We start from the raw sequence: 72,089 nt of genomic DNA, 5'->3' as shown, positions 1-72,089 counted from the left end.
TATAAATGAAAAAACAAAGCTTATGCATATGACTTTGGAAAAATCTATATAAGTTACATCTGTGTCAGTCCTCTCAGAAAAGGCTCTAAGTTCCCAGTACCTGAGGAACGACTCCCACATGATGGCAGCAGCATAGTTAAGTGGCTTCTTAGCCTTCTAAGGTTGATAAGGTCCCTTGCCAAGGGAAGAACGCTTCCTCAAACTCACTGTCCTGGAGGTTCTGCAATGCCTTCGGTGACGCTCCCCCTAGGGCTCCGGTTCAGAACACAGGCAGGGTCAATCTCAAGTTCCGGGGAGAGTCAAGAAAACAAGCAAAGCACTCGCCAGACGGGCTTGCCCTGGCTTGCCCTTTGCCGGCTTTTCTCCAGCTGGTTTTAGGTGTATGACCTTCACCTGGAAGCTCAGGCCTTGCCTGGGGCCCGGTTAGCAACAGCATCGACTCCAAGCCGGCTTCCCCTGTTAGGGTTGTGGAATTAAGTCTGACGCAGGATCCAGAAGCCGAGCTACAGCTGCAAAGCTCTCGGGCACCATGGATGATGTCTCCACCACCTGGGATGGTGGTAGTGGTGGTGGTGGTGGGTGGGTAGGTGTGTTTTTTGAGCCACCAAACCACACCACACACCAGGAAAGGCGCAGCTTTACCGCTGGTAGCCAGGACCCTCTGGCAAGGGGGTCTCCCGGTGCTAACGAGAGCAACTGTTTGCTGGTAGAGGATGAAAATAAAATGAAGGCAATTGAGAGCCTTTAGTTTAGATAAAGGGTTTTATTAATCAGGAGAGAGAGAACCTGACAGACTGTTCCCTGGTGAGAGGCAGCCCAGCACCATTCCCACACGCCAGGGGACCGTGTGAGGAAAAGGGCCGCCCAGGCTGTCCAGCACCGGGCTGTTGTACATCTCAGGCATGGGGAGTGGAAGAAGGCAGCAGCTCCATGGTGTGCACATACCTGAGACAAGTGTTCGTGGCGGGTGTTTTCCTTCTGCGTAGACTCAGCATTCCAAACGTTCCTGGATGGGAGTGTCACCTTGACTTCCATAGATGCTGGTGTCACCTGTGCCGGCCCAACAGAGCATGTCTGATTCCCAAATGGAAATAGCAACCCAACAACCTCCTTCCCAGCTGAGAATTTCTGTGCCAGCCTGGGCTCTGGGGAGGAACTAAAGGGCTGCCTTGTTCTAAACTGGCCTTCTCTTGCTATTAGTAGTGACAACTGAGAGCTAGAATGAGATTAAAAGAAATAGTAGTGCCCCAGCTTGCCAGATGAACCCTCCACTCAGGTTTACTTTAGGGTTTGGAGCCAAAGCGTTAACCAGTACACACCTGCAGACTTCTGTCTTCCATGTACATGTTTCCCACAAGGCCCTTGAAGAGATGGCAAATTGCTTCAAGACAAAATTAGCAGAGGGAATTTTATTGGGATTGCCACCTGGGCACAGAGGCCCAGGAACCTATGCCACCTCCCACTGCCTTCCTGGGTGCCTTGGCAGGGAGCTGGAGCAGACGCAGGAGTAGCTGGATTTGAACTGGTGCAGATACCAGATGCTGGCATCGCAACAGTGGTTTAACCAGTTACACCACAAAACCAGCCGTTACCATTTTATTTTCACACATGATTCTATACTCCTGGCATGCGGGAATAATTTGTTACTTGTGTTGTAAGTAGAACCCAACTTTTTTATTCCAAGATGTACTTTCTGAATCCTAAAAGTTCTAATGTAAATGCTTCTAATTAGTTGAAAATGTTAGATAGCTCAAAGCACTCCATGACATATGCCCCAATTTTTTTTAGTATACTGCATATATCTAACTGGATTAATATTCTTAGTAGTTATTTTATTTGAAGAGTAGAGAGCAAAGGGCAGGGCTCCCCAGAGCTGAGGTTCAGGGGTAATTGTCTGAGTTTCTTCGCCCTGATTCCAGTGGGGATGGATGGTCCTCGCCAGCAGCCCGAGGGGTTGGCGTCGGTTCTGGAAGGGAACTAATGCCATCTCCACTGGTCCATTGATCTTCTGTTCACACCATCCTCAGACTGTTCTTGACTTCTTAATCACAGCTCTTCCCTCCTTCCTTAGGAAAGCATTGATTTTTCAGTTCAGTCCTTGCGGTTTGCAGAAAAAAGAAATGAAGATTTTTGCCTTTAGAAGATGAAAGATCATGAAGAGAATGTGGAATTAAAATGGATTCTTATTTTTTAATAAAATATCCTTTCTGAAAAACCAATACAGCTTAATAAAAAAAAAAAGGCATACCCACTAAAGTTACTGGAAAAGATCTAGCAATTCTCAATCGGGGAGAAAATATTTAAGTTAGGTTTATTTAAACTGAAAAGGAGTAACAACAAAGGACTTTGAAAAAGAGCCATGACACTCTTGGGGGCTGCTGCTGCTTACTCTGTCTGCGAGAGCCGTGATACTGGCAGCAGCTAACGCGGGGCTGAGGGCCCCTAAGCACCTGTGCAAAGTCTTCACCTGCTTAACCTCATTTACTCCTTCAGGAAATCTAAAGGGATAAGTACTATTATTATTATCATTATTATTATTAATTCCCATTTTGTAGGTAACAAAGCTAAGCCTTCAGAGGCAGGCGTTTGGTACGGAAGTCGCTGTTGCCTGGCATCCCCACATCCCATCACAGAGGCTTGGAGTCCCACTTTCTTCCTCCAGAGAGACAGCCAGGGATGGCGCAAGTCCTTGGGTCCCTGCCACCCACGCGGGAGACCCGGATGGAGTTCTGGGCTTCAGTCTCAGCCTGACCCAGGCCCACGGCTGCTGCCGGCATCTGAGGAATCAACTAGCCGGGTAAGAGTCCTCTTTGTCACTTGCTTGCTTGCTCTCCTCTCTCACTCTGCCCGTCAATTAGATAAAACTAACTAAATAAAACTTTTTTCTTTAAAAAAAAAAAAAAGGATAACTAAATCTTCAAAACTATCAGTAACTTATTTACGGTCACATGATTTTGAAGTGGTAAGGCAGGCTTTGAACTCACTACTACCCTTAGACCTTCTGGACATGAACAACCTGCATATGATCTCTGAGTCACTCATTTTTTACATTAAGATGTTAAATCCTAGAGCAAAAACAATTCATACATGGTGGTCCGTCAAGGTAGAGACATCGGGTCTCCTGCCTTCCAGAGCAATGAGCAGAACACTGTAAGAGGCCACCCTGGTCTCCTGGCGGGGTTAATCTCATAGTCCAGTTTCTAGGACAACATATATATATAAAGATGTCGCCGTGTACCAGACCAGGGAACACACAGCTATACACATCCCTGAAGAGGGATCCCTGGCTAGCCCGGGCTAAACGGAAGACTCTGTTCATTCCATCAGACGTAGGCAGTTGGCAAAGAAAACTGTGTGACTTGATATGGCAGAGCAGCAGACTGTCTGGAATCTTGAGTTCACAGATGCTGGTGCTGGAGACCGAGGTCAAACTGCAGTCAATGGTCTGTGAGTAGGCAAAAGTCTGAGACCAAGGTCGAGGCCTGTGGCTGAGAGGCCATAGTTGGACAACGGCCCAAGGCCCGGGGACTGTGTGCTTTAAGATATCCTTGAGACAGTCACATACCAGCTTCTGTACATGGGTCACATTGTTGTTTCCTGAACATCAAACATTGGCTGGTTTACATCAGTCTGGCACATAGCTGTCAACGTTTGTACCACATCAATTGACTTGAGTCCCCAAGCATTTCAACAAAAGATTGAAGCAGCGAGCCTCCCAGGTCAGCCTCCTCCCTCAGGAAGGGGGCTCCCCTCAGGCTGCCAGCTTTCGTAGCCTTTATCTTGTGTCTGTCTCTTATCTTCTCCATCGCACATTGTCCCACGTGGTCCCACAGCACGCTGTGCTGCTCTTGCTACCATCTGACACCAAGTAATCAGACCTAAGCCCAAAGTAAGAGCTGCTCAGGGGAAAACTGCATTCACTTGTGACAAGCAGGGGAGACAGTGGGACAACAGAACTCCTAGAAGAAGCTGCCTTCCCAGAAAGCAGCTTGCTAAGGCTTTTACGGCCAAGGGTAGGGAAGTGTCCAGCATGTAGGTGAAGCCCAGCAGGCCCCTTCGTGCTGAAGCAGCGTGCATCGTCATCCTGCGTGTGTGTGTGTGTGTCCAACAGTCCGAGTCACACTGGCTTCCTGCAGCTTGTCCTGCTTGAAGGGGTCTGGCTCCATTCTGAGTAATGTCCCTGGGACAGTGGCTGAAGAAGCAACCCAAGCAAGGTAACTGCCTCAGATCCTTCGCCTTCCCGGGCCCTCTCTTGCCGCATACTTGGGGCTGCAGCTGCTGCTTCTCCCACCTGGCGCCTAAGCGGGTGTCCACGGGCTTTGGAGGCAGGGCAGTCCTGGGAGGAGGCAGGGTCTTCCTCAGCAAGCATGAGGAAGACCCCACTGAGGACAGGAACTCGAGTGGCCTGAGGAACTGCTACGGTGCTCAGATACCAAGGCACCCAGAGCGCTGAGCTGTGGAACGGAGCACAGGCGATAGCCAGAAACCAAGCCTCACACACAGAGAACTGGCAGCTACACAGACCGATGTGAAAGAAGGAAAATCAAAGCAGACGGGCTGTCCATGCCTCACGTCTCAGGAGTGTGGTGCTCTGTTGATGCGCGTCCTTCAAGAATGTGGAGCTGACCAATGGTCTCCTGGATTTCCCTTCATTCACAACCAAGAAGCAAGTGTCAAAAAAGATAAAATTAGCAGCCGACACTGAGGTGTAGAGGGTAAGGCTGCCGCCTGCGGTGCCAGTATTCCATGTGGGCACCTGTTTGAGTCCCAGCTGTTTCACCTCAAACTCAACTCCAAGCGAGGGCACGTGGGAAGGAAGCAAAAGATGGCCCGAGTGTCTGGACCTCTGCACCCATGTGGAGGGCCTGGAGGAGGCTCCTGGCTCCTGGCTCCTGCTGGCCTTGCCGTGGCACTGCAGTTGCTTGGGTAGTGAGCCAGATGAAAGCTCTCTCCCTCACTCTGCCTTTAAAACCAATCAGTCTTTTCAGAAATATACAAAATCAGTGTCTATGACCCACAACTGTTGGATGTCACATCACCCCACGAAGCTCCGACTTGTAATACTCGCCTTCCATCTGTACTTCTATTCTTATTATTCATTTTCCTTCAATTATTCTAGACTGTTTTCTCTTTTTAAATACAGGCTCCAAAATGGTGAGTGCTCAAAAGCAAGCCATTTCTCCCCATGAAGTTCTTCCTAAAAAAAAAAAAAAAAAAAAAGGTTTATTTATTGTTATTGGAAAGGCAAATATACATAGAGAAAGATCTTCCATCCGATGAGTCACTCCACAAGTGACCGCAACAGCCAGTTCTATGCCGATCAGAAGCCAGGAGCCAGGAACCTCCTCCAGGTCTCCCACACGGGTGCAGGGTCCCAAGGTTTTGGGCCGTCCTCCACTGCTTTCCCAGGCCACAAGCAGGGAGCTGGATGGGAAGTGGAGCTGCCGGGATTAGAACCGGCGCCCATATGGGATCCCGGGGCTTTCAAGGCCAGGACTTCAGCCGCTGCACTATTGCACCAGGTCCCCCAATGCAGTTCTTTTTACCATGCTTTCAACTTACATGAGAATCCAGAGACTTAAATGGAAAAAAATTAAATAAGTCACAACTTTAAAGACAATGTTCAAAAAAAAAAAAAAAAGACAAATGTTCAATTATTTCAACACATTTAAAGGATCCAGAAAACCAGTCCTTTTACAGCGGATTTTCTGAAAAATAGAAATCTCTGGTTGCCAATTAGAGTTCTTTGATTTTATGTATAAGATAGAGTACTGGGTGTGACCAACAACCTAGAAATAGCTAATGTGGGCAATTAATCAAGAGAAATCACTTCTAACATGTTGTTGACTGTGACCCACTCTCATGCATTTTAGTCAGAAAAGGTCTATGGTACGAGGTTGGAAGTGAGCATCTCCAGGGCTCCCTGTCCTCACTGTTTTTTCAGCCTGGCCTTCAGTCTCTCTCGCTTAGACACGGAGCCTCTACCGACTGACGGCAGAGCCTTACAGTAGCTCGGGAGCTTCCAAAAGATTAGTTTTACATCACTGTGTCAGACTCATTATGCACAATGATTAATAATTATAATTAAAGGACTAAGTAACAGCACTCGAGGAAGTCAAACAATAGCAACTAGCTCCTTTTCAGGGTTCCGTTTCTAATGGCATCTCTTGGTTCTCTGATACTACTTACTCACATGTGCTTGGCTGAAAGGTAAAGAGACAGACAGAAGCATAGAGAGCTCCCATCAGCTGCTCCACCCTCCAAAGTCCACAGGAAACTGGAACCAGCGTAGTCGGGACCTGAACCCAGACCCCGAAACAGATATTTTTAAAGCAAGAATTCTTTAAAGCATTAGTTCTTAGAGATTTTAAATTTTTTTTAAAGATTTATTCATTTTATTACAGCCAGATATACAGAGGAGGAGAGACAGAGAGGAAGATCTTCCGTCCGATGATTCACTCCCCAAGTGAGCCGCAACGGGCTGATGCAGTGCTGATCCGAAGCCGGGAACCTGGAACCTCTTCCAGGTCTCCCACGCGGGTGCAGGGTCCCAAAGCTTTGGGCTGTCCTCGACTGCTTTCCCAGGCCACAAGCAGGGAGCTGGATGGGAAGTGGAGCTGCCGGGATTAGAACCGGCGCCCATATGGGATCCCGGGGCGTTGAAGGCGAGGACCTTAGCCACTAGGCCACGCCACCGGGCCCGAAATACACAAAATGTTAACACTTTTCTCTCTGTAATGCAGTTATGACATTTTTTACTTTTATTTTTGTACTTGAATTTTTAAATTTTTCCTAATGCCAAAATTTTGAGATACAGTCAGAATGTTTACAATATTCAAAATTTCCCTAGTTTCAAAATATTTGCGTTTTTTCAGTTATTAGATTATCTTAAGTTTCATATTACTTGAGGATTCCTGATTAATAAACTTTTAAAAAAAATGCTGTTTCTTGTCTCTTACACAAGTAACTAGGACACTGTAGAAATTACAACTCCAGTAAGTAATTAGGGATATACTAAATCTCTATTGCAAGTAATTAGAATACTTGCCATCAGCTGGTGCTATTTGTAGGTCTTGTAACAAGGAGTCCTCCCTAGTGCTTGCATGCAACTTGAGAGAAGAACACAATTGATTTCACTTTTTCCAAACAAAATTAGCTGTTTATTAAAATAGCCACATAAATATTAATAATTTTATTCTTTATTAAAAAGAAAGCAAGATTAACAGCATAGACCTTGTAGCACTCCCCTAAATAACACCAGTTAAAAATGAAATAAACCAGTAATTAACATTCATTATTCTTAAATAGCAACAAATAAGACACTACATACCAAAACTTTTAAAATGCAGTCAAAGCTGTGCCCAGAGGTAAATTTATAGCATTAATTTCCCTACTATTAAATAAGAAATAGAAATCAGTGAAGTAGGTGATCATTGCAAAAAAAAAAAATCACAAAACAACAAAGAAACTACAAAAAATAAGTAAAAAAATTAAAGATGAAAAGTTGGTAAAATACCCAAGTTCTGGGTCCTTAAAAAGACTAGCAAATCCAGTAAAATAAAAAAAGTAATAAAAAAATTAAAAATGAGAAATAAGCTATAACCACATAGAGAAAAATATCATAGCTATCATTACATATAGAAATCTGCTAATAAATTTTTAAATTCTATGAAAATGTACTATTTTGTTTAAAAATATATCTTTTTAAATTCACGCTCAATAAGTAGTAGTTAACCTACCTATCCCAATACCATAAAAAAGATTTTAAAGTTTTCTGAGAATTCTTTACTACTCACTCTGAAAAAGCCGAGACTTAAACAATGTCACAGGCGGGCTTTTACAAAACCTTTCAAGTAGGCAATTCCTATAGTATGTATTAACCAAGACCATACAACAAGACAGAAACTTTTTCAAAGTTTACAAAGGTAAAATATAAAAATGTAAAATTTTTAAAAATGGGATGAGAAGATTCATTAGCAAGAAACAAAATGGATTTCCTGCAGAAACAATGCAATACAGAGAAAACCTATTAAAAATTTATTGTGATAATAGGCCATGGAAGTAAAATCATATGATAATCTCCAATTGCTAATAGTATATTTTATATAATTCAACAATGGCCAAGAAAATGCTTAGTACATGTGAACTAGGAAATTCTGTCTTTAAGCAGATAAAGACATGTAATTCAGTCCGAGGGCTAACAGTAAAAACTGGTGATTCCGCTTAAACATGCACAATTTCAATGTATCATTCTAAGAAAAATGCTGATGGAAAATATTTGGCATTCCTTTAAAAAGTTAGTAAGGGAAAATTTATTTACTATATGAGGTAAAAATGTTATAAAGAGAAAAAAACTATCATCAATTACACCTACAATGATTTGCTACTGAGAAGAGAATCAACTAGGAGGATAAATCAAAAAATTCAGAAAAGTTACCAAACACACACACACACACACACACACACACAGACAATCAATCAATCAATAGCTTGACTCTACAGGGAGCAACCAGTTACAACAAAGGAAAACAAACAAAAAAGGAAAATTACTCCACTCACACAACAAAGATATGAAATACTAATAATGCCACTAATAAAGAAAAAAGATACACAAAATTACTGCAGACCATGTAGGCTGTCTCAGTAACCTTGACCTGGGACATATCCCTGAGCAGGACACTCCATATCACAAAGATGCATATTCTCCCCCAGGTAACAGTCTACAATGTTAAAGCAATTCTAAACAAAAGGCCAATAGAATTTCTCACCAAATGTGATTTAAAAACATAGCTAAAGCATATTAAGAAGAATAAAAAGTACAGCCAAAAGTATGTTGAAAAGAGTAACATACACTCCAGTGAAGAGTTAAACACAAAGTTAAGCAAATAACAAGGCAGCAGTCATTGAAATGGCATGTCCAGGAACCAGTAACAAACAACTGAGCAATAAAGCCAGAAACCATTCCAAGTATGTGTAAGAATTTAATATTTCATAAACATGGAGTTTTCAAAACAGTAGAAAAAGGAGTTTCCAATAAATCACGATGCAAGAACTAAATAAATACTTAGACTCTTAATTACACCTATATCAAAAATAAATTCCATTTGAAGATTCAATCTAAAAATTAATGAAAGGAAACATAGACAACTATTTATATAACATTAGGATAGAGATACTCTTTAAACATTTCAATAAATGCAGAAGTCATGGGAATAATGGATTCATCTAAACTTAAAATGCAATATTTCTGTACATCAAAGACATCATGAAACAAATTGGCACACATCTGAAGAGGGACAAAACGTGTGTAGCATACAGAATAAACAAATGGTTAGTGGTCTTAACATACAAAGAACTCTTAGTAATCAATACTACGGAACCCCCAACAGAAAAATTAGCAAATGCATTCATTGATTCATTCATTCAATGGAAGTTTATTGTGCGCCTAATATGTGTCAATTACTGTGCTGGGGATTCAGAATACAATGCTGAAGAACCTAGACATCCACACATTGTCTTTCCTCCACATTCTAGTGTGGGAAATAGGAAAAAAAAAAGAAAACCTAAATAAATAAATAAAGTTATACCTTGAGAGAAGCAATGCAGAAAACGAAGGCATCCGGGCAGCTGGGAAAGGGGGTCTAGCCGTGGCGCTGAGCACAGGGCACCACTGCGCACCCACAGGGCACCACTGCGCTGAGAAGCAGGGCAGCTGGGAAGAGGTGGAGCACAGAGAGCAGCGTTCACCAAGCCCCTGAGGTGCAGGAAGGACCAGCGTGCGTGACAGTGGCACAGAGCAGCAGACGGGCTTGGAGAAGCAGGAAGAGTCAGCTGGTGGAAAGCTACGGGACCTACGCTGAGGGCTCAGACCTCATCTCGGTTCCACGTAGGAAAGAGGTCTCCTGTTGCTGAACTACCAGGAATGCACAGAGTGGGTTGAGAGCAGTGGCAGAGACCCGGCAGAACTGGCTGTCACGTAGGTAGATTCTATGCATGTGTATCCATGTGTGTGTGTACATATACAGATATGACTAAGTGTTGGCATTGAACAAGGAAAGAAGCAGTCAGACTCAAGACAGGTTAAACTCACGTATCCGACATAAGAGCCAATCATGCGGAGGTCAGGATGGTCTCAGGTTCCTAGCTTGAGTCATCGGTTAATGGTGCTGCTACTTAGTGCAATAGGGAAGATGAAGAAAACAGATTTGGGCAATGTTAAACTTAAGAGATCCGTTGCTCATTAAGGAAGCAACTAGATGCACGAGTCTAGAATTTAGAGGAAAGGTCTAAGTGGGAAACATACATTTGAAACTCATAAACCTAAGGATGGCGCTCAAACGCATGGAAAATGATGATTATCCCAAGAACAGAGAGGAGGGACCAAAATTGAGAGGAGCAGTTCTAACTTTTAAAAATTAGAACAAATATAAAGCTGAGCACTGACCAAGAACAGACTCTTGCAGTACATGTAAAGCAGTAAAGAGTAGCCCAAAGAAGCAGAGGAAGAAGGCGAGGACAGAAAACCACACTGATGGAATGGCTAGTCCGGAAGTGGCCGGTGACCGTGACAAGGACATTGCAGGGCAACAGTGGAGACCGTCCCCCTGCTTGCAGACTGAAGCGAAGCTCCACAGAGAAGTACGATCACACAGGAGAGTTGAGCGAATGGGTACAGTGTGCTCAGCTGGCGGTGTGAAGAAAACGAGGGACCATGCCTGCGACCAGACGCGGCCCTCCTGAGACGCTCTCCTGCAAAGCCAGCAGGATGGCTTGGCCTCAGAGGCTCCTGTGGGGCAAGGAAGATGGCTGCGCAGATAACCCGGTGGCAGGCTCCTGCAGTGCGGAGGCGGAAGCCTGTACACAGTGATTTCTGTTTTCTCGGGGGAATGTGAAGTGGGGAGAAAGGACCCAGGACATTCGGGGGAGGTGAGAATATACGAACAGCAGTCATGGAAGGGAATCAGGAAGGCGCAACAGCACCAATGCGAGGCCCAAGATAATGGTTTGAAAGTGAAACTACTTGGGGGAGTTTTGTGACTGTTCCAGACAACACTTCTCAGTTGGCCTCTGTCAGGCCCATGGCAAGCAGATGACAAGGCTTATCCAGGGTTGGCGTTCTGTCAGGAATTTAAGTCGCAATAATTGGAGATTCAAGAGTGCTGAGAACATTGCATTTCAAGGAGCATCACTATGGTGACGGCCCATGGAATCGGGCTGGACAAGGCTCCAAGACCGGAGCTCATCAGTGGTGGTCGAGATGGGGTTAAAGAATCAGCTGTAGAGGCCAGCGCGGTAGCCTAGCAGCTAAAGTCCTTGCCTTGCACACACCAGGATCCCATATGGGTGCCGGTTCTGATCCCCTGTGGGCGCCGGTTCTAATCCCGGCAGCTCCACTTCCCACCCACCTCCCTGCTTGTGGCCTGGGAAAGCAGCCAAGGACGGCCCAAAGCCTTGGACCCTGCACCCGCGCGGGAGACCCAGCAGAAGCTCCTAAGTCCTGACTTTGGATCAGCTCAGCTCCAGCTGTTGCAGTCATTTGGGGAGTGAATCAGCAGACGGAAGATCTTCCTCTCTGTGTCTCCTCCTCTGTATATCTGAATGTCCAATAAAAATACATAAATCTTCAAAAAAAGAAAAAGAAGAAGAAAGAAAAAGAATCAGCCGTCAAAGAATCGAGGAAAGGAAGATTCAAAGAGTGGAATGTTTCAGTTCAGGTCTTCCTAGAAACGGATATCAAGTCGGAAATCCACGTGCAGGAGTTTCACTGAGAACACTTGTGAAGAGTAACAGGCAAGGACGCGGGGCCAGGGGACTGCGCCGTCTCACCGAGACAGGTGTGGCGCCTGTGACGAGGGGGACTGAGCAAGAAGAGCTGCATGCTGCACGACACTAAGTTCTGGCCAGGCTACCCGGTGTCCCCGAGAGGAGCCGTGGACCTCACAGGAACCGGCCACGAGCAGTACTCGCATTGCGCTCAGTCCCTGGGGGGAGCCCGGAGACTGTCAAAGTGGATCGCTTGGGGCAGGGGATCCGACAGGTGCGTTCCTGGCTGCACCACAGACGAGGCTCGAGGAGCAGCAGGTTCTAACCACGGCCCAGGTCTAGAGTGACGGGAGCAAAGACTGACTCCACGGGAAACGGCGCTTAGAAATAAGCACTTGCTGGAGCGCAAGTTCAACCCTGGTTGTGAATTACACAAAGTCCAGGTTGTGTCCATCGCCACGGCAGTCTTTGGGGGGCTGTGGACAGCTGTTAACAACAATCTTGAGGCAGAAGGCTGTATGTGGTGGGGGAGGCAGAGGTTGATGACACTATGAAGTAGCCGAGGTGAAGAGCTAGCCTTCGAGAAACAGCGAAAACCAACCAAGTAGGATAAGGGGGTCTGTAAGTCACGGGGGAGACAAAGGGGTGGTCTTGTCCAGTGGCCAGGTTCTCAGAGCAGCCGGGACTTCGGCAGGCAGGACGCATGGCACGGCCGGAGGCACTCGGGAAGCAGTTCTAGGGTCCCGGGGCGCCGCGTGAGGAGGCGCTGCCCGGGGAGGCGCCTGAGGTACGGCGGCTGTGCGGGGGCGGCGGCCGCGCGGGGCGCTCACGGGGCCGCGGCCTTGCCGAGCCCGCGCGCCGCGTGCGGGCGCTCCCGGAGCTTGGCGCGGCGGCTGGAGGCGGCCTGGCGCGTGGTGACGGCCGCGGGCGGGCAGCGGCTGCCGGGGGCGGCGGGGCGCAGGGCGGCGGCGCTGCGGGGCGACGGCTTGGCGAGGCTTCGGCCCCCACGGGCGGCGGCAGCGGTCCCCAGGGGAGGAAAGACAAAGATACGCCGGTTAGAAACGGGCAGGAGAGCGCGGCGCCCTCGGCTCCTGGCAGAGCCACGAGCCGCCCCTTCCGCCCCACGCGGGGAGGTCGGCCGGGGCTCGCCGTGGATCCGAGACAACGCCAGCCGACCGAAGGCTCACACAACTTCTTAGCAGTTTGGGGAAAGACTCTTCGACCCAGAAATCCTAATTTGACCATTTTCCCTAGAGTAAAAATGAACACATGCAAGGCTTTTCATACGAGGTAATGGGCAAATGCAACTTACAAACAGATGCATGCATGGTTTTCAAAAAATTTTGCGCTGAAACAAACTCGATTTCATGCCTCATGAACTTTTACACGTACTCTCGTATAATAGTGAAAAACAGAAGTCTGAAAACACCATACAAAATGAGAAAATGAAAGAAAAAAATGGAATATCTCATACTTCACACAATTACTGACTAGCCATATAGTGAATATTAAGCTGCTAGTAAAATAATGGTATGAGATAATCCCTAGGGTGTGGGAGAACACTGATATCCTACGTGCAGTGAAGAAAGGTGGTTGTCGGACGCACAGCACGTGCCTCTGCTGACACACAGCACCCAGGCCCAACGCGAGCACACAGCGTGGGCTGATCCGGCTGCAGGCGGCCTTACTTTCCTCTTATACTTCCCAAAATTCATACAAATCTTTATAATAAAAATGTCGATAACAGTTTTACTTCATTTCCATTCTCTTCACCCCAATTCAAATGTATGAAAACTAGCTTGTACTGTATAGCAAAATGGTGGACATCGAAACATCTTACAGAATGAAGAGTCCACAGTAAGTTTATCTTCTACATCAAGTTCTAAGGGAACTACAGTTTACACAGCAATTATTCTTTAAACATTACAGATGATCAAAACTTGGTTTTTGTGGGGCTGCACCTTATTTTACTTATTCCTAGTTCACAGGAAAACAGTTTTCTGAATTTCTAACAAACATAATTCGATTCGAAGTTTCCACAAATTTGGAAATATAAAATTTCTTTTAAAGTGAAAATAAAAAAAAGAACCTCAAGAGATCTGTTTGATTTGAGATAACAAAAACTAAGATATTACTCCGAAGCAGAATCTAAACTTCCTGGCCTCCACTCTTAACAAATTTAAAATCTTAATTACTATCTAAGGAGTGTGTTTGCTAAATCTTATTCCAGAAAAACACACAAACTTCATAAAGTTATAATACAATGTAGAGGAGTTCCCCGAACATGTTAGTAGACTGGCAGCTCCATTCTAAATTCCAAAATGACCTCATCATAAGCCGAAAATGACCTCAAAGATCGGTGTTTATTGGACAGTTGCTTAAATAGATGGTGAATAATTAATCCCAGTGTGCTTCCCTCAGGAGGGAGGCACTGAGTGTCTGGAGGAAGTACCTTTAGGAAAGGAACCAACATGAGAAATTCACAGCGTTTACAAAGAGAAGAAATGCTGAGAGGCCACGAGTGTGCGCTAACTGCCCCCAGACAAAATGAAGTCTGTTGGTGGAATTTTATACAGTTGTAATTTTTCAAAAGCCTTTGCGTTCATCAACTGACTTAATGGAACGGGATTATGCGCAGCCCAGGCACAGAAGTTTTAGGAACCTTTCCTAGTGGTGCTATGGCCAGCTTTCGTTATCTGTGGGATGGTTTCCATGTAACTGCGCACGTCTGGATGCCTACTGTGTCTCAGGCGCTGTGCTCACAATGTAGAGGACAGAAGTGGTAACTCGGGGCAGCTCTGTTTAGAAAGCGGGCTTCCAGTTATTAGAATCACACAGACCCAGGGGGTCAACCGGAACCTCTAGACCTCTCACAGTCCCGCCAAAAATGTCCTTCCACAGCCTTCACGTGAGCGGTCTCATTTCCTGTCTTGCCCTTGCTCCCGGTCATCCAGAGCTCATCAGTGCCTCCACACTAATGAAATGAAATTTTTAACCTTTCAGAGGAATGAAAAAAGTGAACTTCCTGCTCCAGGAACAAGCAGAGAAATGCTTGTCTTATCTATCTGATTTCACTAGAAACTGGCTTCCTGAACAAAAGCAATCTATAAAACACCGTGCTTCCAAAGGATTAGGCCTCCCTTACACTGTTATTGTTTCATTTTTAAAATGCTCATTTCCTGGAAAACACAGTTCTAAAAAGTCTAACCACTCAGTAGTAGATCTCAGGAATACTTGATTTAAGTGAGTAAAAGCTGTAACGCAACCTTTGCCATAACACAAGCAAACCTCATCTTTGATAATCCCAGCTTTTCCCCCACAGCAGCAAAAGCTAAACTGACTCACAAAGCTACACAGAGGCAGAATCCTGCAGACTGTTTTGCAAGGTTCGGGAAACCTGCAGACCGGGCCAGCCAAGTCCTCCAAGACTTTCAAGAATCAAATCACTAGATTTCTTCTGCACTCAAGATAATTTACTTTCAGCAAGCCAGCAAACTACCATCAGGTGGAGAAAAGATTACACTGTGACTCCTACTTCTTGGCAATCTGATGATGGCTGCTCAGGAAAAGTACCGAGGACTCCCTCCATCAGGCAGGACAGTAATGCCGGGTGCCTGACACCACAGGTGCACCCTGTGCCCTCACAGTGCCAGGACAGAATGGGAGCAAGAGAGATGTGGGCATCAAGTCTTTTCAGCTTCCAACAAAGTATTCTAAGATGAGATTTCTCCTTTGGTGACACAGAAAGCACATAAAAATGAAGCTGGAATTACTGAGGGTGTTAGTTTCATCCAGTTGTGTGCTGAAATCAACATAGATCTGTCTCCAATTTCTCCCCCAAGCCTGGAGTTAATCGTGTCCTCTGATAGAAGCATTGCCTCAACTGTCCTTCAGGAAACATATTTAAGAACCTCTGAGCCAAACCATTTGACTTTTCACCCCCTAACATACTGTATTTACCTAAGGGTTTCTTGCCTCTGTTTTCTCCCTCCTCAAATCTGTTCAAGTACCATCTCTTTCTCAAGATCCAGACCAGTCAGTGTGGCCCGTTGCAGCTGCATGCCCTACCTTCTGATCACCTACCGAGGTGGCTCTAAAGCACCACCATAAGCAAGACACACTAATCTCTTTTACAACACACAGAGAGCTGTGGCCAGTCCTCCACTGTTTCCCAAATTTACTTCGCCACTCTTGAGACAATGTCCAGATGGATGTAGAGGGGGAAAGCTGTTGTTATTGCTGGAATGACCAACTCACTCACCCTAGTCATTCCTTTCTGTACTCATTTTCACACAATGTTTTTGTTGGGCGTTTGTCAGACCTAACGCTACTGCTGCTTGCTGAGTTCATCATCCTAGCTCTACCCCTGGATTTTCAATCATCACCTCCCAATGTCATGGCCATCTTTCTGTTCTAATGATTCACATGCTGCTACCACTTTCCAAATAAACTTCACACCCTAAGAGAAGGAATTTAAGCAGGGCCTGAAATGAAAGAAGGAAGTTACTGGACAGAAAGGGCCACAATTGATATCGTCTATTCAAGACACAAAACCAAATGTATTCTGGAGTTGAGGGGAATTTTAAAGATCATCTCTTCCAAGAGCCACACATTACAAATGGAAGAACCATGGGGAATGAAGCATTTCAAAGCAAGAAACTGGAACTTTAAAACAGAATCTCAAACACATTATGGGAGAAAAATCATGAAGAGTGAAAAGTATTGTCCAAAGCAGCTCATGAATTCAAACACTGAGGAAGAAAACAAAAAGTATGAATGGAATTCAAAACATGACAGACATCATCTATAGAAAATGGCCCCAGACTGCCTTCGGTATTCCAAACAAGGGCAATTGTACTCAACACCAGTTACATTTATGAAGTCAGTATTTATGAGTATTTGCTATAAGCCAGCCATTGGGCTGTTTTACACACATTAGCTCATACTTACACACATTTTTCATACTTATAAATAAATGGGGGGGAATGTGTTAAAACAGTCTACCACCCTCTGCAAGAAATCAAGCAAGGGAAAAGCTGGAATGTGCCTCGTGGAGCAGAAGGGACGCTCTGGAAATGCAACAGCATGCGGTCTGATGGGCAGCTCTCTTGCTGTGAGAAAGACGAGCATGACACACAGGGCTGATACATGCTCGGCAAGCACCATCCTGGTTATAACTGTTTCCTAACCATGTTCACTGCCATCTTGGTACTTGCACACCAGTTCCTTGGGGGCTGCTTGGTGCAAGACAGTCCTCCAGGAACCAGTCACCTCTCTAGATGACTACAAGAACATGGCTGCCATGCCAGTACTACCTGTGAGGCCGGGCAAGGCGGCTAGTCGGCCCTGTCTTGGTATTTGTCTTCTCGAAACCAGTACTACACGTTTCTTGTACACATGACCAAGAAAAGCAGAGACAGAGAGGGACAAGAATCATCAGACTGGGGAAGGGAGGAGCAGAGCAGTGCTCTTCCTCCACCCCAGAGCACTGTCTTGGGGGTCTGCAACTGGGACTTCCTAGCAGAGAAAGCTAAAGGTGACAGTATCGATGCTCCTGCTGCTTTGCACCACCAAAAGGTGTGTGTTTTGCTTATTAAAAGAATTAGTCATTTAGGCAAAGGACAAAAAAAAGAGAACCTGACACATAACCTCTTCACAGATCATAAATACTAAACCATTTCAGATATATACAAAGATATGCAAATCACGGCTCTTGGGGTAGGAGGGTTCTGCTTAGGGGGTTCTGTCAGCTTTTATTTTCTGCTTTTATCCCCAAAGAAAAGTAGCCTACTAATCCGGTGGGTTACCACCGTACACATCACACTTCTTGACAACACTTCAGTTCATTCTCTTACACCAAGAACTCCACTGTCAAAACACAGCAAGACGTTACACCTTGCCCTCGGGGCTGAGTCACGCACATAAAAACTGCACTTAATGCTGTGAACTCAAGGATATGATCTTAACATGTTCTACTACTGACTTCTAACTACTGTGATAATGTTATGAAAACAGACTTTCAGTCTGATTAACTTGTTATCAGTTGGCGGTTGGAACTGCTTTTTAAAAATAGAATTACCCCTAAGTAACATACTGAGAATACTGCCATCTTTAGGAAGAACGCAGGATTGCTGATCAATTAAGCAAAACTCAAATAAAATCCCATCATACATACTTGGTGTGGGAAAGATACTTTTATATGAATTTGTCTTTCATGATATAATTCCTCCATTAGATCTTTAAACTCAAGTAAATCGGGGCCTGGCACAGCAGCCTAGCAGCTAAAATCCTCGCATTGCACATGCCAGGATCCCATATGGGTACCGGTTTGTGTCCCGGTGGTCCCGCTTCCCACCCTCCTGCCTGCTTGTGGCCTGGGAAAGCAGTCGAGGACGGCTTCATTGCGTACCCTTGGGACCCTGCACCTGCATGGGAGACCTGGCAGAAGCTCCTGAGTCCTGGCTTTGGATCAGCTCAGCACTGGCTGTTGCGGCTGCTTGGGGAGTGAACCAGGGGATGGAAGATCTTCCTCTCTGTCCTCCTCTCTATATATCTTCTTTTCCAACAAAAACAAAACAACTTTAAAAAAAAAATCAAGTAACTCTAGAAGAATCTCTGAAAAATAAGCCAATGGAATTTAATAGATTGCACTAACAGATAAAACTAAAGGTGTATTTTTATAGATCATCACGGATCATATAAAGATTAAAAGATATATTTCCAAATTGAGGAAAATAAATGAAAAGCCTCTTCTGTTATTTGGAAGAGATTGGAGATTTTAAAATTTAGAAAATAATGCAAGCATTTGTGGTCGGGCACGTGCTCCTGTCATCACTGCCTCTGAGCCTGAAGACAGGCTGACAGTTGTACATACTAGGTAGATTTTTTTTACTAAAATCTAAAGGTAAACTGATTTCCCTAGAAATTTCATCTGCCATTCCTTTCTCAATTTGAAAAGCAAATATCCCATTTAGCTATTTTGGGTAACTTGCAGAAAAGCTAACAAATAAATTTCCTGTACTACCTTTGCACTTCAACACTATCATAAAATGAAGAAATCAACCACGACCCCCCACTCTGGGCCACCACATTATGCTTCAGAGCAGGTGCTAATACAACATGCTAAAAATGAAGACCATCAATACCACACTCATTAACCAACCACCTAAATGAAGCACGATTGTAAAATGTCAAGTTCAAGGACTAAGAAACAAATACATATATATTTTTTTTTCTTGCTACATTTTCAAATGTATTATTAAACATGTAAAAAAAGTCAGGCATAGAAAAGTATGAACAACATGTTACCATGTGTACAAGGAGGAAGGTATACATTTTAATAGCTATTTACAGCTATTTGTAGAAAAAAAACCAGCTCTTGAAATCAGCAATTCCTTGCCTCTAGGGAGAAATGATAACTGATGGGGTAGGGGGAAACTTACCTTTCATTGTGTAGCTTTGCACTGTTCTTATAGTTTTCAGATGTGCATACTATACTACCTAAGAACATGAACGTTAGCAGACAGCTGGCTTCTACCCCGACTTCATTAACCACATGTGATCCATGTAATCACTTACCTCAATTTTCTGCATTCTAAAATGAAGTCACACTAAATCGCCAGATTTCCCATCAACAATTTGACAAAATTATGGTATATGTAAGTATCAGGAAGTGAAATAAAATAATTCTCATTTTACAGTGACTTACATTATATGACATTATAATTATTTACATTTCTGCCAGCTCTGTTTTCTCAAGCTATAAAAACAACATAAGCAAGAGAGTCTGGGAAGAAAATTCAAGTTTGTGGATCTGATAGTGTGTCAAAAGTAGAAATATGCTTGAATGATTCCTCCTTTTTACAAAATATTTTAAAATATTTCAAAGCATTTTGCTAAGTAAATATACAAAAATAAATTTGAAACTATTACTGATTTGCATGAGATTGGAGATCTGAAAATTTAGCAACAAGCATTTGTGGTTTGGTATTTAGTCCTATCAACATTGCTTCTTACAGCCCTGATTTATACATAGCAGAGGTAGAAGTTTGAAAATAGATCCTGAGGTAGGAAAAAGCTGAAAAATCATTCCCTTTATTCCCATCAAGTTAGTCCAAGGATCTCAAAGAATCATCGACAATCTTCCTCAACAGGAGGTCGGTGACCAAGACCAGACACGAGCCAGACATGGGAAAAGAAAGCGCAAAACTTCCTACCTAACAGGACACGAGGGACGCAGACAGGCCTGGTGGCACACTTACTCACGACCCTTCGTGCTGTAGGGTAAACACGCTCATCTTGCATTCCAAAGGGCTTTTAAGTCTAATCATGGGCTAACATAATGAATAATGTAATAACAATACTTTCATGTCAAAATAAATGGCAGGGCAGATGAAGTGACTTCACCAGAGTGAGGCTGCCAGGGGCTCAGATTGTCCAGAACAGACTCACAAAAGATGGAAGACCTGGAGCTGGTATGACCATCAATGGGAAGGCAGTGCATGATAGGAAATCAGCAAGAGAATTCAGTTCTAAAAGGGTGGTAGCCACGAGTAGTCAGTAACAGGATGATAATGTCAGGTTGTGGTGGGATTCCAAACAGCAACTTGGATATGCATGTTAAGAACTACTTTTCAAATACTGGGTCACAAGATTTTCTTTGGAGTTCTACACAGAGCACCAGAGTTGAGCCTGCTGTTAAGATGCCTGCATCCCCCCACTGCAGTGTGTGTGCATTTTAGGACCAGCAGTAGCTCCTGATTCCAGTTACTGGATTCCCACCACCCCCATGGAGGCTACACCGAGTTTCCAGCTTGCAGCTCAGGTCCGAGCCCAGCCCCAGCTGCTGCAGTAATGGGAGGACTAAATCAGCAGGCAGCCTTGCTCTCGCTGTTCCCCCAACCCTGCCCTCTAAACTTTCCTACAGGACCAAATATTATTTCCTATCACAACCTTGTACACAAGAGCCAGCCCTGCCCAAAAACCACAAAAACGGGTATCAACAGGTGCCAGTTTTGCTTTTCCGCTGATGTTTGTGAACGTGGGCCTAGTTGATGAAACAGAATGCTATGAGTTTTGCTATCAAAAAATTGTGAATTAAGACACAGTAAGACTTAAATTATCTTCTCTCAATGATCTAATAATGATTTTGTAAAGCTAAAGAAATATGTAAAATTACTTAATTTTCAGCAAAATACACAATTCAATCTCAAGTTAGTCATGATCACATGGATAAAGAATCTGCATGTTCATGTATGTTGATAATACCCTGATTAAAAATACAGATTTCTAAACAATTTACTCTAAAACAATGGCACAGGGAAATAAAGAATAACAACCAATATAAAAGCTACTAAATTAAGTCCCCAATGTAAAAAGCACCTAAAATTCTATTTTGTTATCCATTTTCCACTACAGCCCTTCAAATATCTTATGACTTTGATACAATCTATGTGTAACTTACTGAGGTAAAACTCTTATGTACAAGCTTGCCAGAAAAAAAAATGTTTACGATTTATTTTTATTGGAAAGGCAGATATACAGAGTAGTGAAACTTTTCCATGATCTGGCTGTCCAGGTCACTACTACAAATGCAGTGGAGGCCCGGCGGTGTGGCCTAGCAGCTAAAGTCCTCGCCTTGAAAGCCCCGGGATCCCATATGGGCGCCGGTTCTAATCCCGGCAGCTCCACTTCCCATCCAGCTCCCTGCTTGTGGCCTGGGAAAGCAGTTGAGGACGGCCCAAGGCTTTGGGACCCTGCACCCGCGTGGGAGACCTGGAGGAGGTTCCAGGTTCCCGGCATCGGATCGGCGCGTACCGGCCATTGCACTCACTTGGGGAGTGAATCATCGGACGGAAGATCTTCCTCTGTCTCTCCTCCTCTCTGTATATCTGACTTTGTAATAAAGTGAATAAATCTTTAAAAAAAAAAAAAAAACAAATGCAGTGGAAATTTCTGTCCTCCCCCGACTGAAGAGCAACCACCCCTGCCACACGCAGGCCAGCGGGGCCGAGGGCAGGATGACACCCTCGAATGCAGTGAGAGCCAGCCAATCGGGGTTTTTTTGGTTTTTGTTTTTGTTTTCAAAGATTTATTTTATTTATATTACAAAGTCAGATATACTGAGAGGAGGAGAGACAGAGAGGAAGTGGAGCTGCCGGGATTAGAATCAGCGGCCATATGGGATCAAGGCGAGGACCTTAGCCACTAGGCCATGCTGCCAAGCCCTGTTTTTGTTTTTTAATTAAATTTGTATCATCTGCTTTGAAAGGAGAGAATTCCTGGGAGTCTGTGTGTCAAGTTTCAGTACAGCAAGTTTGATGGAGAAGTTATGACTCGGAAAAGCTGAAGTCAGCGTTCGGAATACTGACAGTTCTGAGTTAGTGGAGATGGGTGAAGGTTTCTTGTATGAGGCGTAGTGAAATGGGGCACAAGGGCTAAATTCTGATTTAATGTTTTGAATGAAAACGGTCTGTTTTCCTTGGCTGAACTGCACACCATTGCAGCAAGGAATGGTATGAAGGTATCTCAAAAAGGTCATGTAAAGTAGAATTAAAAAATAGTTTTTGATACAGAAAAACTTTTAAATGAGTATATATTTTTCATAATACAACTTCTTGTGTACTTTTTGAAGAATCTATTTGTATGCATGGATTTCAAAAATTGTTATACCAAAATAGACATCTTGATTTCATTTTCCATGATGGTTTTTTTTTTTTTTTTTTAATTTAAAGGGCAGATTTACAGAAAGAAAAGAGAGATCTTTCATTCAGTGATGGATGGCTCCTGGCTCCTGGCTTCAATTGGCTCAGCTCCGGCCGTTGTGGCCACTTGGGCAGTGAATCACTTGATGAAGATCTTCCTCTCTGCCTCTCCTCCTTTGTATATCTGACATTGCAATACAAATAAATCTCAAAAAAATTTTTCATCTCAAAAACCTTTAAGAACAACACAGCACCTACTATACTACAGTTAGTTAAAATCCTCCAACAACAGCTACTGCTAATCTTTGAGGTACAGCTCAGACTACTGATTAACACCTGAGATCCTTCCTGATTGGGAATATACTTGTTGGTTCACATTTGTGTCCTGACCAGAAAATTTTTTCTACATGTCTTTCAAAACTCAAGAATTAAATACCAAAAAGATAAAGAAAGAATTGAATACGGGATTCATGAGTCTCTCCTCATGCTTCCCCTCACAGTCTGAGGACTGGTGGTGTTCCTGTCTCTGTAACCCTGGCACCCAACTCAGGACCTCAGGCAGGCCAGCAGCTCAGCAATCTACTGAGTGGATGAATCAGTTGACCTGGAGCCTGGCATGCTCGCCTAGTGGCCCACGTCCTCGCATTGCATGCACTGGGATCCCACATGAGCACCAGTTCGTATCTTGGCTTCTCCACTTCCCTTCCACCTTATTTGTGGCCTAGGCAAGCAGTAGAGGATGAACCACAAAGCCTTGGTACCCTGTGTCCACACGGGAGACCTATGGGAGGCTCCTGGTTTCAGATTAGATTGGCTCAGCTCCAGCTGCTGCAGCCACTTGGGGAGTAAACCAGCGGATGGAAGATCTTTCTCTCTCTCCTTCTCTCTCTAAATTTGATTTTCCAATAAAAATAAATAAACCTTAAAAAATAATCAGTCAACCCAAGACAATGAAATCAGGAGAACATTCCCGAATCCTCTGGCCTTCGATACCTGAACAGACTCAACAAAAAAAAGAAAATTTCACTGCTTATTACTATATTATTACTCATCTGTCCCCTGATTATATTTTAAACAATTCCATCTTCTCTTGAATAAACTATAATGTTTAAATCTTCAAAAGGCAAGTAAGCATCTCATTTCAAACACAACTAGTCCCTATGAGTCACGTGCTCTTTCATGAACATGTGACACAAAGGCTTGCATCGCTCGAGAGGGTAAAGAAGAATCTGGGTTAATTCAAACCAGTTGGCCTGCATGCTGCCTAGGGCACTACCTAGGCATCAGTAACAGGTAAACAAATGCAGCTGCCACCACCCACCTGCCCTCAACCAACTGCACTCACATCAGCAAGCCAGCTTCCTGTGTCAACGCCAGGAAGGCCAGGCTCAGTCTCAGAAGAAAAGATACTGTAGTTATTTCAAGCCTATATAGTCATTTCCACCTCTATCAAGACATTATAAAATTTCACATATAAAATTAAAATAATGAAGAGGACATAGAAGCAACTTAAAGAAATTAAATATGCAGTTACTTGAACAATTGAACATTTCAAAAAACAAACCTGTCAGATGTCTAAATACCAGCAAGCACAGCTAATCCTAATAATATCAGACTGAAAATAAACGTGCACAATCTTTAGAGTGAAGTTTTTTTAAAATGGGAAACCCCAATGCCTATTAAACTGTGTCATAAAATAAAATTTAAAAAGAAAAAAAGATTTGTTTTATCTTTACTAGAAAGTCAGATATACAGAGAGGAGGAGAGAAAGGAAAGGAAGATCTTCCACCTACTGATTCACTCCCCAAGTGGCTGTTGTGGCCACAGCTGAGCCCATCTGAAGCCAGGAGCCAGGAACTTCCTCCAGGTCTCCCACACGGGTGCAGGGTCCCAAGACCCTGGCCCATCCTTGACTGCTTTCCCAGGCCACAAGCAGGGAGCTGGATGGGAAGCAGCGCTGCTAGGATTAGAAAACGGCACCCATGTGGGATTCCGGCACACACAAGGCGAGGACTTTAGCTGCTAGGCTACCGTGCCGGGCTCTGAAGTTTTATTTTTAAGGGGTAACAAGGTCTCTCAACAGACAACTTCTAACTTGTGTCTTGAACTCAGAAGACCATAGCTGACATCAGATTTGGATGTGAGAAATTATTCTGATTCACATTTATCTGATGGCCATGAGAAAAAAGGACTAGAGTTCATCCTGTGTACTCAAACCCTGATGACAGAGAAGATTCACAGCAAAACTATTTAGTCTGAACCACAAGAGAAATAAGAGTAGGAGCAGGTACACCATTTAAAGAAAAAAAAGAGGGGGAGAAGACAATCCTCCAAAGCGCAGGAAGCACCAAAGCAGGGATCAGCGACTAGGCAGCAGAAAACGCACACTTGTTGGAATGAGAAAATCTCAGGTCCCAGCCCGGCGCAATGGCTCAGTGCCTGCATCCTCACCCTGCACCCCCGGGATCCCATATGAACAGCGGTTCTTGTCCCGGCTGCTCCACTAGAAAGCAGATTAAATGCTGGGACTGTACCCTTTCAACCAAGACTCCTACTTGGCCCAAGGCCATGCTGTCATTGACTGTCAGCATGATCACAAATGACCGGCCCAGTAGACAGCACCTGTTCCCCCACCAGCAATCAGTTTCTATAGACTAGCCAGCAACTTAGGAAGACACCAGCAAGAGAGGTGCCCTGTAGGCAGTGTGCCTAACTGAACCAATCAGATCCATTCTTACAGGAATGTAGATTCAAGCTTCATGGAGAAGGGATATAGCTAAAGCAACACAGGCCGCAGAAATAATACGGCAGTTACAACCACTCTGAATCATTACAGTAAGGTAATTAGTTAAAAAATAAACAAAATGAACAGACCTGGCTTTTGACATAGCATTTAGGATTCCATATCAGACACCTGCATCCCACCGGGGGGTGTCTGCTTCCACTGCCAAGGCCAGGGGCCGGGTATCAAGCATTCCTAGGAGGCAGCAGGTGAGCTCTCCACGACTTGGGTTCGAGCGCTCGACTCTTGGCTGCAGCCTAGACAAGTCCCAGCTGCTGCAGTGACTTGGGGATTACACCAGGAGATCCCTGCCTGCCTTTCAAAAATTAAGTAAAAAATAGTCAAGAAGCAACATGTCTCCCACTAACAGGGCAACATCTCATCAACAGTTACACCCGTTTTGTTTTTCCTAGTTTCTCTAACACCTACCAAGCAGAAAGCCAGAAGGCAAAGTCCCGATTCCCAGAAGACTGACCAAATCTCTCTCTGCCTCATAGTCTCCAAACACTCCTCCCCTAACTAACTGAAACACCAGGTAGAACTCTGTGTAGCAAACAGCACAACAGTACACAGGTGTGTGTACCTGTGCTCACACAGTGCGATCAGAAGACACAGCAGGAGGGTCAGTGGCGGCTAACTCCAGCACTGTGGGTCTCACCTTCACCTTGTAGCACCTGCAGCTGGGACCTTCCTTAGTCCTCGCCAACTGTCAGGAGTGGGGAACCTTTCTTCTGTCAAAGGCCATTTGGATATTTTTAACGTTATCTGCAGGCCTGCTATGGATTTGTTCAATTTCACGTCTCGCCTGCTTTGGGAGAGCCAGAACATGTGGTTTTGCAGGCATTTACATGAATGGTCCCATGGGTCTGACATGCCCTAACCCTGGTTTTACACACACGGCCTTAGGTCTCCCAGAGCTTCAAAATTAACAACTCGTTGTAACTGTGCATTGCAGAGATGCTCGCTCCTTTGCTTCTGAAGATGTCTGCGCATTAAACAGTCCTTGGCAGGCAAGGCACACTACCCTTCTTCTCACAGTAAAGGGTCTGGGACCAGCCAGGCCGGTCAGGCAAAGAAGGCGCAGACTGGAAAATCAGGAAGACGTTTTGTGGAACGTGTAATTTAAGGGTGTGAGTCTTCAAACATGTTCATAAATTTTACTAAATGTTAAATTTATGAGCCTCACAAGCCTATCTTATCTTTTCAAAGCCTGCCTACAGAAACGGAGGAAGAAAGCTAAAACATCTGCAAATGCCCAACACTGCATCCCAAGAAATTCAGTAACAAGACCAAGCAGCAACACAAGGCCACTCTCAGAAGCTGACACAGAACCACTCTACTGTCTTTCCCTACAACCTGGTCAAAAATTTAAAGATATAAAATTCCTTCCCTAAAAGCCCATCATTATTTTCCCACACAATCCAACCACTTAACACCCATCACGTATCTAGTGCTTCACTATTCTTCTTAGGAGAAAAACACTCCTTGGTTTCTTCTTTTGTCCAAAATCCACACCACGTCACACCAGCAAGTGATCTGGGGCTTGGGCCTAGCAGGACACCTTTCCACCCTTTCGCTGAAAAGGGCCCGGTGAAAGGCCACAGTCCCCTTTCTCAGAGCTAATTTGTTTGCAAGATAATTCCAGAGATGGAAGAGATTAGACCTGAAACCAATATTCAAAATCTGAATTGTAATGAAAGCTATGTGCATTTGAGGTTCATTTTGTTGAAACTAATTCCTCACCTGAGCTAACATCACTTTCACATGTGGATGTTGCCAGATGACAAGTAGAAGTCAAGATGCAAGCTATTACTCAAACACCCAACGTGAGTTGCTTACTTTGACTCTTCATAACGTTGTGTGTGCCAGGAATAGGCCCCCAACACCTGACAGAAGCATTTCAGTATCACAATCCCTTAGGCACACAACAAGGTCTAGGAACTCCAGCACTTGAACTGGGATTCTGGATATAAAGGCTCATCCAAACTGAGAGCTCTCTGATGATGTCAGTTGAAATAGTTTCTGGAACACTAACATTTCTAAGATCATCACCTACCATATATGGGGCAAGATCAGGGTCGGTTGTGTGGGTCAGTATCAGCAGGGAACAGGGCCCGGGCCTGAGCGGCAGCGTGGAGAACTACTGCCCGGCGTGCACGGCCAGGAGAGCTGCGGACTGCAAGTTCTGCTTATCTCTCCAACGCACACCGGCTACAGAAATCCCTGACACAGCTGAATTCGTTCTCCTTAACACTCTACCCTAACGGAATGGGTTCTTTCAAAAAGTACTACGTATCTACGTGTTGTTATATAAAAACACTTCAGCAATGTTACTGAAATAAGACGTTGTTCTGTCGATATTTGGCACCTGACCACATTCATGTGCGGAGGCAGATGCTAATGAGAATTTTCAGAGATTGTTCCGGAAAGGAACCCCCCCACACACACACACACAAATTAGTTACAAAGGTGTGTACAGCTACCTAAACCTTCCCAAGCTAAATGAAAATTCATGAATAAGCTACTAATATTTAATGGGAAGAAACTAAAAGGAAATACAGCTGCTCGTCTTCAATTCCAACAAAAAACACCATGTAAAACCTGACGTGCGGCAATAAAGTTCTTTGATGCAAAAAATGTTTAAATATATTTGCAATCAGTAGTAACAAAATCCTACATTTGGAGATGTTACTTATAGAACTGTTCTAAATGTCCTATACAGGCTTTCCATCTTGTCCTCGGAACGTGTGAGGTGAGGTAACCAAGACATGGTTACCTCAAGAATGTTTTAACTTGAATGTCATACAGGTGGTCATCTGTGGATTCTACAACTTGACCAACTCATCTAGCTGCACATCACTGCATTAAGCTGCCAATGAAGTATTGCGATGAACATGCAAATTCTATGAGAACCTGAGTAAATCACTGGACTTCTCCATGCTTTATAAACCTCCTGTTCCACAAAGGAAAAAACAGGTCTGCTCGTGGTGTCAGGAGCATAACATAAATGCTCACGACTAGCTGTTACTAACAGTTATGCTCACGACTAGCTGTTACTAACAGTTCTACTCACTCCCAGAGACTCTCATCCTAATACTGGTAGTATTTTCTAAAACAAACGGGACTTGGCAACAAGAGAAAGTTGGTAGGTTTTGAGAAGCCCTGCAGTCTGACACCACTTGTTTCGGTATCACGACTAAACATTTGTTTAAAGTGCCTGTGTATACATGAAAATATTCGAGGCGCTGTACAAAAATTAGCAAGACAGTCTCTGATATTAAATATATACCACCAGGGATATAACTGCTGAGTGGGTGCTCACAGCACAATGTTTTACTCAACTAGACTCAGCTGTGGTCTTTAAGTTCCTCTGTCTGTGGTGTCACACTGGTATGTAAAAGCAGCCAGAAAATTAATCTTCCAAATCCAGAGTAGAGAATTCAAGATTCTGGGGGAAATAAACTGCATTTTCCACAACAGTCAGAGCTATGTTGGTATTAATCACCTGTTAACTAACCAAAAGAGAAACGGGCAAGCAGAGCTGGAAGCTCAGAGATGACTCAGGAGCAGAACCCAAGGGCAGCTCTATGGAACAGCCAGCTAAGCCACACGCTATCAGAAGGCTGCTTCATCTTGGGGTTCAGCTCTCTGCCAATGTGCCCAAGGCGACACCTGCAATTGGGCTCCCACTACCCCCATGGGAAACCAGGGTGTACCTCCGGGTTCTGGCTTCGACTTCAACCAGATCTTGCTGTGAGAGCTGTGTGCAAAGTGAATCGGCAGATGAAAGACCTGTCACTCCTGCCTTTCAAATCAAATGCTTTTTTTTTTTGGTGGTGGTGGTGGTGGAGAGGAGAGTTAAAGAAATTAATGGGAGAAATGAAAAAAACAATTATTTTAGGTGAGTAAAACCTACTTTTATTCTACATTCTACTATGTGCCTAATGCCTTAGAATCAAAACAGCTTTTCTTGAACTTGCAGGCCCTTGCTCCTTTTCAATCCCAAGCTCTTAAAGTCAGGGGCAGGGAGAGGCAGCTGCTAGGCTTAGTACGGCAGACACCTGCAGCCCCCATCAGTCTCAGGCTTGTGACTCCAGCTTCTCACCATGACAGACCTTGGGGAGGAGTGGAGAAACGCAGCAGTGTAACTCAAGGAACTGGCTCCCTGTCACCCATGTGGAGGAAGACCTGGGTGGTACTCCCTGCTCTGACAACTACAGGCATCTGCAGAGCGAACCAGCAAGTGGAAATGCACTTATATCTCCGTTTCCTTAAAAAAAATTAACGCTTTCTAAAAGTCAGAAGAAGAGAAAAATAACAGAAAACACAAGGATTTTGTTTAAAAGCATAACGAACACCATGTGGCATGTATTTTAGGGCAACGTTTCAGATGAACTATGAGTGCCATGGCTAAATCAGTCACAGTAGTCTAGGGATTCCATTAAAAAAGTAACTTTCACAATTCCAAACTAAGGCTCTAGAAAACTTCCACGGGTCACTGAAGAAAACTTAGAAGCCAAACTTGTACAATGTTAGGAACTTCCCTCTCTCATTTTTAGTCCTCATGCTGTCTGAAGAGATCATGTGCTCCTTCACAACTGGAATCGCATCCACTTGTACACTATTTCCATAGATCTCTGCTATAACATACAGAGGGAAATGCCTTTCTCCCACACAAAAATCGCAAAACTACTGGCCACAGCATCCACATGTTCTTCAAAGCACACTAGGCAGAAAACCCCATCAGCAATAGGACATACTCCTTTAATACGGAAAGGTACAAAAAATGCAATCCTTATCAACCAAAAACTTTGGCTCATATACACAAAACCAGCCTAAGAATTAAGCATGGGTAACTGATATATTCACAAATTTTTCTTGGTAGCAAGGGAGAAAACAGCCATAAACAACAACAAAAGTTGTGTATTCAAGAAACCTCTCCATGGACACTAACTGAACACCTGCCCAGTGCCAGTCCTCAGCCACTCCCATCTCCTCTAGATGATTTGCGCTATCCAGACTCAGTTAAGCCACAAGCTACACCTATTATTACTTCTCTCTTCCACATTTACAAATGAAGATATTATTAGAAAAAAATTAAACCCTACAGGAAAATTTAATCAATAAAGTAGCAACGAAGGTAGATATGACTTACACAGCCCCACGTAAGCCTTAATTCTTCATCTGCTTATTATTCATTACAACAAAATGCCACTCATTTATTTTAGAACATATCTGACAGACCCCTTTGGCATATGCTCAAGGGGCCCAGGTTTTAGCCTCTGAAATGACAGCACTCCAGAGTCAAACTAACCAAAAAGCAAAACCGAAAACCCAAAAGGAGAGGACAGGCACTTTTAGTGGGTCCTGCCTTGCTAACCTGGACCCCCCCCCCTTAGCCTTTGATGCTCACGTGTGTGATAGCCACAGATTTGGTTATCAAGATAAAATGTTCCCAGTATCTCCAGGCCTTTCTAATTGAAGAAGTTCTAACACAGTGTTAGTTTTTCTACATGATCCAGGAGAAATCTTTTCGACAGTCTGTGGAACTCTCATTTTCCCCTCCTAAATTCTGGAACGATTACAAAAGCAGTCATACTGGCAAGGGTTTGGTAGAACGTGGGTGGCTGGAGCCAGGGAAATCCAGCGAGTGGGCTTTCTGCTTCCAGCATCAACCATGTCCCCATCTTCCCTGCAGTATTCAGCAAGTAAAGCTGAGCAGGCGACAAATAGAAGAGAAAATTCAGCAAGAGTTACCCCACTGCTTTTTAGAAACCCTCTTATCTTTTCACTAGTTACAGGTACTTGAGTCTGGAAAACTTTCTTTGGAATATGTCTTGTGTGCAGGAATGCATAAAAGATAACACCTTGCAAAGTCAAACATACAGGTTTAATAATGTGCAACTAATGAGGATGGTTTATAAATGAAATGCCACCTACACATTCAGTTCCCTAAATATAATATACTATTAGTCATTATAGTCAGGCTTATAAGTACAAATCTACCATTTGTGGAAAAGTAAATCTGTTTTTAAATTAAGGAGAAATTATCATTCTATTATTTAGAAATAAAACTGTCAGGATATAATTCAAGTGTAGCTGCTCACAGTCACTGAGTAAGCTTAAATTCAATAATAAAACATTTACATTTCAACCAATGTACCTTTTTGAAGCACATTTAGCTGAAATAACTTTGAGTCTAGTTTATTTCCATCACATTTTTTTCCAACATTTTCCCAACAAGAACACGTACATTCAACAGAGAACATTTCCAGCAACAGTTACAGTCTCTCTAGTTTCGTTCACAGTATATTTGTAGTGCAAAGCACTGGGAAGGGTAAGTTTCTTCATCTATCAAAGCATTTTATTATGACCTGTGGATCCCCAACATTTTAAAATGTTATACAAAAAGTAGCTAGGTGGACAGGGTCCTTTCTAAGTACAAGTGTGAACCTGTATAAAAACATGGTATATTTTCTGCTGTTCCTTTTAAATTTTGAATCTGACACAAATTTCTAAAAAATAAGATTCCCTAAAAAACACAAAATATTACTGCACAGAAGCTTGCCCCAAATTTCATATAGATGTGCTTCTGTTTTTCCTAAAGTCTTGATTTTAAAAATGCCAAGAACTCATTATTGTCTAAATTTTACAGTCAGGTTCAAATATTATCAAGTGGTCACTTAAGATATTTCTTGGAAGAGGAAATCAAGGTTGATCCACTCATATTCCTTCTTGAGCGATATTTAAAAGAACAAAGTCGCCTCATGAGAAGTGCTTACACACAGATTGTCTACATCCACCAAGTACCAGCAAGCTGTTCACTACTTCCACATCAACATTAGTAAATGGGTGTGGCTCTTTAAAAAAAATAGAAACTGAAAAATAAAGTTGCATCTATCATTAAAGTGCTTTGTATAAAATTTCAAGAAAAATTGGGGAATGTTTAATTTCCACAAAATCTTCAGATGGTCACAAATAAAAAAATCTAATGAAGCATTGATGAATGAGCTAGATTTTTCCTGTAGTAAATATTTTAGAGAATATTTGAACATTTAGTGCTAGAGAACAAGTTAGAAATAAATGGATGTAAAAATCACAAATATTTGGTAAGCTAAATATTTATAATGTATTGATGCTAATTGTCTTCCGTTTCTATCATATACTAAAAAATCATATATATATATATATTTATGTACAATCCAGATAAAACTTGTGCCAAATAAAGTGAACCCAAACTGAAACTATTAAGATATAAAGTATTTTATCAATTAAAAATTGGTATTTTCTTCAGGGTGTTGATCCCTTTAATAACAAATTACTTGAAAAACAAAATTTGCAATATATTTGTAGAAACTGCAGACCAAAAGCACAAGGTCAAGGTGGTTAGCGGATGGCCTGTGATGACGACAAATAATGTCGCGGCTACTGCAAAGTGCTGGAGTAGGCACTGAATCGAGTGGTTAGATGGCTGTGAGTTTAGTCAGAAATCAGCAGCTACAGTTCAGAACTTATGAGAATATTTTTCTTTGTTTCCTCATAGTACCATGTGAAGATGTTTAGTGGTTCTAACACCAACTTAAAGTCTTTCCACAAAAATGAACTCCAACCCTTTCCGTACATCACTTGACGTTATCTGAGGAGAAATGGGAATAAATGAATACTTTTGAGTTTACTAATAAAGCCTTGCTTTTAAAATTATACAACAGTAAGTGACTTCCTAAAAGGATAGGTTTATATTAAATTTTCTATACAATTAAAAAAGTGTGATAATCAAATCGCAGCATTTAATCTATTCAGCACTCACCCTAAGCATTTTGCTTCAGGACCTGACCCTGAAACTCATTAGTATTTATTAACTACACTAAATGCCTTAAAGCCAGGGACACAGGTATTGAAGGTAAACTTTTAAAATATATACTTTCAAAACAACTGCAGGGAGTCTACTCATTATGGTTTATTGCATTTCAGAAATCTAAATTTATTCTAAGCCTCCTAGAAAGTATCTTTTTCTTACAAATAGGTATTTTATTTTTCTTGTAAAATACAAATATCAAAAAAGACTTTCCCTACTTAAATAACTGCTGAAATGATCACTAAAAGAAAGGAAAAAAAATACTGGCCCTATTAACCATTTTTCCATAGTTATAAACTGAGTAACAGTAACTAGCACACACTCCCTCCACAAGAGAGCGAGCTTCTGTTTGCATCATCTGTTCTCTTTCACCTGGAAGCACTATATTTAAAGTAAAAAAATAATCACTACTCATTCTAAATTCAACTTGGGGATAGTTTTTCTTCTGAGTACAGAACTTTATTCAGCCATCACAGATTAATTTTTACAATAATTACAGTGCCTCAAAATATTATTTTCCTATAATTGTTGCCCTCACAAATTCATCCTAATATATTTTTAACTTTTCTAAAATGCATTCATTAGTAGACTAAATCAATCAATCAAATTAAACCTGTGCAAAGTTAGTTCAACAGAAGACTTCTATTGTAAACGTAAGCCAACGTAAAATGCATACACTTTACAACATGAGGAGAGTACTGGGCCTGTGCCGTCCACCAAAACTGCACTGCAGCGTCCTGTGCAAGGCAAGCTCGGGACGTTAATTTCTGTCCCAAGCCACTGCATTAAAGGTCACTGAAGAGCTAAAGGCAACACGCACATTACTCTTGCAGTTTCCACTGCCATAAGAAACACACGTGACAATGAAACCCAGCTATCAATTATGGTCAAATGCTTTTTTAGTTCGATGGAAAGGGGAAAGCAAAACTCTGTTAACTGTTCCTCACCAGACCAGAGCCTTAGATCTTGTACTTCGGCCTTTGGTTTTGTTGCCTTCGGGTGAATTGGAAGCATTTGCCTTATGGGTTTTCTTATGATGTTCAAGGTAAGTCTTTTTGGCAAATGCCTTTCCGCATTTATTGCATCTGTGAAGGGAAAAGTTTTTTGTGACTTTCACTTCGATACCGACGTCTGCTACGTCATACTTTTTACTAGGAGAATTAGAAGTGCCATCGTGTTTTGATTCGCTATGTTTCGCTTCGTCCCTTGAAGGGCCTCTTTTTGCCACTTTATTTAGGACAAAATCAATAGGCTTTTTTATAGCTCTGATCTCTAAACTGGCTGTTATTTTTCCAAGATAACGAGATGATTTTTTATGAACCACAGTTATGTGTCGTATCACGTCACGTTTCCGACGAGTTTCGTAAGTGCAAAGAGGACACTTGTAGAATTTCACATAAATGTTATTTCCATCTGTGTGCAACTCAATGTGTTTAGTCAAGTTTTGTTTGGAAGTAAACTGACGTTTACAAAGTTTACAGTAAAGTTGCTTAAAGTCAAAGCCTGCTGAAAGTTTTGGCTTCCTCGTTTTCTGCAGGCCACCTGCGGCCGCCTGACTAGGCGATGTAGGACCGTCGGAGTCTTGTTTCAGTTTATTTTTCTGGGCAGCCAGTGTGTTCTTTTTTTCAGTAGAGTGATTTGTCCCCTTTAATTCATTCTGTGGAGGATGGGTAGTGGGAGGGGCTGTAGATTCTACAGAATCTGCTGGTTCAACTTTAACTTTTATTTCTGAACTGTTGGCAGTATTATTAGGGCCTTTCTCTCTTTTAGAGTTTGTTCCAGAAAGAGTTATCTTGTGGACAATTTGCATATGTCTTTTAAGCATTATTTGTGAACTATATTTCCTCTTGCAAAGCAGGCATTTGCATGCAGTTAAATTGTACTCAGCCTTTGAAGACGACTTCTGTTTTCGATTCTTGAAAGATTTTTTAGGAGAAACAGAATCCAAGAACAAAGGTTGCCCAGGCTTTGTTGCTATCTCAGGAGTAATTGAATCCCTCCTTAGTCCTCGATGAACTTCATCAAAATGCCTTCTCACATTCGCTTTGGTAGCAAATGATTTGCAGCATACCGGACAACTCCTGCTTAATGGAACCAGAACATTCTTAGTGCGCCCTTTAGAGGACTGGTTTGGATTCTTCCGTGTTTCAATGTACTTTTTTAGTTCCTCCATCTTTTTCTTGTGTACTTTTCTTATGTGGCGACGCACACCCCGTCTAGAATTGAATTCTTTTCTACAAAGACAACATATCAACTGGTGACCAAAATCAGAATTGTCAGAGGTTTCCACGTCACCCGAGGATTCCTGAGGCGGTTCGCCCGCTGCAGGTGCGGCTTCCTCAGCAACAATCTCAACCGGAGCAGGCTCTTCGGCTTCCACCTCGGGCTCTGTAACTGCTACTGTTTTAGACTGTTCAGTGCTGGCTTCCTGTATTTCAACTTCAGCTTGTTCAGCAGTGCTGCTTGACTCCGTTACTTCAGCAGGATTATCGGTCCTTGAAATGTATTGAAACACCGCGTTTTGATTTGTTTCTATAGGTTCCAGCTTAATAATATATTCTCGCTTGTCCATATTTGGATATATGGCTTCTAGGAGATCACTGATGGCTTGGCTTTGTTTATCATTTACATCAGGAAGGTCTGTTAAGAAAAAAGAAACACTACTTTAATCTGAAATAATTAGCTTACTCTAGGTTGCTGACATTTTGAAATATATTTGAACCACTTCCTTAACATTTATCACTTTACTGGTTCATATTTATTTTTATAAGAATATTACTTACTCCTTCGTATTTTATGAAGATAAAAATTAATACAACAAACTAAAATTTGCCTTCATTTAAATTCTCTTCCCAGCACACAACTGTTAAGGAACGGTGCGGTCAGCAGAGTAACTTCTGCTTCTTCAAGTGCCTTTAGAGAAAACATCAGCATATAGGTGTCCTAAACAGTAAAAACAGGATCTCATGGTTTTATCCCATTATTTCACACTAACAAAGGCAACTCAAAGTTCTCACAACTCAAGATGCATAAAATATCATGGAGTAAAAAAATGTTCTTACACAGGTAAAATTATCATTCTTAAAGAAAACACACAGGCCCTGTTGTAGAAGGAGAATATGGCAGCACATTTGGTGCTGCAGCAGAAGGAAAACAGAACTAATTGGACAACTATCCCAAACAAATGAAGACAGCAAAAAATCTGTGAATGGAGCCAATGGACATTGGGAGAGTGACGTCATCCTCAGATCGGTGAAACTGGCAGCATTCCTGAACTGTCCAAGCCACCTGGGCAAAACCCTCGGGGTATGTCCACACGGAGATTCTGGGTTGATATGAGGTGGCAATTCCTCACACCTGGTACTAGGATGCATGGAAAGTCATGAGTGGATTCCCCCTTTGACTCTCCCCTTCCCCCAGGAACAAGAAGAAGAAATAACAAATTTGGAAGCACTGAGTACACCCAATTTTCCCTAAACCTGAATCCTTCCCATACTGATGCACTATGTAATCATTATTAAAAAATAAAATTAAAAAATGATAGCATTTCAATCAACTCAATCTACAAGAATTAATCTAAGCTAGTCATGTGGGAACATCTGACTCTCTTAGGGAAATGAGAAAGCTAATAAGGTTGTAAACAGTTACAGAAACATGAATAGAAAAATACTTGATAAACCTAGTCCTGTTATATGTCTTCAGCAGGACACTGTGTTTTATTAAAACAACTGGCTAGAAACTATTAAATTTCTTCTAAAAGTAGAGCAAGCTTTATTTGCTTGAAAAATAAGTATCCAAATATCCTACTATAACAAAGCTAGTATAGGTTATATTTCCATTTAACACCCTAAAATCCAACTAGAAAAATACCACAACTTAATCTATGTATTCAGGTATCAAGAAATGGTTCATGATAGCTCTTCTAGTCTTCTTAGCATTTTTTTTTTAAAGATTTGTTTATTTTTAATGGAAAGACAAATATACAGAGAGGAGAGACAGAGAGGAAGATCTTCCATCCACTGGTTCAATCCCTAAGCCGGAGCTGAGCCTCTCCTGGCTCCAGATCAGCTCGGCCCTGGCTGTTGCAGCCACATGGGGAGTGAATCAGCAGATGGAAATCATTCTCTTTGTGTCCTTCTCTCTGCAAATTTGACTTTCCAAGAAAAATAAACAAATCTTCTTTAAAATCCACATGGTTACCAGAATGACAAAATAAGTTTTATATTTAAGTCCACAAAGAGCTAAATTCCTGAACAAGAAATATGTGACTTATTATGAAAATATTTTAAGGAACATTAATTAATTCCATAAAGCCCCAAAAACACTACCCTGTATTCTACTAACTTAATCCTGCAGGCGCAGGACATCAATTCAGTAATAGTGAGCTACTTGCCTCATTCTAAAAGTAATCTCCTATCGGAAGTTAGACACAATCTAGTATCTAATAGAGACCCAAACTTCACTGAGAACAAATCTAATCTTCAAATCAAGACACAGAAAAACGCACAGAATATTAATAAAGATTACTTCATGTTTTCTATCATTCTGAAGCAATACAATCAATATACTCTTTCTTTGCTCTTCACTTCTGGCCTTCTTATTTAGAGAGAACTCCAGAGATCACATCTGGTCTAAGCTCTGTCCGATCCAAAGCTGCCTGGCACACGGGCATCTCACCACCACAGTGCCCAGTTCAAGTCCCAGTTCCACCCCCAACTCCAGCTTCCTGCTAAGGCATGTGTCCCTGCCTTACAAATGGAATACCAAAGACAATTAAGAGAAGAAAAAAATCTTCCATATGGCTTGGGTAAGTATTTTTTGTCTCAGCAAGCATTTATTCCTCTTTTTTTTTTTTTTTTGAGATAATGTATATATCATTTATTGTGTAATCCAAGGCTTTATGGTTCCATTAAACAGAGTTCAAGAAACAAAGAGTAGAAAGACTGCAGAGCAGCAGGTAACCAGGCAAGGGCTTGATCAAAAATGCTCAAGTGAGAAGATACTCAACTTCACTCACTCAAACTACAGTAGCACATAATTCCTATAAATCTGCTTGACAAAAATTTAAAACAAAGCTTCAGGAAACACTATTTCTTCACCAAAACTAACACAGTTACTTCTTTTTTATTTTTAAAATTTAACTTCCGCATAAGGGATAACACATACTCTGGCCTGTTTCAATAGCATGTCCTCTCATCCCAACCATTTCGCTGCAAACGACAGATTTTCATTTTTACTAGCTGTATAATATTCCATTGTATGTATATGTGTGTGTACACACACATCTTCTTAATCCATTCATCTGATGATGGATACTGTGGTTAATTCCATATTTTGGGTACTGAACATCACTCCTATAAGCTTGCTAGAGCAGGTACCTTTATGTTAAAAGTGACTTTATGTCTTTTGGGTTTATACCACATAGTGGTTTTGCCAGATCATATGGCAAGTCTATTTCTGGTGTTTCAAGAAAACCCCATCTTTTTCCACAGAGGTTTCATTCATTTAAAAATAATATTTAGTACGTTCATACAAAATACAAATAAATATACTCATATATCTAATCTGAACAGTATCTTTAGGAAAAGTCAGGTTTAAAAAAAAAAGCCTGTTAAGGAAGTATGTGTCATAAGGGCTGGGCCAACCCAGAGGACACTCCAGGCTCCGACCCCCACCAGCCCAGAGCTGGCCATCGTCAACTGCTCAGGCAGTGAGTAGATGGACGCTCACTCCCTCTTTCGCTCGCTCTGTAAATCTTCCTTTCAAACAAAGTCACATAAAAAGTATCTATGAAAGTATCTATGAAACTGTGCACCACATTAAGTATTTCATTCTGTTCTCCATTATAAAATTACTATAATATTGATATTACCATAATGCAAATATATAATCACAGTATAACAATACTTAGCAATAAAAGGCACAAATGAATATACTAATAAAACTTACTGTCATCCATCTGCAAGCTTGGTGGGCAGTAGAATTTTTTATGTGTAATTAAATTTGGTAATCCTCTGAAGAGACTGCGACATAATTTGCATTCAAAAATAGTGTCCACATCTTTTAACAAAATATGCTTCAGCTGTTTAGTTCCTGAGGAAAAAACATAGGAAAATTTAACACAAAAGGGAATGTTCACATGCACTGAGGCTGGGGAGCCACGGCCGACGGAATGTTCACATGCACTGAGGCTGGGGAGCCACGGCCGACAATCCATAAGCAGTTATTCTATCAGGACAGAATCCCAGCTTAGCCAACTTCTACCACACCACCTTCAGAACTAAGTTCTAAATATAAACTAAGTCCTAAGCAAAAAAGCTACAATCGATGCAAACTAGGACAGCTAAGAATGATTTTTTTTTATTTCAACCAATTGATTCCTGGGACACCCCCAGGTAGTGGTTGTGACATCCAGTTGAACCTTACAACAAAAAGCAGCAGTAAAGGTGCATTAACGTCCCCGTAACGGATCTGGAGAAGGGCAGGAAATGGCATCTACCCTTCCTGTGAAGCTCCTTGGCCAGCTCAGCCAGCCCCTCTCCACATTAGGAAGTAAACAAGATTTCCAAACATATTCCCTCAATTCCTTGAAGAACGTTAAGCTTATCGTAGGACTCCCCATATTGTTTCCTTAAATTCTGCTTCAATTACTTTAGGTTCTGGGCCAATATGAGATTATGGATATTTAGTGCTATTGGAGGGAAGCTTTGTATTAAGAGATCATTTTGATTTGCTTATTCAAAGTCTGTCTCCCATAAAACATTTAATACAGCTGCAATTAATTAAGCACTGATGTGATTACTGCTATACTGTCTGTCTTCTTTACTAGATTATTAGAAACTCCACAGACGATCTCACCCAGTTCAGCTCTGATAACGCTCAATCGGGATTTGCTGAAGAAATGCTAGCCAATCAGTGAATCCAAGCTTCATGATCAAAGATCAAAAGGTAGAAAGAGTGACAACAGTAATCTAATCCACCAGGAACAAAATATACATCAAAGATTTTTCTTACACTACTTTCCACAGGTTTTTAATATAAGCAACTTGATAAAATTGATCCGCACTGTGTTCTTAAATGTGCCTTTAGTTTCCTCAAGTTAGAAAAAGAAAAAGACAATGGAGTGCCAGTGTTGTGGCATAGCTATTTGCAACACCAACATCCACACTGGCTCCTCTTCCTGTTCAGGCTGGCTGCCAAGGAACAGCAAGGAAAAGACGGCCCAAATGCTTGGGCCCTGCTATCCACTGACAAAACCCACTGTGTGACAATATGGGGAAAAGGAGCCGGGGGGGTGCGTATTGGGGGGAGGGGAATCCCAAACTATTCAAAATTATACCATATGGCTAACCATACTCAAAATTCACAATCCTCATTTTAATGGCACAGAGTTGTAACCACCTCTGGAAAGCAACTGCCCAACCAATGACTGCTGTTCCCCACTGCAGTGCTGCGAAAATACCTGACGTTGCATGTCTACACCATTCACATATATAATATGAGTAGAAATTATTTGTGTCACCTCTAGATGAAGGTTTTTAAACAGTTGTTACTTCTTGGTTCCCTTTTTTTCCCGAACTACTAGCTGGCTGCAGAGCCTTAGAAACCTTGGCCAGAATCATTTCACAACAGACACGTACCAGAGAGAACTCTCCATTTTGGGCTCCTATCTTATACACATAACCTGATTCTGGAATTCACAGGGCAAATATAACTTCAGATGTACATGTTTATGTGTATGTGTGTGTGATATAAATGAATAAATTCCCACTTTATTTAAAAAAAAAAAAACCCTAGCCTGGCTTCAGCCTTGCCTCTGTGCTGGCCACTGCAGCCACTTTGGGAGTGAACCAGGGACTGGAACACCTCTCTGTCACTAACTCTCTCAAATAATATATAAATAAGCCTCATATTTTAAAAAAGTAAATACTGACATAAAAAAATAACCTAATTGCCCTGAAAATACCCACAAATTTTACAATTAGCTCGCTCGCTCTCTCTTTTTTTTTTATCACAAAATCAGATATACAGAGAGGCGGACAGACAGAGAGGAAGATTTTCCATCTGATGATTCACTCCACAAATGAGCACAACAGGCCGGTGCTGTACCAATCCAAAGCCAGGAGCCCGGAACCTCCTCCAGGTCTCCCACGCAGGTGCAGGATCCCAAAGCATTGGGCCGTCCTCGGCTGCTTTCCCAGGCCACAGGCAGGAAGCTGGACAGGAAGTGGAGCCACCAGGATTAGAACTGGCGCCCATGTGGAATCCCAGGGCATTCAAGGCGAGGACTTTAGCCACTAGGCCACTGTGCCGGGCCCAACAATTAGTTCTCTTAGTAGTATACAGTAGGGTCTATAAAAATATTTCAATCAAATTATTCAATCAGTTGTAGTACACTTATAAGATATTTTTAGAGTGCACCATATTATTATTTTTAAGACAGGTCAGCCCTCAAAGTTCCACTGCAAAAGATAACCATTTCTCAGACCTTCATTGTCAGATTCCAAATCTGATATTATCTTAAACAGCTATGCAATCTCTGCACTTTGGTTTACCTAGTTTGTATAACATAAGGAGGTAAAACTCATCTTGAAGAATTATAAAATGAGGGGCCAGCACTGTGGCACAGCTCGTTAAGTCACCACCTGCAAGTAACAGTGTCCCATAGGGCTATCAGTTTGAGTCCCAGCCACTCCATTCTGATAAAGTGCCCAGAAGGGGGGAAGGAAGATGGCCCAAGTACTTGAGTCGCTGGCACACTAGCTTCACATCAGCTCGGCTCTGGCCATTACAACCCTCAAGACAGTGAGCAAAAGACAGAAGATCTCTCCTCACATTCTCTGTAACTCTGCCTTTCAAGTAAATAAACACCTAAACAGGAAAGGAGGGAGGGAGAGGAAGCAAGGAAGCAAGCAGTGAAGGAGGAGTGAAGGAACAAGGGACAAGTAGGCCGGCACGGCTCACAGGCTAAGCCTCTGCCTGCAAGTGCCGGCATCCTCTGTGGGCACCAGTTCATGTCCCTGCTGCTCCGCTTCCCATCCAGCTCCCAGCCTGTGGCCTGGGAGAGCAGCAGAGGATGGCTCAAGGCCTTGGGACCCTGTACCTTCAAGGGGGAACCCAGCAGAAGCTCCTACCTCCTGGCTCCTGGCTCTGGGTCAGCTCAGCTCCAGCCCGTTGTGGCCATCTGGTGAGCTAACCAGCAGATGGAGGATCTTTCTCCCCGTCTTTCCCTCTCTAGAAATTTGCTTTTCCAATAAAAGTAAATAAATCTTTTTTTTTAAGTAAAGAAAGAAAAGAAAATGTAAACCTAAGTCCCAGAAAACTTAAATCATGCACTTGAATTTTTACTGGAAAAAATATAGGAAAGCAACTGTATCAACGCCAGTGGGAACAGAAGAAATTCTGCACACTGATTCTGTAAGCCTGCTGCACCCAGACTGCAGATTGAATTTTGTCTTTAAAACTAATCATTCAATATTGAAGAACACAGAAATAACATGAACTAGGGTTAATTGAAGATTTAAATACAAAGTACATGGTAGCCAATTTAAACCATGTTATAGTAAACCACAAGTTATACACAAAAAAAGCTGCCAAGAGTACAAATCGCCATAAAGTAGATGCTCTCCTTATTTACCAGATTCTCTCAACCCTATCATACACAAAACCTTATTCTTTTCTTATTTTCTCCACCCCCAGCAGTAGGCCAGCTAGCAAAGTGTAACGCAGAGCATGCAGCTGGCCAGGCAGGCACCTGAGAGAAGCACGGAGCAGGCAGCCGCACGGTTACAGGCGATGGCTCTCCTGCCTTCCCCTGGCCGGGACACTGCCACGCAGAGGGCTTTCCAGGACATCACCAAGCTCGTTCTCAGCCAGTCACAGAGTTGCATCCCGTAAGAAGTATCCATTTACTATGAATAAACACCTAAAGCTTACCTGTCTCTATCAGTCATCAATCACAAATGCTTCCCCTCAATACGCAGACACACACACAGCTATAGACACACCAAGTTCCCCTCACTTCTGCAGACTACACCCATACCTCCTTCTCCCTCACTCTGCAGGCTTCATTTATACATATGTGCATCCCCCGGCCACCTCACTCGCCCTCCCTTTGGTAACTCTTCAAATCTAAAGGTACAAGGAAAATTATCTGGCACTTTCTGCTTTTAAAAACCCTTCAAGTATACGCCCATATGATCTGTACATCTGAACTAGTTCATCCCCATCCCTTCTAACCAATTATTTTTCTGTATACATATTAAATTGGAAATCCAGGAGAACACAGTCTTATCTTTGATATCCACATTGTACTCCCAGCCCTCAGGACAAATGACACACAGGAGTACTCTGTTCAAGAAAGTCTTCTCTAAAAACAGATTTGTAACAATCTATGTGAAATAAACAGGGGAGTTCAAAACTGTCTTAAAAGATTTTCTAATTCTAATACATTTTACAAATGAGAAAAAGGAACTGTCTTACCCTCAAATACAAATTTCTATAAAACCCAACAATTTTTTCCTTTGCTGCTCTCAACCACCATTTAAAGTTTCCAAGGCAGGCACGTGTCCTCATGGTTTCCAGGCTGGCTGAGTGCATGGGTTCAACCCCACGCCAACACCTGCAGAGCCTGGAAGGCAGCCACAGGGGTTCCCGTGATTACCTTCCTGCTGCACAAAGGAGACTCCGATGGAGCTCCTGGCCCGGCTCCAGCGTCAGCCTTGGGCCTTCGCAGCCATGTAAGGTGAACCAACAGATGGTGGGGACAGGCAAGTTGCTCTCCCCGGCTCTCCTATCAAGTCTTTAACAAAGAAACAAAACAAAGCAAACCTTCCTTTCCAAGATGAAATAATTAAAAATAAATTAAGCAAAAGTTTTATGTTTGTCCATAAGGATATAATCATTTTACTAACAATCAGCTATCATTCTGATTGTTCTGCTCATTTAAAATTAGCCATAGCCAACTAACCGTGCCTAACTACAAGTTCCTATCGTCCGAGACAGATATAATCATCAGATAACATCGTTCTTCCACACCTCCTGATCCTGAGAAACAGATTCGCGCTGTCTTCCTCACAATTATACCTTTTCTTCTATTACTTTCTTGCCTTAGGTTTTTAAATTATCTTATAAGTCACTACTATTGCTTACCTGGACCACCAGACAGTATCTTTATAGTGATGATTTATTTCAAAGTCAGGGTTACACAAAGAGGGAGAGACGGCGAGAGAGAGCTGGATCTTCCACCCGCTAGTTCACTCCCCAAGTGCCTGAACTGCCAGCACTGACCCAGGAGGGTGCCAGGAGCATGATCGGATGTGTCCCGTGTGGGTAACAGGGGCCCAAACACTTGGGTCATCTGTCACTGCTCTTCCCAGTCAGCAGCATGGCGCTGAATGGGAACTGGAACAGCCAGGACTCAGACTAGCACCTTCATGGGACACCCCACATTCCACATACCATGACGCCAACACCACCGGTCAGTATACTAAAACAAAACCAAAACACAACCCTCAAAGGGTAACGCATATCCCCCATGTTTATACACACAGGTGATCAATACAAACAGCACCTGGCCACTGCGGACTCAGCTGAGCTCATTCTTCCTCAGACTAGCTGCTCACTGTGACATCTAACCCAACAGTGTAAGCAAATTTGTTTCTCATCAAAAAGCTCCTGAAGGGAACTCCTAATACCATCCATCTTAGGGTGGGAAAACTTTTCTGCCAACGGTCATTTGGACATTTATAATGTCATTCATGGGCCATACAAAATCAGCAACTTTTAAAAAGAATTCGCCTGCTACAGATTTACTGAATTTCAAGCCCCTCGTGCAACAGACTTGGCAGCCACAGACCAAATGATTTCGAAGGCCTTACATGGCCCACAGCCCCAGCATCTCTGACCCCTGCACGAACTCAAAAACATAAAGCAAGTAATTTAAGAAAATCAAATTACTATACTGAAACTGTCCTCTCTGTATATCTTTTGATAAAAATAAATATCTAAAAGATAGTTAACACCTAAAAATGGCACATCTTTCATTTATTCTTTAAAATTTTGTTTTGGTTTTGGGGGGGTTTAAAGAGAAAGAAAGAAAAAATAAGATCAATAGCCCTTTCAGCACTGTTTTTGCTGCAACTGATGGGTTTTTATATTTGTTTATATTTTGCTTTTATTTTCATTTCTTCAAAAGTTTATTTCTTCACTGACTCGTAGTTCATAAGGTAGCATCATTTTCTCCAAGAAGGTTTTTTACTTTCTTTTTCATTTCTTCAGTGACACATTGGTCACTCCGTTGCATGTCATTTAACTTCATGGCACTGTAATTTTTTAAACGTTATTCCTGCTGTTGATTTTGTTTTATGGCTCTTCATTTAAGGGGCTGTATAGCGACAGTGATATAGAGAGTATGCATCTCTACTTCCAGATCAAAGATGGACTCTCCATGGAACTGTTAACTATACTTGACAATAGGATGCTGGACTCTCTGCCACTGTCCATACCCACAACGTCAGGACACACTTAAACAGCAGAATGATGGACTTACAACTGCTTATGAAGGACTATACTACTGTAATAATATAAGGGAACTCGGGGGCGGGGGAGGAAACCTGGACAGGGGGTAAGGGAAATCCAGAGCCTATGGAATTGAATCGTAAAATTTTAAAAATTTTCAAAAGTTACAAACAAAATAAAACTTGAGGAAAACAATAACTGAAGACACAGTAACAGACGTGATCCTGAAGGCTGAACATGGCCGAGGGCAGATTCCCCCAGGGCAGGCACAGCCAGCAGCATCAGCAGCCAGGGCTGACCTACCCAGCACACAGCTGCTCTCACAGACCTCCGAGAAGGAGAGCTCCACCTACCGACTCAAGTGTAACTCCAGTCCAATCTACCGTGTTCGGCAGAGGTCCGCAAGAAGGGACAGTCTGCTACCTACACACTACAGGAGAAGCACCCTTCAGAAGCCTCCTGGAAGACAGGTACCGTGGAAACACTACGCGTGGGTTTCACATACTTTCACTCCAAGATAAACCTGTATTTTACTTGTGTTTCACATACACGTTTTGAAGTCCTCTGTGTGTGTACACACACAGGTTTCTGGAACAAGACACACAGCCAGGCAGCACGGCTGCCTGAACAAAGATGAGCTGAGTGACAGAACTCTAACAACTCCTTTGCACTGTATTCCCTTTGAACCTTACTACCTTTTCAAGTCACAGGCCCATGTCACCTATTCCAAAAAGAAAAACCCATTTAATTAAGAATCAAGCAGACAGTATGCTTAACTTGTAATTTAAAGCCAAGAAAACAATATGAAACAAAAATCTGAAGTACAAAGCAAAGGAAATGGGTTAGAAGTGGTAATCAGTAGAACATGTATGCAGTTGGTGGAGAACTGAAAAATGAGTCAACTCTCCGCGGAGAAGCCATCTGTGAGCTTACAGCTTAGACAGGATCTAACTCCAGGTCGCTTACACCCTTAGCAGGCGGTCACAGTGAAAGCCAGTTCCCTGCTAACGGCCTAGGAAAAGCAGTGAAAGGCAGCCCCAGTGACTGGTCCCTGTCACCCAGCGGGGAAACCTAGATGAAGCTCCGGGCTTAAAACCAGCCCAGGGCTGGATGCTGCATACATCTGGGGAATAAACCAGCAAACTGAAGACTTCTCTGCACCTCTCCCTGTCTCTCAATAATTCTTTTTATCATAAGATTTAATCAGAAAGTCAGATTTATGGAGAGAAGGGGAAACAGAGAGGAAAGATCTTCCGTCCACTGATTCACTCTCCAAGTGGCCGCAATGGCCAGAGCTGAGCTGATCTGAAGTTGGGAGCCAGGAGCTGCTTCCAGGTCTCCCACGCAGGTGAAAGGTCCAAAGGCTTTCGTCCATTCTCAACTGCTTTCCCAGGCCACAAGCAGGGAGCTGGATGGGAAGTGGGGCAGCAGGGACAGGAACCGGCACCCATATGGGATCCTGATGGATGCAAGGCGAAGATTTAGCACTAGGCTACTACACCAGGCCCTTGCTTTTAACTCTTAAAAAGGCATGTATTTAGGAATATAGGTGTTCCTTAATATAAACTAAAATTCTTTTACCTCCCAACATTTGTTTCTTAGACTTTCATCTACAGTACGCATAGTATCATTTCTATGTATATTTAATTTAGTATTTACTGTGCACCAGTACCTATCATTACGGTAGATGATGATACATACACTATTTTTGAGTACTTATTTCTTCTTGCTTTGGACAATTCTCCTTGGTTAACAGTAATGCATCAGTAGGTAAAATTCTGTTTAAATATAGTTAAACGGGCCCGGCAGCGTGGCCTAGCGGCTAAAGTCCTCGCCTTGAAAGCCCCGGGATCCCATATGGGCGCCGGTTCTAATTCCGGCAGCTCCACTTCCCATCCAGCTCCCTGCTTGTGGCCTGGGAAAGCAGTTGAGGACGGCCCAAGGCTTTGGGACACTGCACCCGCGTGGGAGACCTGGAAGAGGTTCCTGGTTCCCGGCTTCGGATCGGCGCGTACCGGCCCGTTGTGGCTCACTTGGGGAGTGAGTCATCGGACGGAAGATCTTCCTCTCTGTCTCTCCTCCTCTCTGTATATCTGGCTGTAATAAAATGAATAAATCTAAAAAAATAAAATAAAATAAAATAAAATAAAATAAAATAAAATAAATAAATAAATATAGTTAAACTTGTGCTTGCAGGGACAGTGTGTTTCTAGAATTCCAGAAGAATGACTTGCTTTTGGATTTTCCCTATTTTTATGATACAGACATTCTGTAATGACACGGATATGAGGCTCCAGCTTTTTTTACATTCACTCTCATTACTTGCTGTAGATTTTCTCCCTAAAATTTGCAGTTCGGCACTAATATGATTCTTTCATACTGTTTCACTTTATTCTAGTGAGATTTGATGAACAAGTTACCCGAGGCTTAGCCACAGATCCTGGAACTATTTAAAAAGACAATACGCTTTTTATAGGATGTTGTCTCCACATTCCTTGTCCTTTAATTTTGGAAATCAAATATTTAAAGACATCATTTTCTTAGTATAATTTTGATTAGGTTTATTTTATTTGCCACTTATTGCCTAGTTAAAGAAGCAATATTATGATGAGTAATCTGAAATTATGTAATTTCATACTTGTTTATGTTTATACTTTAAATGATTTACTTGTTGTTATTTTTTTTTTTAAGAATTATTGAGGGCTCAGCATGATAGCCTGGTGGCTAAAGCCCTCACCTGCATGTGCCAGGATCCCATATGGGTGCCAGTTTTAATCTTGGTTGCTCCACTTTCCATCCAGCTCCCTACTTGTGCCTGGGATAACAGTAGAGGATAGTCCAAAGCCTTGGGACCATGCACCTGCACGGGAGACCCGGAAGAAGCTCCGGGCTCCTGGCTTCAGATCAGTTCCGGCCACTGTGGCCACTTGGGGAGTGAATCAGCGGACAGAAGCTCTTCCTCCGTCTCTCCTCTCTGTATATCTGACTTTCCAATAAAAATAAATGAATCTTGGGCCCGGCAGCGTGGCCTAGCGGCTAAAGTCCTCGCCTTGAACGCCCCGGGATCCCATATGGGCGCCGGTTCTAATCCCGGCAGCTCCACTTCCCATCCAGCTCCCTGCTTGTGGCCTGGGAAGGCAGTCGAGGACGGACCAAGGCTTTGGGACACTGCACCCGCGTGAGAGACCTGGAAGCAGTTCCTGGTTCCCAGCTTCGGATCGGCGCGCACCGGCCCGTTGCAGCTCACTTGGGGAGTGAATCATCGGATGGAAGATCTTCCTGTCTCTCCTCCTCTCTGTATATCCGGCTTTCCAATAATAATAAATCTTTTAAAAATAAATAAATAAATGAATCTTTAAAATAAATAAATAAAGCACTGGGTTGCAACCACACAAATACAGTACAAAACCAATTCTTATAATAGGTAAAGCTAAACAAATACATATTAGGACATGAGGACTAAAATGTATCTTTTTTCTAATATTATATTCTATTAATGACAATGAAACTCCAGAAACTCCAGTAGAGACAGGCTGTGTCACCCAAAGGTGATGACCCCCTAGGACAGTGACATCTGATGGGCAGTCTACAGTGCCAGCTTACAGAAACCCAGGAAAGGTACTACATTTTCAAAGAACACATCAAAACCTAAGACCGGACTTTTAGCAGGAAGAGCTCTTCCCACACATACACCTAATGGATTTCTATTCTGCTAAACTAATTCTTTCATTTTCAATATATACTATGGAGTAAAAAGTAATTTCCAGACCAAGTCAATGCTTATTCATCCACTTTCTAAAAATATAACAATCAAAAAGTTCCAACAAAATCAACATATATACTTTAAATTATATCTAAAGACTTCTACTGTTTGAAAATTGAAAAATACAATCCTAAAATATTCATACCTGATCGAAAGCATTCAATTATTTGTTGAATACCAGACTTGGATGTCTGTAGTGGCTGCTGTAACAAAGGAGGATCTCCAGGCTCCAGGATATAAACTACATGGAAGACAAATACCCACCCCAACCCCACAAGAGAAGGGTTATTGAAATCATTTATTGTAAATCACAATGATCTACACATTTATACACACACATATAAACTGACCATCATCTCTGTAAAGCACTAATATAACAACGCTTCAAGCAAAAGCTAAATTAAGGATATTTAAGGCCAAATACTAAGCTAAAATGTAAAGAAAGATCTTACTATTTAATACATATTTACATTTTTTATTTTCTTTAAATACGAGTCACTATATTTAATCAAAATTCTAAAGCAATCACAGCCTAGCCATACCTTACGAACACCCCAAAACCCTCTTGGTAATCTGATATACCTTTCTGGACAATTGTTAAAAATAAAGGTCAAAATTCCTTCGTCAGGAAGTAACGTGACAAGCATTACAAGCAGGACAGATGCGCTGCAGTACTCTAGGACTGTATGTAGCTAAAACAAATCTCCAAATGTTTAAAGGGCTCCCAGCAGGCACCATCCAGGAGCAGAGACCATCCAGACTGCTGGCCCTGCAAGGACTGCACGGACACACCAAACCCTGCCAAGGCATCCAACTGCAGGCAGAAGGTAAACTCAACACCTCATAAAGTTATCCTGATAATTCTGTACAGCCCAATGATGTTATAAATACCCAAATCAACCTTGATAAAAAAAAGGGGGGGGTCATCCCCCCCGGACTAGACTATGAAATCCACATGCAACAGAATATTACAAATAATACCAAGTTATGGGAAAGCATAAGCTAAAGGCTGGCGTGGCAGTGTGTACAGCCACCCCCTGCAACACCAGCCCAGGCATCCAAAATGGACACTGGTTGAATCCTGGCTAGCACAGTTCTGGTCCAGGTCCCTGTTAACATGCCTAGGAGAGCAGCAAAGGATGGCCCCACTGCTTGGGCCACTGCCGCCCATGTGGGAGAGCTGGAAGAAGCTCCTAGCTTCAGCCTGGTCCAACCCTGAGTGGTGTGGCCCTTTGGGAAGTGAACCAGAAGATGGAAGAAGACCTCTGTCTCTCTGTAATTGCTTTTCAAATAAAGCAAATCTTTAAAAATAAAAAAGGGGGGGAGTGAGAAAGGTGCCATGGCGTGATTTAGACTGCTGTCTGTTGCATTACCATCCTATATGGCACCAGTTCAAACTTCCTATTTGGTCATTACTAATGTGCCTGGAAAAACAGCGAAGATGGCCCCACTGCTTGGCCCCTGCACCAAGAGGAAGACTGGGAAGAAGCTCTTGGCACCTGGCTTCAGCCTGGCCCATCCTCAGATGCTACAGGCATTATGGGAGGAAACCAAAGGATGGAACTCTGTCTATCGAATAAATAAAATGAACCTAAACAACAAGAAGGCATAATGCAGAGCTAAGTGCACGCACAACAAAGGATGTCTGAAGTGCCTAAGCGGTGCCAGCTCTGTGGCATAGTATGTTAAGCCTCTATCTGCAGTGCCACCAGTTTAAGCCCCAGCTGGTCCACTTCTGATCCAGTTCCTTGCTAATATGTCTGAGAAAGAAACAAAAGATGCCCCAAGTCCTTGAGCCTCTGCATCCACAAAGAATATCCGGAAGAAGCTCCAGGCTCCTGGCTTCTGACTGACACAGTTCCAGCCATTGTGGCCATTTGGGGAGTCAACCAGCAGGCAGATCTCTCTTTCTGTCTCTCTGTAAATCTGCCATTCAAATAAAAATAATTTTTAAGAAAATTGTTATATAACAAAGTTTTCAGAATATGAGCTATTTTGTAATATGCACTTGGATTCAAGAATACATAAACTTAATGTATACATGTATGGATACATAGATACCAGTAATATAAACAGTCTTGAAGGGATACCAACAAAATTTCATAGAGGGTGGGTGGGCTTGTTGGGTAATACTGTCTGACTCACAAATCCCTAACTTCTTCAGAGCCAAGGCTTTCAGAAATGTATTATTTTAGAAAGAATATGCTTTAACCATGAATAAAAATTTTCTTCCATTTTACAATTTTTTCTTTAATTCATTTTTATTGGAAAGTCAGATTTACAGAGAAAAGCACAGACAGAGAGAAAGATCTTCCATTTGCTGGTTTGCTCCCCAAGTGGCCACAATGGACTTAGCTGAGCTGAGCCGATCCGAAGCCACGAACCAGGAGCTTCTTCTAGGTCTCTCATGTGGGTGCAGGATCCCAACGCTTTGGGCCATCCCAGGCCACAAGCAGGGAGCTGGATGACAAGTGGAGCAGCTGGGACATGAAGCAGCGCCCACATGGGATCCTGGTGCATGCAAAGTGAGGACTTTAGCTACTAGGCTACCGTGCCAGGTCCAATCATGAAAATTTTTAGGGACTGATATCAGTCCTACTTTTAATCCTCAAACAGCATAAACAAACAGTAAGTTATAGTAACATGAAACAAAGTGGCTGAAAAGAAAAACTGGCTTTTTCTATCAGTTACCAACTACGGAAGACTATGACTGAGAACTGGCCCTTGAGTTTACTTGTTTGTAATATGCTACAACGTCAATTACAGCATCACAACCCAGGCCCACCGGCTCCGTGCGGGACGTAAGGATGACTTCCGCCACGTGTGTCCCTGGTATCCCTGACACCTGCTGCACTAGGTACAGGGAGTCCGCCCGAGACTCTCCTGCAGGCCTCCAGTCTGTGCTCAGTGGACACAAGAAAAGGACCAAGTCAATTCATCCCTTAAAAAGTTCTGGCTTAAGAGACATTTTAGGCATACTTGAAAAAAGAACATACATAGCTCATTTTAGGAACACTTAACACTGGTACCAACCACAGTGACTCCAGACTGCTATATGCAACGTTTTTTTTTTGTTTTGGTATTTACTAGATACAACCAGAAAAATTAAACTCCTCGATTTCTCTCTCCCCTCACCTTTAAAATAGGGACTTACATAAATCATAGGGCTGTGTCAGGACTAAACGAGCTAGTGCATGAAATCTGCTTAATACAGAGACTGGGCCCAGCGCAGTAGCCTAGTAGCAGCTAAAGTCCTCTCCTTGCATGCACCGGCATCTCATATGGGCACTGGTTCCAGTCTCAGCTGCTCCACTTCCCATCCAGCTCCCTGCTTGTGGCCTGGGAAAGCAGTCAAGGACGGCCCAAAGCCTTGGGACCCTGCACCCAAGTGAGAGACCCAGAAGAAGATCCTGGCTCCCGGCTTCGGATCAACTCAGCTCTGGTTGCTGCAGCTACTTGGGAAGTGAGTCAGATGTCTTTTCTCCTCTCTGTATACCTGACTTTTCAATAAAAATAAATAAATCTTAAAAAAAAAAAAACTGGGCCCAGCGCAATAGCATAGTGGTTAAGGTCCTCGCCTTGAACACGTGCCTGGATCCCATATGGGCACCAGCTCTAATCCCGGCGGCCTCACTTCCCATCCAGCTCCCTGCCTGTGGCCTGGGAAAGCAGCCGAGGACAGCCCAAAGCCTTGGGACCCTGCATCCGCATGGGAGACCAGGAAGAGCTCCTGGCTCCTGGCTTCGGATCAGCTCAGCTCCAGCTGTTGCGGCCACTTCGGGAGTGAGTCAGTGAACAGAAGATCTTCCCATCCATCGTTCCTCCTCTCTTACTTTCCAACAATAATAAATAAATCTTTAAAAAAAAAATACACGGAGCCTAGGACATAGTAAGCACTCAATAAACTGCCTACATCACATCCATTTCCACTTGCCTGACAGCAGAAACCAGAGAACTTTATTTTTGAAATCTAAGTAGAATTCAATCTTTTAGAGAATAGAAGTATATAAATGCACTGATAAATACTATCAATTTTCATCATTTGCAAATTATAATAACACAGTTTTCCATTAGTAAACAATAAAAAGTTCACTTCGAGAGAGGGTGAGGACGCAGGTGGGCATCACAGGACAGTGGCCACCTCGCTGCTTCGGGCACCCAGCACCTGCTTCAGAGGGCCTTGCCGCAGCTCCAGCTACCAGCTAGTGCAACTGAAAGGACACCAGTGAGAGCCCACACACCTGGGGCCTGCCACCCACGTGAGAGCCCACATGCAGCGCCAGGCTCCTGGCTTTGGCCGGTCCAGACCCAGCTACTGCTGCCATCTGGGGAGTAAACCCGCACATGGAAACCCAGCTTCTACCTGCAGCTCTTCCCGGCCGCCCTCCCTCCGCCCCAAAATCCCTCTGCCTTTCAAATAGAGCACTGTTAAATGAGTGAAGAACTTCAGAGAGCAAAGAATGTAACGCTTCAAGGTCTGACTCCAAAAGCAGCAGCGGATGAAAAAGCAGAAACGACGAGGGAGCAGTAACAGGGCAAACAGACTCGTCTCCTCACATGGATCCTCCAGAAAGCCCTGGCACCCTCCAAGCCCTGCGTTTAAAGGCAGAGCAGCAGCACATCCTGCCCGTCGCTGCCAGCACACGCACTACCCGGGACAACATTCGTACCGAGTAGAGTAGGCTCAACCTGCACCTCCACTTGCTATATTCTCCATCAAAAAAAAATCTTCATTTGCAAACATGCTCCCAGTCTTAGAAACCCTTACATACTAATTCCTCTTACAGACCCTATCTTCCCTGCCAAGGTTGGGTCCATCCAGGTTAGGAACCAACTAGAAAATGGAAACAAATCCTTCCCTGCAACAAAGCCCTCAGCCTTCGGGACACTTCCTTCATCTGTTCAAGAACACACTTGGCAGAAACTCTCGGTCACCTGGAATCATGGCCTTCAAACATTGATGTATGACACAGGGAAAGCGTAAGTGAAAACGCACTGGACTTGTGTTGGTCCCTGACGGTGACGGCAGGGTGTCACACCATTCTTACTTTGCAAGGTTTGAGAATTTCTGCCAAAATGTTTAAAACTTAAGAAAGACTCCATCTGGGTCTCCCCCATGCGTGGCAGGGCTAAAGCACCGGGGTCATCTCCCACTGCTTTCCCAGGTACGGCAGTAGCAGAGAGCAGGCGGGATGCCACTTGGTGCCCAAATAGGATGCCAGCATTACAGCCGGCAGCTTAACCTGCCACCGTCACCATGCTGGTCCCTGAAAAAAAAACACATTACACAAACCACCAGGCCTAGAACTAAAAATAAATAAATAAATAAAAGGAAATCAAGCAACAACGACAAACCACCAGGCCTATACCAACCAGCACCCCTCACTATAAAGGGGCCGACCCCATCAAGGTACAGCAGCCTCCTCAGGAACACACCGCTCTCACTGTTCAATCCAACTCAGGACACACCCCAGGACAACTCACCGAGGAACTGCCCAAGCAGCGCGCGGTACTCTTCCCTCCATCTGAGCTTCATCTAAAAACCACCACCCCCATCTCTTCTCCTTCAGTCCTGGGAACCTCCAGGACTCTCAGCAGCTACCCTTCCCTGACATAATGACAACACACTACCCCATGACCAATTTCTACCTTTCCACCATATTAAACCTTCTCAAAATGCTTAACTTAGCCAGGAAAGCTAAGAAGTAGTAACTGCTTTAGATCTGGTAAATCTTGCAATTGACCTACACTGGAAAAACTTTCTAGTAAAAGAAAGAAGAAAATTTTACATTAAAGCAATTTATCTGATACCCTTTCAATGGGGAAGAAAAAACAAAGAGCCAATACATATGAGAACGTTCAGCTTCAGAAAACATCTCTAAATAGATTACAGGGGCCAGGCGCGACGGTGTAGAAGCTAACCCTTGGCCCTGGGGCCCAGCATCCTCCATGGGTGCCACTTCACATCCCGCCTGCCCCACTTCCGAGCTCCCTGCTTATGACCTGGGAAAGCAGTAGAGGACGGCCCGTGGTCTTGGGGCCCTGCACCCAAGTGGGAGACCCGGAAGCAGCTCCTGGCTGCCAGCTGCAGACCTGCTCAGCTCCAGCTGTTGTGACCATGTGGGGAGTAAGCCGGCAAATGGAATAGCTTCTCTTTGTGGCTCCTCCTTTCTCAATAAGATTTGCCTTTCCAATAAAAATAAATACATCTTTTAAAAAAATAATAGATTAAAGTCTCTTGAAAAATGTTATTAGTGGAATACAATAAAGCATGGTCACGAACTATCTTTGCATCTCATCCATCGCCTTTGCCTTTGACATTCTCCGGCACCTACAGCTATTCAGCAACACAATGTTTTAGCAATGAATACACACGTAAACTTCTCCCTAAATGAGATGCCTTCATGAACTTAAATGGCTTGGAAGTGTCCTTAGGACAAACGACGGCGTAAGTCAGTGGGACTTAAATCCAAAAGCCACCCATCCACATCCTTACTCTTCAATGAAGCTTCATCCAACACTCAGTAAAACAGGAGATTTGTCTTCACTTCAAACACACACAACATGCAATTTAAGACTGTCCTGAGGGCACTGGCATGTTGGCTCAACTAGCTAATATTCCACCTGCAAGCACCATCATCCCATATGGACACCGTTCATGTCCCAGCAGCTCTACTTCCCATCCAGCTCCCTGCTTGTGGCCTGGGAAAGCAGTCGAAGACGGCACAAAGCCTTGGGCCCCTGCACCGGCATGGGAGACCTGGAAGGAGCTCCTGGCTCCTGGCTTCGGATTGGCGCAGCTCTGGCCATTGAGGCCACTTGGGGAGTGAACCAGCAGACGAAGATCTTTCTCCCTGTCTTTCCTCTCTATAACTCCACCTTTCCAACAAAAATAAATACATCTTTTACAAAAAAAAAAAGCTACCGAAAGGTCAAGGGTAATGGAATAAACTGGATGTCATCCTCGGACTGCCTATTTCTGCCCTAAGTAGTGGAGGCTGAAGTATGAATTTCTTCTCGCGCATACCCAAGCGCCCCCTTTCCGCTTTTCCCATTACTCACTGTGCCCATTCAGATGAATCCTACGGTAATAAACCCAAGTACATGTGTGTTGTGATAAAAGGAACAGCAGGCAGAGGCATAAAGCAATCCTAAAACTATGTGAGAAATGCCACGCACCCACTTTCTGCAATAGCCTGCTGATGCTGCCTGACCCTGAACGCCTGTCCCAAACTCCGCCAAGGCTCCCAGGAGAAAAACGATCCCACGGTTATCATCAATCCAATTCAACTTTGCAAACACTTTTCTCTGTCACAAATTCCACCGAAAAAAGCAAGCAGCTGCAGTCAAAATAATCTACGACCCTTCTGCAGGATGAGGAGACTTTGGATCCTTCTGCAGCGTGGAAAGTTCTGTGCAGGCATTTCTTCGGAAGGCTGCACTTGGCGACACCTGATTTCTCCTCAGAGACTTGCACACACGCCTCCCCACAGTACTCTGGGAGCCCTGCCGGGGCAGGTGGCAGGCTCCCCGGGCGCTCCTGGCACGGCAGCACCTGTGCCCCCTTCCTCCCGGGGCTCTCGCGGTCGGGGGGCAGCAGTGCGGCCCTGGCTGCGGGCTGCCACCTGCCCCCGCGGCAAGCATCCCAGGCCACACTTGAGGATTCCAGGCCCACGCGGGGCAGAGCTCCTGCACAGGCTCTCAGCCTCCTGGCCGCTGCTGCGGGGCGCGGGGCGCGGGGCGCGGGGGCGTACCTGGCTCGCAGCAGCCGTGGTGGTGGTGCTCAGTCTGACAGTACTTGTCCCTTAAAGGCATTTTCGGCGGCCGCGACCTACTTTCCTTTCACTGGGAGAAGCTCTTCATCGCGCCCTGCCCTGCGGAAAAGCGCCACACTCGTCACGCAGCCCCGAACCTGCCGGGGCGCCCGGCTCCGCGCGCCTCCCTCCGCGGCCCCCCGCGCACCCCCGCACACCCCCGCGCACGGCTCTGCTCCAATCCAGCCCGCGGCGGGACGCCCGCTCCTCCGCCCCGGCCCTCCTCCTCGCACAGGTTCCTCGCCCGACCCGGAAACGCGGGCGCGCTCGGCGGCGCGGGGCGCAGGCCTGGCGGGCGGCCGGGCGGCGGCCTCGGAGGGCGGCCCGGCGGGGGCGGCCGGGGCCCGGGCGATGGGCACGGCCGGCCGGGCTGCCCCCCGCGCGCGCCCCGCGCCCTCCGCCGCGCACGTGCGTCCGGGCGCTCTCCGCGGCCGAAGCCCGGTGCGCCCGGCCGGCTCCGCTGCCCGGGCCGGAGCGGCGGGAAGCAGGCCCGCGACCCCCGGCCGTCGCCCCGCCGACCCCGCCGCGGACCCCGCGAGGCCGAGCGCGCTGCCCGGGGCTCCCCCTCCGCCGGCGCCGACGCGGAAGCGCCGCAGCTCACCACGTCGGTCGGCGGGTCCCCCGGCGTCCCTCGGCGCTGCGGGCCGGCCGGCGGCGGGAGCGGCCAGCTGACAGGACGACCCGCCCGGCCGCGGCCGCCCGAGCAGCGGGGCCCGAGGCGCCGTCCGCCGGGGCAACGGCCGCCCGCCGCACCCGGCTGCTCCCGGCGCCGTCCACCTGCAACGGTCCCTCAGGCTTTGGAGAGGGCGGAGAAGAACGAGGGAAGGGGGCGGAGAGCGTCTCCCCCCACCTTGGGCTTTTTTTTTTTTTTTGGTAGTAGTTGCTGTTTCAGGAAACTTTTATTGGAGTCGGTCTCTCTGCTTCTCGATCTCGCCCGAGCTGCCGCGGTAGGAAGGGGGAAGCTGAGAGAGACTCTCCGGCAGCGACAGCGAGCGACTGACTGACCCCGGACGGAGATGGGGCGAGGGCAGGAAGTGACAAGCTCCGGGGCGGGCGGGGGGGGAGTGTGGCCGGCGCGCCCGGGCGGCCGCGCGCATGCGCAGGAGGCACGCCCGCCGAGCGCCCCGCTCCCGGCCGGGCACGGAGTTGAGGGAGGGGCGCCGAGGCGAGCCGACCGGGAGCCGGAGGTTGTACGGCTGCGGGGACGGGAGGCGTGAAACAAGTGGCAGAGTCCAACTTCTTCCTTCCTTTTCCCTTCTCTAAGGGGACAGTTGTCCACGCTGGCCTTCTGGAGATCAGGGACTTGAGCGGGGGAGGCGGGGAGGGACGGCGGTCGGTGAGCGCCGGGGTGCTGCTTCGGGCTGACAGCCCTCGGGGTCGCCTGGCCCGGCGCCCGCGTCCGTCGTGGAAGGTCCCCGAAGGCGGCAGAAGGTCGGCGGGCAGACCCGCGAGGCCGGGGCCGCCTCAGTCCTCTGTTCCCTCGGAGCAAAGGCGTGTCCACGTTTGGTCAGGACACTGGGAGAGAGCAGAAGCCGCCTGGCACCCCATCACGTCCCTCTGTCCCTTCCACGACGTCCCCTGGGAGCTGTTTGCAGCTGGTCCGACTTCAGCGGCAGCCTGCGGGGTCCGGAAGAAGTCATTCTGAGGAGAAAGTGGCTGACATCCCTCCTCCAAGTTCAGCGAGGGAAATTTGTACGTTAATTCCTGCCTGTAAAGATGTTGACTGGGCCAGTGGTGCGCCTGGGCGGTTTCAGCACAGGGCTAATGTCCACAGCATCTCGGAGCTGTCACAGCGTCGCCCAAGAGCGAACTAGAATACCAGGCTAGCTCATGAATCACTAAGAATAAATTACAGTATTAATATGTGCTGGTGGAGTACAGCCAATAAAAGTCCATTTGTGTCATTGTATGGAATGTCCTTAAAATATGAATTTTGTTGGAAATGGGACAACTGTAACATTGGGCTGTGGTTATGGTGTGTGTTCTTTCCGTTTTTGTATGCTTTAAAACTTTTCTAAAGTATATATAGCTTTGGTAAGCTGATATATAATAAAGCAGAAAATGTAAGATGTAAACATTGTAAAAGTCACGCCAAAACTGCAGTGGAAAAGACGGAAAGGAAATATGAAAATATCCACATCGGAGGCCTTTGATAAAAATAGAGTTTATCATTTGGGAAAGATGTTTTCCTACTTCTATAGAAAAGGTTTATCACTGACTAAAAAGTGAATACAGGCTGCCGTTGTGGCATTGCAGGTGAAGCTGCTTCAATTCTGATCCAGCTGCCTGCTAATGCGCCTAGGACAGTGGGGAGTGACCCAAGTACTGCCCCGCCCCCCGCTCCTGCAGTGGACCGTCAGGGTATGGAGCAGCAGACCGAAGGCTTTCCCCTCTCTGTCTTCCTTCTCTCTGCATAACTGCATTTCCAATAAGTTCTTAAGTGAATATCCAATTCCAATGTTCTGTAAAACTGACAAGACTTTGTTTCACATTAGAAAGTTGATAGCCAAATGTGAGTTAAAAATGTTTAAATGTTTTGTAAGTAAACACAGTGTTATCCCGGTCCAAAGAGGTCATTACTAGAGGGTCCTCGGAACAGCTCGCTAGCAAATGAAAAATTAGACAAGACTGAAGAACACGTGAGGCAGAACAAGTATTCAACCGTGAATCATGGAATTTTAAAGATGAAATCATGGAAGTTATCTTGGAAACCTCATTCTATATATGAGAAACTAGCAAGATTAAGTAATATACCTCAAGCCAGTCCTAACCCCCATTCCTCTCAACCGTAATAGCTAACAATGGTAATGCCTGAGATAGGCTGTTGAGGAAAATTTTTAAGTTCAAGTAGTAGCACTTAATCCTATTTGCAAACCAATGAGGTTTTGCTCTTGTGTTCTAAACTTAGAAAAACAAAGAGGACAGCTAAGTTATAGGGCAGTCACGGCGGATAGGGAGCTGAGGCAACCTATGAACTTCAGCCATTTGTCTCGAACTCATGAACCTGCCATGTTACTGCATGGTCTTTTCTGTGAGTTGACAGTGGCTTTGTGAAGATACTGCATATTTGAATGCTCTGTGTAAGTGCATGAGGTGGAAACGGGCTGCTAAGTCAGAGTTAACTGAAATCGCACATGAATGTAGAGTCAGAGACTTTGCACATCATTTAGAGATGTCACTCTTCCTCTCAAAATGCACACATGGGCCCAGCACGATAGCCTGGCGGTAAAGTCCTCGCCTTGCACACACCAGGATCCCATATGGGCGCCGGTTCTAATCCCAGCAGCCCTGCTTCCCATCCAGCTCCCTGCTTGTGGCCTGGGAAAGCAGTTGAGGACGGCCCAATGCCTTGGGTCCCTGCACCCGTGTGGGAGACCTGGTGGAAATTCCTGGCTCCTGGCCTCGGATTGGCTCAGCTCCAGCTGTTGCGGCCGCTTGGGGAGTGAATCATCAGACAGAAAACCTTGCTCTCTGTCTCTCCTCCTCTCTTTATACCTGACTTTGCAATCAAAATAAATCTTAAAAAAAAAAAAAAAAAAGAATTATACCAGTAATTAATGCTATTGACTTTTTAAAAAATGCTTAGTGATTCCTTTAAGAAAAACCAAACAAGGAAACATTAGTCAAACCTATTCTTTAAACTGAATAAGTCAAGTTTATGACCCAGTCAAAGCTTTGATGATGCATTAACTTTTATCACTGGACTTGTTTTTCTCATAATTTCCTTTTAGAAATCTCTTTTTAGATTCCTACTCTAGTCTAAACAACAGAAGCCATTAAAACATAGCATAAAAACTTAAACATCAAGCAGAAGCAATTACAGTTTCTGCAAGATATATATTTTCTGGTCCAGGTTTTATTAGCTCTGATTATGACATGGCGTTTTACAACACGTGATTAAAGTCACAATTAGGTAAAATGGAATTATAGGCCAAAATAGGCCAAGAGGTTAGAAAGGGTCATGGACAAATTGATTTAGGAGGACAAATATTAAAATCTTGATTTATTATTAATCATAAAGTATAAGAAAAACAAGACTTTCCCTAAAATGACTATTTTAAGGAAAGTAGAAAGGATGTTCCTGGATTGATGACCTTGACCTAAGTTGCCTACTGGGAACAGCTTGGCATGAACTGAAACCTCCATGTCAGTGCCAAAGGCACACTTGGATCTTGCTGGCCAAGTGATGCAATGACGCACCATCCTGCTGTGTGGCTCTGTGGGCACCAAACCATGCTTCCATGAATGCCATGTGCTATCTCACTGGATTCCATGGGGAAATACAGCTCGTGGAGCTTTGCCACAAGTCAGTACGGGAACATACTAAATTCTAACCACATGCTCGTTGAGTCCTTACAAAGATATGGGTTATATATCTATCCCATTATACAAATAAAGAAATAGGGGTCTGGTGTTAGCCTAGTGGCTAAAGTCCTCACTTTGTATGCACCAGGAGCCCATGTGGCTGCCAGTTAGTGTCCCGGCTTCTCTGGCTTGTCTCCAATACCTACTTTAGAAATGTAAACTATTGGTTTTACCTCAGAGTAGTCTTGGAAAAAGAGTTTCCTTTTTTCTATGTGGACCATCAATTTTTTAAATTATGAAACTTCATTTCTGAACCTTTGAAATGGTGTCTTGGTGACAAGCACTATGGCTTAGAGCCACCACCTGTGGCAGCTGCAGCTTCAAGTCCCAGCTGCTCCACTACAGCCCGGGATCCCTTCTGACGCACCTGGGAAAGCAGAGGACAATGGCGCAGTACCTGGGCCCCTGTACCCAGTGGGAGACCCAGATGAGGCTCCTGGTTCCTGGACAAAGCTTTGCAGCAGATCAGCTTTGGCTTTGGCGGCTGTTTTGGAAGTGAACCAGGGGCTGATTCTGCCCTCACTCACCATTCCACCTTTCACATGAAAGAAGGGAGGTCATCTTTCCCTCACACTTCAGTTTCCCTAACAAATCTCTTCCCTTGGGCCCAGCACAATGGATCAAATGGCTAGTCCTCCACCTCCAAGTGCCAAGATCCCATATGGGTGCCATTCATATCCCAGCTGCTCCACTTCCCATCCAGCTCCCTGCTTGCGGCCTGGGAAAGCAGTGGAGGACGGCCCAAAGCCTTGGGACCCTGCACCGGCATGGGAGACCTGAAAGAAGCTGCTGGCTCCTGGCTTCAGATAAGCTCAGCTCCAGCTGTTGCAACCATCTGGGGAGTGAACCAGCAGATGGAGGATCATTCTCTGTGTCTCTCCTTTTCTCTGTAAATCTGTTATTGTATGCATTGTACGCTAATCAGTGGTCCACATGGCTTACATCCTTTCCACTGTGTAAACATCACCAAAACTAAAATTTACAAGAACAGACTTTTTTAATGAACAGCTTTTTATTGAAGGATTGAAACAAGCAAATAGAAGGCACAGTCACACTGTAAAGCTTTTCCAGAGCAGAGATGTGTGCATAGATGAAATCCAGATTTTCATTTTTGTGTCAAAAGTCTCCTGGATAATCAGAAAAGCTTGTATTTATGATCGTTCCCTTTGGTCTTTCTATCCAGCGTCTCTGGGAAACCGGCCAGGATCGTGGTCTCCCTCTGGCGTCTGTCTTCTCGGTTCAAGGCGGCAAGGGCTCTCTTCCGTCGGAGCTAGTGATGCTGGTTCTTTCCTGAGTGGCACAGCCTCCACGCGGCGATGCCTGCCGCCGCTCCGGACATAACCTGAACCCTCCAATGATGCCGTTTCTTTCCTGGTCAAGCCGATTTCCCCTCTTCGTGGAATACGTTTTCCAGCTTTTACGTATTCAGCCATAGCTGCCCCCTCACCAGGTAACAGAGCATGGCCATAGCTCAGAGGGTTGGCATCCGGAGAAGCAAGTGTTTTGGGAGCCTCTGGGCCAATTAAACCCGAAGATTCTTCAGCCTTTGATCGATCCTCCGGATTCTTTGGAGAAAGTCCCCACACTGCAGGAGCTCCTCATTCCCCAATCTTTTCCTTCTCACGTGGTCTCTCCTGTCGCAGGCTTTCCACCCTCTGCTCGTCCAGGAGGCTGGGCCACGGCCTGTCGCTCCCACGGGGAGAGTGGCCGCCACACTAGGCGGCCGAGGAGGCAGCAGCCAAGGCAGAGCTGCCGGGCGGAGGGCCGTCCTCAGGACCCCGGGCGCGAGCGGCAGGAATGGTTTCCTGAGCTGTAACGGACGCCCCTTAGATGGTGGCAGAGGCAGGAGTGCGAACAGGAGCGGCGATTGCTGCACTTGGGGCTCCCAGACCAACTGCGACATTCCCCTCCCCTCCACCCCGAGCCCGGGGAGCCGGAAATCCGAGCCGTGTTGCTGCGGGAAGGAAAAAAAATTTTTTTCAAAGATAGAAGCCTCATGCAACAGCAACAGAAAGGCTCCAAGGGAAGACCTGAGAAAGTGGTGAAAACGATGTCTTTTAAACACAAGTGACCAGAGGGCAGGGATAAAACCCGTCAGAATCCTGTCCACCTTGCTCATGATAAAACAGAAAGTCATTTGAAGGGTGTGACTGGTATTTTCATTCTCATGATGGGCTAAAAACCCAGAAGGGTGAGAGGCACTTATGTGTTGCTGAAAATGCCTCCTGGCCAGAAGCAAGATTGCTGTTCACTTTTTTTTTTTAATTTTTGATAATGTTGACATAGTTAATTAGGGTGGAAGGGTCGAGGATTAGAGGAAAGTGGGTGAGACCATTGTTTGCGAATTTCCTTTTTCTTCTTCCTCTATCTCGGGGCAGCAGGGAGACCAGGAGAGAAGCCGCACCCAGACTCCCCGCTGCTCAGTATCTGGGCCTGGGGCATGGCCCCACCCAGCCTTATCCCAGGATCCTGAAGCAGCGCATGCTCAACTGGTTCTGATAGTTCTGAGGTGCTGTTGCTTTCATTGCTCCAAGGACGAGGAAAGCCATGCAAGGTCCATTGGCTGTCATAGTCCACCGCAGGGTCTCCATTCGCCCAGAAGTCTGCTGTCAACTCTTGGCTGGGGTAGTTGACCAATTTATTTCATCCTCTATCTTCTGCTATGGTTCTAGATGTCCTCTGCAGGCCTCAATGGACATTCATATCCTCCACATGCCTTGAGGGCGTGCCTTCCACTTCACCATCTTCAGCAACTGAGGAGGCCCAGCTCTGACACATGTACTGCACGGTCCACCCACAGATCGTGTGCTTCTCCCCATGGTGGGAGTTCGGAGTCCAGCAGCTCAGTTGGGGGGACTCCACATCTAAAGTGATCGCAGACCTGACTCTGGTGTGCTTGTCGGTATGGGGTCTGGCTCTGTATTGCCCACATCAACCTACACACACTGGTAGTTGCAGTTGCTGGATCGGTTCTTTCTCCAGCCCCGCCTCTTACGTAAGCCAATAGATGCTGGAGCCTAGCCCAACCCTGCCTACTGAAAACTTGGCCCTCATGTACACCAGAGGGAACTGCGGTCTAGTCAAGAGTGACCCCCAATAACCCCCACTAGGCCTGCCCCCAACTTCCTGAGTCATTCCTCAGTGGAGTCTGAGCTTGCCAGTATGTGCAGCAGACTGGTCCATTCTGTTCTACGTCTCACTCAGCTCTCATAAGCGTCAGTGGGCGTTGAAGCTTAATTCAATCCACCTGACCACATTATCCACCTCACACTCATGCCAGCAGGTACCACCACTTAACTAGCCATGTCCACTGCCAGCCTTAATTCTCATGCTCTCTAGTGGCTCGCAGCCTTGGTTCTTGCGCTCACCTGCAGGGACTGCACCCTGACAGAGGAGTTCCCCAATCTATTCTGTCAGGTCTTCTCCCAGTAGCAGATCTCACGCACACTGGTGGGTCCTTGGCCTAACCTGACTTAGTCCACTTCTTGTCCTGGCAGGAACAGTGGCCTTGTCCAGCTCATCCCAGGTATTTTTTTTTTAAGATTTTAAAATTTTTTATTGGAAAGTCAGATTTACAGAGAAGAGGAGAGGCGGAGAAGATCTCCCATCCGATGATTCACTCCTCTAGTGGCTGTAATGGCCAGTAGTGAGCTGATGAGAAGTCAAAAGCCTCTCCCAGGTGGATGCCAGGTCCCAAGGCTTTGGCCCCTCCTCTACTGCTTTCCCAGGACATGAACCAGCGGCCCATATGGGATCCCAACATGTGCAAGGCGAGGACTTCAGCTGCTAGGCTACCATGCCGGGCCCCCAGGTCTTACATTTGGGTGGTACAGTCCAGCTCTGACTGGTCCACCCCTTGACCCAGCTCTCACGTGGTTCAGCAAGTGCCAAGGCCTAGCCTAGCCCATCCTACACTCAACCTGGCTCTCACGAGCACCAGTGGATACTGGAGTTTGGCCCAGTCTGGTACACCCTAGACCCAATTTACACTCGTGCCTGGGACACTACAGCCATGCCTAGCCGAGATGGTGCCCCCATTCCAGCTTTCTCACAAGTGGGAGCCACAGCCCGACCAAGGTGTCTCCAACCAGGCCTGTTCCTATCCACAGAACTTGTATGCGCCAGCAGTCGCTCTGATCCAGCCCATCCCCTGTCTCGGCCTTTACCATTGGCTGCTGCTGCCTGTCCTGTCTGGGCCCACCCCCAAACCCAAGTCTCGCTGGTGAGCGCTGCAGCCTAGCCCTGCACAGTCTGCTCCCATCCCTGGCTCGCACAAACTGGTAGGTGTCATAGCCTAGCCCGGTAAGACACGCACTTCAGGCTAGCTCCTGCACACACTGGTAGGCTAAGGTTGGCCTGGCCCTGCCCAGTGCAATCCCTTCCAGATCCCACCTACACACTTGCTGACAGGTGGAGCTCCCTTGCCCAGCCTGACCAACACCCAGGTCTGAATTATACGCTCACCAGTGGGAGCTACGGACCACCAGGGGCATTTCCTAAGTTCCCCCATGAGGCCCGTTCCCAGACCCAGATCTCACATGTGCTCGGGGTGTGGTCTACCCCTTTCATCCCAGCCTTTGTGTGAGCTAGTGCATATTGTGTCCTGGCCCGCCCCACACCCTATTCTTGGGGTAATGGTATCAGCTATCTAGCTAATCAATGATATAGGCTACTAGTTCCACACTGCCATGAGACAGGACGTCCAGTCTGTTCCTTCAGATTATAAGGTCAGCCCTCTGGACCATGCTAGACAGTCACTGCCTCCATCTCCCAACACCATAGGAGAGATTGCTACAGAAAACGCCCATAACCAGCTCAACATCTGTATGTCAGCTCTGAAGAACATATAGAAGAGGAAATTTCATCCAGTTACCCCATAAGATTATGGGCTACTTGTCCTGAGGGGAAATGTTAAGGTAGCTAGCTAGTCGGGGAGGCGGGGTCTAGGTGTTCATGGGGGGTTGAAGGACAATGAGGATTTCTGCAGGATGGAAACAAGATTTGGAAACAAGCCTTGCCATTGTTCAAGGACCTGATTAGGTGGATGCCTCCCTGAGGGCAGCTTAGGAGGATCTCATCTGCCCTTCACCCAGGACACCGGAAGTTCTGGGGAAGATTCCACACCCAGAAAGCCACCCACTAAACAGCACGGCAGAAAGGGTGCGTCCAGAGGCAAAGAAGGCCCAACCCAACATCCAGAAAACCCGAGTGATCACAGCCTGAGCTCTCAGTACTTCACTCAGCTCCCCACCTGCCCTGTCAGATCTACTGTTCCTACTAGTTCTTTTCATTAAACTTTGCTAGCATGCTTACTGTGAAAAAAGAAAGTTAACTGAATTTAATCATTCATATAATTAGAAACCAATGATCAATTATATAACTGGAAACCCCTGTTCAGTTTATTCGAATGTAATGTTAGAAAGTTTAAAATTATCCTAATGCTAATGTGTCATCAATAAATCCGTTCACATTTATTATCTATCATAGTCCCAACATCATGTCAACCTGACATTGTACAGATGTTTAGTCAACAAAAATTTCTTTTTTTTCAAAGATTTATTTATTTTTATTGCAAAGTCAGATATACAGAGAGGAGGAGAGACAGAGAGGAAGATCTCCTGTTTAATGATTTATTCCCCAAGTGACTGCAAAGGCCAGTGCTGTGCCGATCCAAAGTCAGGAGCCAGGAGCCTCTTCCAGGTCTCCCACATGAGTGCAAGGTCCCAAGGCTTTGGGCCGTCCTCCACTGCTTTCCCAGGCCACAAGCAGGGAGCTGGATGGGAAGTGGAGCTGCCGGGATTAGAACCGGCGCCCATATGGGATCCTGGCATGTCAAAGGCGAGGACTTTAGCCACTAGGCCACTGCGCTGGGCCCAGCAGAAATTATGTGTTAGGTCCCTGGAATACGACCTTGAAGAGGAACAGTAAAACATGCCTCAGTAGCATGCCACTAGATTTTCTGCCTTTTTCTATGCCTACAGTGTCACATGGGTAGTAGAATGTTGAACTTGTGACTGTTGTTGGAAGACTACACTGCTGTAATGATCTGGGGAGCAACAGTGGTTGGGGAAGCAGTGGAGGGAATGACGGGAGAGGAAGCGGGGAGATCCGCATACCCACAACATCATATCATGGAGAATAATGAAAATAATCTGTAAAAAATAGAGTTTTCTGACAAAAATGTCCTGAAATTGAATGGATCAACTTTGAAATATTATAAAGGGGTTCAACCATTAAATGAAAGTTTAGAGTAAAATGAATGATTTTGAAGTGCACTGACATTGTGCAGAAATGAAAGGGATAAGATATGAATTGAACTAAATTTCCATCCCTTTGAACACACAGGTAGAAATATAATAAATCTAAATAAACTTCTCACACTAGCCATGCAGGCAGAAATTGTTTTCTTCACCTTCCTAATTCAATGCTAGAACATACTTTTTATGGGGTCAATGTTTGGCACATCTGCTTAAATTACATACAACAGGGGCATTCCGTATGGAGAGCCGGTTAGAGTCCCAGTTGTCCCACTTTCCATCAGTTCTCTGCAAAGGTGCCTGGGAAAGCAGCGGAGAGTCTCCACGTCCTCGGGCCCCTGCACGCTGTGGGAGACCCAGCTGAAGCCTCAGGTTCCTGTCTTCAGCCTGGCTCAGTCTTGGCTGAAGCAGCCATCCAGGTCATCTTGACCAGCAGATCGAAGTTCTTCTTCACTATCCCAGCTCTCTCTGTAACTCTGCCTTTCAAATACATAAAATAAATATTATATGTACTTTATTCTTTACAAAAATTTATTTATTTTATTTGAAAGTCAGAGTTACAGAGAGAAAGGGAGAGAGAGATCTTTCTTGCACTGATTCAGTCTGCAATGGCTGCAATGGCTGGAGCTGAGCCAATCTGAAGCTGAGAACCAGGGGCCTCTGCTGGGTCTCCCACAAAGGTACAGCGAACCAAAGTCTTCAGCCATCCTCTGCTGCTTTCCCAGGCCAGTAGCAGGCTGCTGGATCTGAAGTGGGACAGCCAGAACTCAATCTGGCACCCAGAAGGCATGCCGGCTGTGCAGGTAGAGAATCAGCCTGCTGTGCCATGGTGCTGACCCATCTTCCTATAGCTATACGTACACATAATTTTTGTTCATTAGCTCCTTTCGTAAACTGAGACACAGACAAACAACTTGATTATTAATGCCAACATGAAAATCAGGTACTGCTAGTTTATTGTCTACAAATATCAAGAGTGCAATTAGGATATTTTTATTCTTTCAACTAGCAGGTAAGGCAATCAGTCTTAGAAATCATGACCGTGAACATCCACAAAGGCCCACCCTCGTGGAGTCTGCAGTTTGGTGTCATTGCTGCCTCCCCACTTACCAGATGAAGGCTACTATTTTCATGCATATACTTGTATTAAGATACTTTCTGATTAAGAACATCAAACTAATAAGAAAAATTTCTTCCACAGAACATGCAGCAGAAAAAGCAAGATTACAAATTAAAAGTACTTGACCTGTATAATTTGAGGAACCACATTTTTTTAGATAGATTTTTATTAGAAAGTCAGATGTACAGAGAGGAGGAGAAAGAGAGAGGAAGATCTTCCATCTGTTGATTCACTCCCCAGGCAGCTGCAATGGCCTGAGCTGAACCGATCCGAAGCCAGGAGCCAGGAGCCTCTTCCAGGTCTCCCACATGGGTGCAGAGTCCTAAGACTTTTGGCTGGCCTCAACTGCTTTCCCGGACCACAAGCAGGGAGCTGGATGGGAAGCAGGGCTGCCGGGATTAGAACTGGCACTCATAGGTGATCTTAGTGCGTTCAAGGTGAGGACTTTCGCCACTAGGCTACTGTGCTGGGTCCCACATTTTTAATCAAAATATTTTATTGTTCACATTTACAGCATTATTTGTATAACACACATACAATAAATACACATCATATGTTTAATTGCTCTTTGCTATGACTAATTTATGAGACATTAACTTGCATGAAATTAGATTCATTACAGGAGAGCCCAGCGTCGTGGTGCGGCAGGCTTATCTGCCACTTGGAATGCCTGCATCCTATGTCAGAGTTCCAATTACAGTCCCAGCTACTCCACTTCTGATCCAGCTCACTGATAATATATCTGGGAGGCATCAAACGATGACTCCAAACACTTTGGTCTCTGCCACCTGGGGGGAGACCCAGACGGAGTTCCTGGTACCTAGAAACAGCCCTGCAGCCATACACGGGAGTGAACCAACACCTCATCCCTCTCTCTCTCTCTCTCTGTCTCTCTCTTTCTCTCTCTCTCTCTCTCTCTCTCTCTCTCTCTCTCTCTATATATATATATATATATATATATATATATATATATATATATATATCTGTATCTCTATCTCTCTAGCACTCTGCCTTTCACATAATAAATAAATCCTTTTGTAAAAGAAAGACTATAATTCAGCCTGCTGTGTCAGGCTGAAATCAGGAGGCTGACCTCCATCCAAGTCTCCCATGGGTGGAAAGGCATCGCCCTCCCAGCGTGCGTGAGCAGCAAGCCAGAGGAGAAGCAAAGCAATAGGACTTGAAGCAGGCACTCTAACAGGCAGTGAGGGCATCCCAGGTGCAGGTTGATCGTGCTGTGCCGCAGCACCAACCCTGAAACATACCCTCCAAGATTTGTGATTTAGTGGACTGACACTACTGGGAATAACATTGAGGCGTCCAAGGCAGACGCTCCGGAATGTGCAGCCCTTGCCACGCATCCAGCCGTGTTCTGCAGGAAAGAAGCCCTAGATTGTTTGGAGTCCATTTAGGACTTCTGCAGGTAAAGTAACTCTTCGTCCAGATCTCATTCCATGAGTCACAGCTAATCACACATAGCCTGGCATACAGTAGGCTGTGTACTCAATGAACGCTGCTAAGCAAATGAACAAATGGACAAAGCTGGAGTAAACTCACAAGTGGCATCACAGGATCAAAGGAGAAATGACTTACAACCCATTCAGTAACTACTTACAGGTTTCTATAAATAGGTACTATGTGATGATACTGTTCCAGGGTTGTGAAAACCTTACTGGACATGATCGTACTTGTTAGGCTGGGTAGAGCAGAAGTGACTCCCCAACCCTATGGAAGTGAAGCGGACACTCCCTTCTAAGAATGTTTGCAATGCCGAGTCACCCTAACCTTGTCCCCATGCAGGTCAGCACCTGACACGATGAATGAGTACCCCGCACCACACCTCACACACATTCGCAAAGCCCTCCCACGCACACATACCTAAGCTGTATAAAAGCCCAGCACTGTATAACCTGGACAACTATTTCCCTTACCATGATGGCCCCTCCATGTAGAAGTGGTCCTGGGCCATCTCCTGCCAGGGAGCAGTCCATCAGACTCTCTCTCCCCTAAGAAAACCCTTTGGCTAAACAAAAAATCTCTCTCACTCACTCCCATTGGCCTTTTAACCTAACAATACTAACCATCAAGGAATTAATAGTCTAATTGAAGAGGCAAATATGAGCTCACAGACCACCACTACAATGCAAATACATGTATAAAATAAGTGGTACAAAAACAGATAAGGTGTGATGAGAGGGTATAACACAGGGATGTGACTTTGTTAAGGGGGCCAGGGAAGGCTTCCTAGGGTCACAAGAGCAGAGCCTTCCAGGCAGAAAGGCTCTGGAAAGCGCACAAGTCTTTAGAGAAAAATGAGGTGCAGGGTGACCGCTCGACAGAGGACGCATGCAAGGTGAAGTCAGAAAGAGCCTGGTGGGCCAGGTCAAGGAGTCCTGAGCAGAGCAGCTGAGTGTGCGTCTTCAGAGCCTCCTGTATAAATGAGCAAGGTCCACAGCAAAATGAAAAGTTAGGGCCCATACTCTGCACCCCAACTTGAGAGACAAAAAACCCCCAGAGGGCTAGAATGTCCTTGCCGATAAATGATCCAATACCTGTAAGAGTTGTGTTCAAAAGACCCCTGCCAAATCTACCACAATGCTGTCAGCCTGGAATGAAGGCACTTAATTTGCTAATTTGTCCTTTCCTGAGACAGCACAGGGCATGCGTCTGACTCTGACCATCCTGGTAGCTGCATCTAGGACCCCAGCAGGGAGACAACACAATAGAGGTTTCCTTCCTCTGCTTGAGGTGACCTGGTGGCCAGTCAGGCAAAGGCTGCAGCAGCCATGGACTTAGGCTGGCTGAGGGTGAGCCAAGGTGGAAGCAGGGCACCAGGGGCAGAGGGTCAACACCAGTGACCCCGTCCAGGGGGGCCTGCAGCAAGTGACACTCCGGTGAGTTGAGGCTCTAGCCCCCTTGTTACAGCAGGCTTTATTTACAAAGCAGAGATTCAAAGATAAAAGTATTAAACTTTCAAGGTAGAAATCAGAGAGTCTTAACCAACAAGTGCAGGGACCTCTTAGATGAGGGAGCAGTATTTCATGCAAGTAGATATTTTTGTAGAGCTTCTTCAAACACATGGCCGCAAAAATACCAAGCCATCCTGGAAGGGATAAGGGGACTTAGGGTCAGAAGAACTAGATTTTTG

The 72,089-nt window shown here is 44.7% G+C and overlaps 1 protein-coding gene across 2 annotated transcripts; it reads right to left on the bottom strand.

Moving 5' to 3' along the window:
* Positions 1-12,527: 12,527 nt before the first annotated feature.
* On the bottom strand, positions 12,528-57,280 carry ZNF800 (zinc finger protein 800). Of its 2 annotated transcripts, none has more exons than XM_058681252.1 (5): positions 57,140-57,280; positions 49,531-49,626; positions 39,053-39,196; positions 34,051-35,743; positions 12,528-12,758 (listed from the first exon to the last, which is right to left on the bottom strand). In XM_058681252.1, exons 1-5 carry the CDS (start codon positions 57,198-57,200, stop codon positions 12,590-12,592), a joined length of 2,163 nt encoding a protein of 720 aa, XP_058537235.1. In that variant the 5' UTR covers positions 57,201-57,280; the 3' UTR covers positions 12,528-12,589. The 2 variants fall into 2 exon arrangements, with proteins under 2 accessions (XP_058537235.1, XP_004592556.2); XM_004592499.3 differs by lacking the exon at positions 12,528-12,758 and adding an exon at positions 31,121-32,884.
* Between the last annotated feature and the right edge of the window lie 14,809 nt (positions 57,281-72,089).

The sequence above is a fragment of the Ochotona princeps genome, chromosome 25 (assembly GCF_030435755.1).
Source record: "Ochotona princeps isolate mOchPri1 chromosome 25, mOchPri1.hap1, whole genome shotgun sequence".
NCBI lineage: Eukaryota > Metazoa > Chordata > Mammalia > Lagomorpha > Ochotonidae > Ochotona > Ochotona princeps.
Note: the sequence above shows the minus strand (reverse complement) of the source record. Positions and strands in the feature narration are given on the sequence as shown.

Bases quoted from the DNA above. Each gene is read 5' to 3' on its own strand.
- ZNF800 (XM_058681252.1), bottom strand. From the start codon at position 57,200: ATGCCTTTAAGGGACAAGTACTGTCAGACTGAGCACCACCACCACGGC. The intron at 49,627-57,139 runs GTACGCCCCCGC...TCTTCCATGTAG, and splicing joins CCACGGCTGCTGCGAGCCAG to TTTATATCCTGGAGCCTGGA. The intron at 39,197-49,530 runs GTATGAATATTT...TTTTTTCCTCAG, and splicing joins AATTGAATGCTTTCGATCAG to GAACTAAACAGCTGAAGCAT.